Source organism: Dryobates pubescens, assembly GCF_014839835.1.
Source record: "Dryobates pubescens isolate bDryPub1 chromosome Z unlocalized genomic scaffold, bDryPub1.pri SUPER_Z_unloc_1, whole genome shotgun sequence".
NCBI lineage: Eukaryota > Metazoa > Chordata > Aves > Piciformes > Picidae > Dryobates > Dryobates pubescens.
The window spans coordinates 158,709-225,322 of NW_026530690.1; the positions used below are offsets into that span (position 1 = coordinate 158,709).

Here is a 66,614-nt window from a genome sequence, read left to right on the forward strand (position 1 = left end):
AGAGAGGATTTACAGACTACACATTTATAGCAAGCATAACTCAGTAGGTACTGAGAAGCAGCTGAAATGACCCAGGGCTTTACTATCTCAGGAGAAACTCCTGACGTCACAGACAGGTTTTTACTGCACTCATCTCCTAACAGAGATACGCAGCTTCTGCCCAGCACTGCACAACTGCCTCCGCGTGGCTGCCAGAGAATGCAAGAGGGAACCCTGAGGAGTTCAGGCTCTTCCCTGTATCAAAGTCAACTGGTAGGAGAACAAAATAAAAATCATGCCTTTTTCCATCCTAAATGTATCAGTCTGGTGCAGTTTGACCTCTCAGAGCCGAAGAATTTTCATCGCCACCTCATTCCCAGTACCGTCTCTAGACTCTCCAGTCCCCCTCTCCTGAGGCCCCAGACTCCAGAAGCCGGATAAGCGGCGTGGAAAGTCCCACGCTCGGGGTCTGCTCTGAACACACATCACAGCTGCTGCTGCTTGGAGAACCTGAGGCGGTCAGAGAGAAGAAATTCCAGTTCGGCAGTGTCGTCAGTGGTCTCTACTGGTACGTTACTCCCTTCCGCAGGGGGAGAGTAACTCTGTACTTCATGTCTGGAAGCTAGTGTCTTTGAAGTCCCGTTGCAAGAACATGCCTCTGGTTGTCTGATGCTGTCTGAGCAAATGGGGTGTGGATGGTAAAATCCTGGGCAGGAGGTAGGTCGGCAGTGACTAAGGATGCAGTATTCATTTGTCACTGAACTCGTTTCCATTTGATTAGGACAAGGCTTATCAGCTGTGCAGCAGCTCTGGCGACAGTCAGCGGTTTTGAATCCGTGATGAAGGCCTAATTTAGCAATAAGGGGCTTCCCAACATCAACCTCCTTCCTCTCATCCAGCGTATCCTCTATTCCTGAATACTCGTAGTGCAAGCAAACAGTGAAGATCAAGTGTTCCTGCAAAAGGGGAAACAGCAGGGAGAGGGAAAACCAAAAAGTTACACTTCCTCTCCAAACAAACAACAGAGGAAACACTCCAAGAGGCACAGTCTACTTCTCTAGGAGCTAAAGACACCTATTAGGCAAGACTTGCTTACTGAGGACCTCTTTTGGTTCATACCTGCTCACCTGATGTTATTTCTAGAAGCACTTGGATTACACCGGCTGTCAAAAGCACTGGAGAAGAGACAGCAGGTGATGTCATGCGACAAAGATGCAGAGATAAACTTAACGGTGCCACAGCATGCTGAAACATGCCCAGGAGCACAGCTTGGAATGGAAGAAGACGTGTAAAGACCAGAGGTTCCTTCCAACCCCTGCCATTCTGTGATTCTCTTCACATCTCCTCCTAATCACCCTGTGAGATGCAGCTCTGCCTCAGGCTATTTTCTTCTTGTGCCACAGGGCTTGGCACATCCTCACAGCGTGCAGACAGATGAATTTCATAACAGTAAGCACCTTGCCAAAGTTCTGTATGGGTCTATTAAAACAAAGTGCCTTGCAGGATGACATCAGGCTTGCAGCAATTCCCTGGCTCCTATTTCTCAGCAAAGAAATCAAAGTCACTAAACTGTGCTACTAGCCATTTTGCCCTCCCAAGAACGTGGCCCTTGCTATGCCCACAGTACACGGCTGCAAGGCAACCTGCTTAATCCAAATCATCTGGAGAAGCGTGTGAGGAGCAAAGTGTATTAACCTTCAGCTTTTGCAGCGAGCTCAGCCTGGTGTAGAGGCAGTGCTTGGGGAGGTCCTTCGATAACAAATAGCTTCCTGTTTCCTCAGGAGTTCCCTTATTGGCCTCTTTAGGATCCACATCCAGGTCCTGAAGCAAGAAAGAAATGACAACTTGAAGGTGCAGAATTCGTGGATCATGAAATAATTCTCAGCCTTTGTATAAAGTCCTTCTCAAAGGGAATGAAAACAGCCTCGGAGCACTCGCAAAAGCTGCTGGACACTGTTAGCCACGGGCAGAAGGGCTTACATCTGAGCAGGTCACCCTTCCTGTCAAACTAGCTGGGCTTGCTTCAGGGCTGCTCCTTTTTTAACCTCATGTCTATGAAGTACAGTACAATTAACACCAATTCTGTGGGCTAAAAATTCAGGTATTGTGCACATTACCTCGAGTGTTTTATTCGTAAAGCATCACGGGTTTGCCCTGTCTACACAAGATTTCTGCCCCATATCCTCTTTCACAGACATCACCCAAAAAAGAGGTATTTTGTCCCCAAAGAACTTTCTATTTTACTCTTACTGTGATCAGCTGAGTAAGACCAATGGAACCACAGAGGACCACCCAGGTGCACAGAACCCTCAAGGTTCTTAGGGCAGCTATGTCCTTAGCTCACAGAGGAGCTACTGACTCCTGGAATTAAATAGAACAATACATGATACCAGACAATGAAAAACAAAGGAGCCTTTGGAAAAAGATCAGGCCAGGTTCACCTTGATGTATTTATGTATCTGCTAAAAAGAGGCACTGTACAATAAGCATGCACGTGTTTGCACAGACACAACGGGTTAGACCCAGCTGGTGACAGAGGATGGGCAGAGCGGACAACTTCTAGCTTCAGCGGTGGGAGATCACCAGGGGCCCACCAGGAAGCACTTACAAGGGCAAAGTCTGTGATGTAGGCTCTGCAAACTGCTACTTCGGGTGGCTTCTTTACTATTCGCATGTAGATGACCATGACGTTGGAAAACTCGGCTGCAAAGCCCAGCTGAATCCGAACACCACAGCTGAACTCCAGGTACCTGCTCTCTGGGAGCTCTGCGGGGAAACACCACCTCATCACGTTCCAGCCAAACCAGCACATGGGTACATTCTAACCAGAAGGCAGCATTTTTGCCTTTTTTAAATCCTGAACTTTTCCGAGCTCTAGAGCTGCTCCTCCTGCCCTCTTCCCTCTCCCCTTCCCATCGTGCCAGCAGGACCATCCAGAAGAAGGCTGTACCGTACCGTGAGCTTTGGCCCACTGGAGGTTCCGTGCCAGAGACCCTGCAGGAGACAGGGCCTGCTGAATGGGGTCAGTTAAAGCCCTTTTCTCGGACAGACTGCTGCGGATCTCCAACGCTTGCTTGCCTTCGGTGAAGTGGCACTTGCCCATATCTAAAGAGAAGGTGCATCCATAAAAACCTTGCATTTCGGAGCATCCACTGCTCAGACCTTCGCCCCCTGCAGGCTCGACCAGCACGCAACACACCTGCAGCATCCCTCTCGGCCTGCTCACGGGCCTTGCAAAAGCCATTTAAGCAGTGCCAGAGCTCCTGCCCAACTTTAACCAGCCTGCAGTTCAAATTCACTCCAGTTTATTAGGGGCTCTCTCTGTTCATTTTAATTCTTATATTCAGGGGTGGCATTTTCAGAGAGTTTTGCTGTGTGCAGAAAGGCAACACCCATGGCCTGCTAAGGGCATTCAAAAATGCCTGGAACATCTCCATTTATGAGTTGATCAAGAACTGAAATCAGGAAGGCTGTTTACCTGGAAGACCTTTAACGTGAATGCTCCTCTGGAACATTTTCAAGTGCCATCAGTGCACCAGCGTGCTCACTAGCACCCAGTACTTGCCCACACTGACAACAGCGGCTGCCACGCTGCCTGACAAATCCATCTCTCTCCCCACATGGAGATCAAAAATGAAACAAGTAATAGGTCACATGTCAGAACCCCTACAGCATGTGACACTAACCTGGCAGCTCAGATGAAGCAGTGAGAGCCAGCTGTATTGTACAGGACAATGGAGAAGTGCAGGGAAAAGGGGTGCTGGCAGAACTGTGACATATTCCTCTGGGGACAGGGAGGTGGGGGGGAAGAGCAGAGACACATCTCAGAGAATACCGACCCACTTCAGAACACCCAAAAACAATGACAAAAATTATGAGAGGAGAAAAAGGGTGAGAACTTCTTATGGAAGCTGAAAGACTGATTGGTCTGTGACCACTGCAGAATGCCAACAGGAGTCTGTCCCCCTCCTACTGCTGCTTCGAACAGGTTGACAAAGTAGGGCAAAATGTGAAGGTTTAGTGCAGGTATGCACCGCAGACAGAGGAACCTGGCCCAATGAAGCTGCTACAAAATGCAACAAGAAAGAACTAACATTCACCATGAGAAGGAGGAGATGAAAGTAGAGAAGGGTTAAGTAATGCAGGCTGAGCAGCCTGTTAGTGCAGCAAGCTGCAGTTCACCTTCTGCAACCTGATCAAGGAGCACTGTAATCTTCTTGTCTTCTAACAGACGGTGCTTCAAGAACTTCATGAAGATTCCGTTGGCCAGCCCTGGCCGCTGAATCTCAAAAGCCTCCGCTCCTTGGCACCTACGGCATCAACAGCGGGCAGGGGAAACACACAAACATCTGCATGATTAAGATCAGCATGAGGACAAAAGGAGCAAAGTTACAGTGGAAACTGGGGGAAGAAATTCTCCAGTTTGAAACCCAGGCGGGACCCAAGGCTGCCCTTCTCTCCATGCTCATCTGCAAGCAACTCGCCCTGGGAAAATTTCGGTTACAGTCAAGACCCAGACCAGAGCTGATGTCAAAGTGTTGATGTGAGAAGTTTAAATTTCCCACAGGAGAATGTGTCAAAGCTTTTTCCGACTTCAACAGCTTGCACTTGACTTGAAAACTCATAAAGGTTATTTAGCCTTCTGCTTAAGCAACCTCTTCAAATAGTCTCTTGCAGTTGTAACTCCATTATTTACCCCTAGGGTAAGAAGCACAGAGGCTACCTGTCCAATGATTCAAGGTTATATTCCTAACACCATTCTTTCTAGAAATTTAACTGGCATTGACAGGAGCCACATGACCAACAAAAGTGCAGCACACAGGTTAGTGTTCAGCACCTGCTCCACAGCGCTTGACCTTCAGGACAAGCTCTCAGTGCAGTAGGCACCGTGAGGAGCATGCAGGACAAACTTCCTTCCCCATCAGCACAGACGAATAGAACATTACAGCTCCAGCAGTAAAATTTCCTTTTTTCCTTCCCTGTGGTCTTTTGATCTTTAATAAGCAATACTCAGATGAGTAGAGCACTCCTACAAGTAGCCATGAGGAAAAGGTCAGGAACTCTGTCCAGCAGGTCTCACTGGTGCGAGCAGGAACATTTGATACCAGAACCATCACATGCGCATCTCCACTGTCGCCTGGACTGTGCCGTGAGTCACACAGCAAAGTGAAAAAGATGCAAGAAGGACAGAGATAAGGGTGTAAATTACTGGCACTGTCACATCACAGTGAGTGCTTTTCTGTAAGAGGTTAGCTATATAGACTCAACAGTCCCTTCTGGCTGCAAAACCTCTGCGACAAGGCAGGAGAACAATTTCCTTACGTCGCGTATCCGAAAACAACGTTGGCCGTAACCTTCAGCACATCCGAGATAAGGACTGTGTCATCATATTCATTTCTGCAATAAAGGGAAACAAAAAGGGGGGGAAAAGGGAAAAGAGGCATTTGAAAGCTAGTGGTAACAAGCTCTGCAGTTGGGCAAAGCACCAAACAGGCATTTTTTCCCTCTCTCCTACATCTGCGCTGCAAGACACAAATCAGCATCCTCCACACTCCTCACTCGGACAGCACAGAGGCAGCCAGGCATCAGCATTACCCAGCCGAGGGCAGGCCGCACGAACCAGTCCCTTGGAGAACGACCGCCGGAAATCAGCCGGGTTGGGTTAGGTTAGAACAGAGGCTGCATGCACATTTTGGGCTTTTTCAGACCCCTGCTGTCTGCATAGTCACCATCAAGCTTATGGAGCTTGCACAGCAGGCTGTGCAGCTGAGCTGGGTCACTGGCATGTCCTCGGCAGCCAGCTTTGGAGGCTCTACAGACACTAAAGCACAAGCAATTTTCTGCTCTAAAACGCGCCTTAGAGACCAGCCTGCAGAAGTACTGACTAAAGAGCTGATGTCAGGTGAGAGTCTAATCAGGCATAGTGGTCTCTTAACATGGAAAGAAAATAGTGCAGATGAACCCAGAGGTCCTTTCAACTTCAACCAGTCTGTAAAACAGTTAATTTTTAAGCTCTAAATAAAGATGCAACATCCTCAGCATAAGAGCAGTCCACAGGATCTGTGCCTCTTAAAAGTTCTGAAATAAGCACTGCTGTCAAACTAAGATACCTTTGATCATATGGTTGGTCCTTCCTCCCTGTAATGATGACAATAGTTAACGATGCAAGGGGAAAGGGTCATTTTTCTTCTTTAAGATGCCCAGTTTTCCATTTTTTCTAGTAAGACTAATTCTTTCCAGCTTTTAAATGACAGGAAAAGAATGTCACTGCAAACAAGAGGCAAGCAGCCAGCCATGGAAACAGAAAGTCTGATCACCAGTTTTACATTTCTATCTAAAGCCAAAGCAAGTCTCTGAATGAATCTTGTTGACTTTAAGGGCACCCACAGGCAGGCTGTGAAACGTTCAGTGCAGTGCATTCTCAGCCTGGACGGAGGAAGGCAGCCCAGCTTTCTCTCTGGACCCCAAGCTGTTCTCTCAAAGGGGCTGTTCAAGACTTTTTATTCAATTTTTAAAATAGGCTCAGTTTTAATCTGTTTCTTAGGTGAACAAACTGAACTTCCCAGCTGGTTCCCAAAGGTGCAGCAGTGACCCCCTCCCCTCCATGGCTGAGCAAAACCCATCCCTCCAACACCCACTGCCAGTCCCGGGGGCGGTACCTTCTCCGACACATATCCAGGAGGAACACATTCAGTCCTGTCTCCCTCTCCTGCATCTGTCTGAGGATGTTCTGCACACACAGGCAGTTGGCAGATCGGTAGGGATTTGGAGCATCAATAGGAACCATGAAACTGTTCCCATAGTTCTCATAGCCATGGCCAGCATAGTACAGTAAACCTGAGAGAGCAAAGCACACGAGTGAGAACAAAGCTCAGAGCACACTGCAGCAGGTCTACTCTTTAGCATGGTCACGAGCCTCAGGCACTACGGCCACGCTGCCTGGGGCAGAGGCTGATCATTCCAGCTACTCCAAGCAGTACTTCTAATCAATATACCTGCTGGCAGACAAGGGCAGGCAGGAGGGCAGGGACCGCGTTAACATCACAACACACAGGCACAACTCATGAAAAAGCCCAGTGAAGGGAACAAAGCCCCGTCATTCATGCCATGGAATTAAGGAGATGTTAGCATCAGACACACAAAGCTAGGACTCTTAAATTGCTTTGGCTGTGACCTCTACTGGAAATAACCTGTTATGTATGATATACAACTCAGAGACACGAAGAGGGAAGTGTGCCAACCATAAACACAAGCGCAATTACAACGCTTCGAGCAGCAGTGAGTCAGTGCAGAATTTTATGAGGAAAAAGAAACTCAGGCTGAGAAGTTTGGATGGATTTGTTTGCAGCTTGTTGGGTTTTGGTTGGCTTTGGTTTGCTGGGGTTTTGGTTTTGCTGGTTTTCTTCTCTCGAGTAAGAGATGCTATCACCTTGAAAATGATTGTCCTTTTAAAATTCTGTCTTTACCATAAATCACTGGCAATCCTTGAAGGTACTTTTAACTAGGGCAAAGACAGAAACACAAAAAGGAGAGAAAAACCTTGCTGCTCTAGGAAGGCATTTTGCAAGTTTTCAGATCTGCTGCTTCCTCTGTACAGTCACAGTTTCTGTTTCTCTATGTGTTTTGTTGGGGATTGTTTCCAGGAAGAGCTAATAAATATCTTTACATTTAGAGTGAGGCAGGGGGGGAAGAAGAAAAGATTATTCTGTGCTCATTTCTGGTAGGACTCCAGAGCACATTCCCTAACTGGACCTACATATCTTTGCAGTTAGACTCAAGCCTCTTGGGGGTCTACTGCACAAGCAAATTCTTGGCGTGCTTGCCTAGACAGGAAGGATTCTCCTACAGACACGTCCCTCACGTGTCAATACACAGCAGTCTGGGGGCCTCCGGGAAGGCTGGGGAGGGACTGCTCAGGATCTCAGGCAGTGATAGGACTAGGGGGAATGGAATGAAGCTGGAGGTGGGGAGATCCAGGCTGGAGGTGAGGAGGAAGTTGTTCACCATGAGAGTGGTGAAGCCCTGGAATGGGTTGTCCGGGGAGGTGGTTGAGGCCCCATCCCTGGAGGTGTTTAAGCCCAGGCTGCATGAGGCCAGCCTGATCTAGTGTGGGGTGTGCCTGCCCATGGCAGGGGGGGGTGGAACTAGATGATCCTTGTGGTCCCTTCCAACCCTGACTGATACTATGATACCTTACCATTTAGAATCTTCAGGAAAACAGGCAGCAGCTTGGTTTAAAGAGAACCTAGCAGAGAGTTAACAAAAGCTTTTCACTCTGAAGACAGGCACTGCAACTGGGGCTTAGGGTTTACTCCTGTGAATAAAGATGGCAAATCACAATGGCATGTCAATTTACATTAAGATGATCTCAGCATGAATAACCTTCCCTGCCACAGACTGCAGCTAGCAGAAGCTTGCATGATTGGATGGAATGCTCCTGCAGTCTGTTCCCAGCACTGCTCTACAGGAAGTTCCATCTTCTAAGAATGTTTATGTGTCTACAGAAGCAGCCTAAGGGTCACACACACACTTCGGTTAGTGTCTAGTGCTGCAGCCGAATAAAAGCCAGCAGAGGTAGGACAATTTATGCAGCTGGAGACTTCCAGCTCTGTTCTCACTAAAAATAGCTGCGACATTTCTGCTACTACAAAACTTGAGCATTCAGGAACAGCAGCCCAAGCCCAGCACGCTGATGCCATCTGCCCTGAAACCAGCTGGTGCAGGTGGCAGTGCCAGGTGGTTTTACCTTTGCACTGCAGGCAGCTACAAGAAGCGGAAGTAGCTCTCTCACAGAGCCCTGCCCTTTCTGTAAAGGCATAGCAAGAGACAACCATAGCCCTTCACATAAAGCCTTTGGGTTTTTCACTTGTAAGCTCTCAATCATTAACAGCTATGCCAAGACCTTGCAAACCGCTTCATTCAACCACCAGCGCTCAATGGCTGTCGTTGGGAACCGTGCAGAGCCAGGACCGGCAGCCAGCAAGGGCACACAAGGTAACTGCAGGATGCAAGGCTGCACTTGAACAAGGTGCCTGTGCCTTACTCATCTGCCAGAGCCTTGGAAAACGGCAGCAGCCTCATCGTTCATGGCACAGAATCCAGAGTGTGTGACCAAACCCCTGAACAAATAAAGGCACCACTGGGCTATTGGTAAGACTCCAGTGGTTACCTGAGACTGGCTGAAATTAAGAACCGAGTGCAGGAATCCATCCAGCTCCCTAATTAAAAGCAAACTCTTAAATTTGATTTCCACAGAGTTTGGGTCTGTACTTGAATCAGAGGTGTGTTTGAGGTTAGGTGTATGAATGCTTGCCAGAGAAGTAACTGGACTGGCTGAAATAAACCAGCCTTTGGATGTACAGCCCCGAGCATACATACCCTCAGTGAACAAGCTCAGAATAACAACCACCTTTTTCATACTCTTGGCAGATAACTGGGCTGTGCTGCTTTGATGAGCACCTGCAACAGTTAACACGTGGCGCTCAAGAGCAGAAAACAAATCTCTGCATTCCCAGAGTAAGCAAAGTAAACATGTTTGGAGGGCCTCATCAGACACTCTGACACAACAACTTTAAGTAGGCTCAAGTTCCTCACGGGCGTCAGCACTGGAGTGGTGTCTGCCCCTCTCTTGCTTTCTCTCCCTCTCTGTTGACTCGTTTTTAACAGAGCAGCCTAACTGTTTTCCGCCTTTAAATGTTCAGGTCTAAGCCTTTAATCTTTGTGGAATAGAGCACTAATTGCACCCTACATTTAGAACAACACAGACTAAGACATTAGCAGAGACATCACTATGTTTATTACTCCTGCTCTTAAGGAACAGTATCTGAAATGTCACTTTCCTGGCAGTGAGAAGGAATTCTGCCACCTCATACTGGGCACCATGAACATGTAAAACGAGGACTGAACAGAAGCAGCCACTGTGCCTCTCCTGTTTGGAGTTACGCTGACTGAAAAGGCAATAAATCGCTATCTATTTGCACCCCGACAGCTTCTTTTATGCGCTCTGTGCCACGAACAGCCACTCTCCAGCAAGAACACAGCGAAGCAGCTACTGCCCAACACTGCTGAAGGAACGGTCTGCACACCTCTCAAACACCAACTTGCTGGAGAAATACACTGGCAAAAAGATGCCTTCTAAGGGCTGTTGTATGGTGACGGTGAGAAGCTCGGTAAAGCCTTTCAGTGCTTTTCTAAACTCAAGTCAACAGGGGCAGAGAAGAATGGAGAAGGTGCAAGAATCTAACAGCTCACTCAAAGGTGCAAGGTGCATCTCCTCCCCTGGGAACAAAGAAAGAAAACTGCTGTCGGGAAGTCTACTGCAATGCCATAATTAGCCCTGAAATCCTAGAATCGTGCCATAGTTTGGAGTGGAAGGGACCTAAAGATCACTGAGTTCCAGCCCCCGAATGCCATGCAAGTTCTGGCTCTGACATGAATGCCCAAGTGTCAGCTGGGCCAGCTCTGCACCGCCAGAGCATCAGGTAGCACGCCGTTAAAAATGTCACACTGAGGAACAATCTGACCCTGTGTCCTGAAAGAAGAATGAAAACAAAAGGTTTTCTCAGGTGGGAGTTAGTGTCAGAATTCTGCCATTTAAACTGAGAACTGGCAGCACTGTTTGGTCTCTGCTCTAACTCAGTTCTGGAGTGGTTTCTGCCATCTTAGCTTCCAGGAACACGACAGAAATGTCTGCTGCTTGCAGGCGGCAGCAAACTCAAGCTCACGGAGGAACTTCTCTCACACTCCAAGCCTTTCCTGCACAAGACATGAAGGCTTTTCCTCCATGCATCAGGGTGGCCATGGCCAGCCCCAGGCAGCACAGCCAACCGTTCTGTCTTGTGCTTTCTCCCTTAAAATCAGGTCTGGGCAAGACGAGGAATCCCAACACACGAGTAAAGATCCAAGAGTCTGTGTGCTTCAGTGGCAGCGCCGCGTGCCAGACCCAGGTGGCTAGGAGAGGAGAGCTTCCCATTCTCATTAACCCTCTGTGACAAGGAGGAGTGGGTGCATGACCCAGGGAACAAAAACTTCTGAGGGAAAAAAGAGACATGGATGAAATGCTTCTTGTAGCATGCGTGCCTTGTCCCCCTGCAACAAACCAACACTGATGAGACACTGCGGTGCTATCATTAAAGTGAAGCTGCAACCTAGAGACAAAGCCTTGGATTTTTTGGCTGTTATTTCCACATCTGAAGAATTAAGGAAAACAAAGAAGGCTGCTGCCTGCTTCAGCAGCATATCCACTACTGAGCTTTGCATCTAATGTGCCGACACTGAAAGAATGAATTTTGTGCTCTCTATTCAGCCCTTCCACAGAGCTGAGACAACAGCTGTACCTGATTTCTGCCCAGACCATCTCAGTGCAACATCTCACAGCCCAGTGACACCACCAGAAAGCCAGAGCCTGTAGTCCTCAGCTCACCAAGCTCTCAGTCAGTGCTTTTCCCTATGCAGACGCTAGAGAATTACAACTTCCTTTTACAGAACCTTTTCCAGTTCCCTTTTTGAGCTGGAAGCCCAGGTCTGCACAACTCTCACGCCCTGACAAGGACATCACGAACAGCTCTGATTGCCAGGCCAGTATCACAGCAACTGAGAGGAACCAGCAATTCAAAACAAGGATTTCTACTTATCCCTGGGAGAAAGGAAGAGGACAAAAAATATTGCAGCGTATCTGTTGTGTCATGCCCCAAGTCTACAGCACAATGTTCTCCTCCAAGTTCTGTACTGCCCTGTTAGTTTACACAAGAGACACTTTGTGCCACATCCCACTCCTCTCCAGCCCAACCCACCTGGTACTGGAGTGCAGCTCACTGCCAAGGCAGAGCTGGTAAGCGAGGACAGAGAGAGCAGAGCACCCCTCCCAGAGACAAGAAGGATGGAAATCCAGACATCCAGCAGAAAGACAGGAGATAAATGGCAGGATTCAGCAGCAAGCCCAGAACACATTCCATGCTGAGCCATTCCCCAACAGAAAGACAACCCAGCAGAGTGGGACCAGCCAGCCCCAGCCCACATCATTACCTTGCAGCCTGGGGAAGCGGGGAGGAGCACAGAAGAGCAGATTATGAAGAAGGTGCTTAAGAGGTGTTTAAGAGTGCTGCCCAAGGCTACATGGAGTCTTGCACACTGCAGTTACAGTTCAACTTCTCTGCTACTACTTTGTTAGCCAACAAAGGTGCACTGCAGGTTTAGAAGTGGTTAAAGAAAAAATGCCAAACATTTTCTGTGTCCTAAGAATACAGAAATGCTACCACCTGGAGTCAAAGGATGTGCTGGGGAGTGTTTTCAGCTGCCTTTTCCCATTCCCTCCCGGGAGTTTGGCTCGCTATCCCATAGTGAGCTGGCAGGGGTACTTGATACACCCCAAACCAGACCTACTTCAGAAGGACTATCATCACACATTCTTACCATATACTCCTTTGTCCAGCAGAAGTAAAAATTCACTCACTGCATTTCGCATCTCAGACGCAGTGAGATCCAGCAAAGAGACAACTTTGAAATCCAGCTGCCTTAGCAGGTTGGTCAGGTCATAGACATCCACCATCGGAGCCTTCAGTTGGGGGTGATTCCAGTAGCTCATGTTTCCTATTAACAGAGCTACCTTGTCTGTGGCTGCAAAGGCACAAGGGCAAACAAAACCACATCATTCAGAGGGAAGGGTCCTGATGTCCTCAGAGTTTGAGATGCTCCTTCTGATTTTGGTTCGAAATGATTCTCTCACAAGCAAACGTAGCAGCAACCAAAGAAGAAAAAGGCACAGCCAGAGAAATGCTTCAGAGACTTCTAGCCTGTCTTTTATCCAAAAAATGCACAGTAGGTTACAGAAAGGAGCTGGTTCAAAGCAAAGCACTTCCTTGTTTGCTCCTCCTCCCCTCCAAGGGCAATTACTGTCCCACAGCTCTGGTGGCAATCCTGTGAATGCCCCAAAGCTGCTTCAGAGTCAGCAGTCCTGCACAGGGAGATCCAGAGGAGAATCTCTGCCTGTAGTTTCAAGGTCTAACATTTTATCTCCTTCAGACAAGAGGTTTTCAACATTTTTGCAGCTGGAAAACCTCCAAGGTCTTGACCAGCCTAAACTATTTTGAACAGCAGAGACTGAGTCACAGTGGCACACTGTCACTGAAGCACACTTGTAAAAGCACAAGCTTTCTAGTTCATGTAGAAAAGATGAGCCAGGCCTGGGGAAGCACCTGATGTTCCCTCTCACACTGATGAGCCCGAGAGCGGCAAAATGCTGCCAGAGGCCAGCAGCCTTTCCACCCGGTTCAGCACTGACTAAAGAAGGTGCCTGAGCACCAGGCCACTGCAAGAAGGCAAGTCAAAATCCCCAGGACGAGACGCTTACGCTACACATCTGTCTGGACGGGCTCCAGCTCAGGACCAAAGCACCCACACACTGCACAGGAAGAGCTGAGCTTGCAGGGACAGACCCCCAGCCCTTCCTATCACATCATCCCAGCTCCACTGTCTCCAGCTCTCCAAGGATTTGAAGTACTGGTGTAACATACTGGCTAAGGTCACAGCCAGAGGAATCTGAAACAGTAAGCTGAAACAGAGGAGTTGTAGATGCTTCGAGTCACTAAAAATAGGGGTGTCCTCACCATGCTTTACTACTGAAAGGGCACTCAAGCCGTGTAACTGACTGACAGCACACAGCAGCCTCCCTCCTGCAGCTACTCACCGGAGCTGTGGCAGAAGCAGCTCTATTCAGAAGCGGCAAAACCTCTCTCCTAGATATGAAACACATCTGCTCATTACAGCTACTCATCAACTTACCTACAGGTCTGTGACTTGACTCTTCTTGCAGGTCTGCTTGGAAGAGATTGAAAGAGCAGGCTGTCAGTAACTGCAGTCACAGCTGCCCACATCAGAAAGTGACCTGTGCAGTCTGTTGGAACTGCTTGGCCTCAAATGTTACAAGTTTGAGACAAGAAAAGTGCTCTTTTATGTTTGGTTTGGGTGGTGTTTTGGGGTGATGTGGTGGCAGCAAATATAGCCTCATAGGATCTGAATGGCTAGTTCTATAACTGGAGAAATAAATGCTTGCAGTAAAACATACAGATGCCTAAGGCACAAACCTCAAACATGCCTCAGATGACACTAGCTGCTCCAGCTGAAACTTAAGCAATACAGCAGTACACCTCACACCTTTGACCCTTAACCACCCAAGAAAGCTGCAGCACCCTAAAACTTAAGAGCTCAAAGAAGCCACAGACAAGAGAACAAAAGCTAACTCCCTTCTGCATTTGTACAAGCAGCAGAGAAGAGCAGCTGTGTGGTTTTACAAAGATAACTGCAACCCTGTGATTCATTATCTGCTTCAATTTACTGGAAGCGGAAAGCTGGGCTGCTCCTAACATGGCATCTGCCCCTAATAAACCCCCAGTTGCAAGTGAGTCCAAACACTGCAAATTATATACTATAACCCAGCTAGGAGTCAGTAATGTGTGACAGCAAGGGAGGATGTGGGGTTAACACTTTCAGAACTGAACACTCACCTGGATTTGGAAGATCGCTTAGGTCACCTGTGAAGAGATGATACCAGCAAAATCAGTTTAATCAAGTCAAAAATCATTCACTATCATGCCATTAACAGACAGCACTCTCTCTCTAAAGCACTTTTTGCTTTGCACTTCTGGAAGTCTGCCCTTTCATGCTGACATGCAGAGAAGAGAGAATCCCACACCCCTATGCTGAGCTGCACGTTATGCTAGAGCAGAGCTGACAGCAGAGGAGAAACACAACCTCAGCCCCACAGGCATGCAAAAGCAGCTGGAATGAACCAGAGCCCATTTGGAAAAAATAGAGGTTTGAAAGGTTGCTGAAGCCCCAACTTCCTGAGCAAGAAATCTCACTTTGTAAAGCCACATCTACTCAGAAAGACCTCAGGTGCCACGTTCAAGCATTCTCGGCTACCACAGGTTTCACCTCTTTACTCTGAGAACACTGGAAACTGTCTGTGGGAGAACTGATCTCTCAGAGTTTAGCTCCAAGGAAATTCTCCAGTTTCATGAAAAAACGGGGCAGAGAGGCATTCACCCAACTTTGCAGTGCATTTGGTTTTCCCTTTGTTGGTAGGGAGGTAAGCAGGGGGATGCTGCTGCTGCAAGCAGCCTTCCATCTTTGTACCTAATGCCCTGCGATGTAAACATTTGAGGTGCTCGTGAAGCAAGGGATGGTATCAACACACTTCTTCCTCCACGCTGCAGCAACACAACTGGGGACAGAAACCATCCTAATCAGGCTGCTGGGAATGTCTCTCGCGGACACAGAGCTGACAGTGGAACTAGCTCTGTCCAGCTCTCCAAGGCTGCCCAGGCTCCTAAACCTGGTTCAGCCTTTCTTGTCAGGATGGTGCCTCCTGAGCCCAGCCAAAGAAATCTCCAGATCCTGACATTTCTCTAAGTAAAGGGCACAAAAGCAGGGCAAGAATCCGACAACTCCGAATACTCTAGAAGAAGAATGCAGCCTGTGTTTTCTCCCTGGTGCTCTAGATCATGGTGCAGAGGCAAAGAAGAGAGAGGCACATGCAGAAGGAAGGTTGCATCACCCATCAGTGTTTAAAATAGACCACAGCTCTGAACCCACACAGGCTTTTCAGCAGCGTGCTCAACAATCCATCATCCCCGTCATTAGTGTTTAAAAACTGATTCACAGCTGAGGGTTGACTTTACCTTCTGCGCACTCCACCGCCACAGCTTTCCTTCCTTGTGTTTTAAGAGGGGAGAAATGGGAAGAAAAGGGCTCTGAGTTATGAGAGCTGGCACAGAAACTGGAAGACGAAGGTCACTGCCAAGCATCTCTGCATCCTGGCTCATGTCTTTGCAGTACAAATCAGCGCTGACTACAACGCTGTGTAGTAATTGTTACCCAAGCTCAGGAGTACTGAACTCCGCTGTCTCTTGGGACAGGAAAGACAGAAGGCTTCGGCAACAGCACTCCCAGCTGTACCTGGACACTCTTCTCTTGGCTGCAAATGCAGGCATGCACATTCAGCAGTCTTTCCTGCTCGCTGTGAATAATCTCACCCATGCTGACTGCTGAAGGCCTCCCTGTCAGGTAGTCCTTATCCCCAGCAAGGCTTAAAATGGCATTCTTTGAAGTCAAGAACCCAAAAAGATCAGCTTGCAACATTACATCCATGCAAGGGGCAGCAATGCCCAAGGGTGGTAGTGTTTCTGCGCTGGTTACCATAAAGACCCAAAGCACTGGGCAACTGACAATGCTCTAAAATTCCATTGGCTGCAAGAAAAAACTCTTTACCTATGATGACTTCTATCTTCTGGCTGTCCTGCTCCTCCTGCTCATTGAATACGCGACACCAGTATGTCCCCTGGTGTTCCACATCAGCAGATGGTACCTAGGCAAGCAGCACCACAGTCATCCTGCCAGACCCCCAGAAATACCTGCACCAGTTTCATTGGAGCCCACATGGCAGAGAAACAAAAAAGCCAGACCGAATCCCAAAGCTGCTGGTACCCTCAGCGCTTCAGCAAGCTGGACAGTATGTGTGCTCTGGAACGCTTTCCAGACCTGAAGAAAGAATGCAAGTCCACCTCACAGGCTTAATATGCCTCAGGTGCTGCATGCACCAGCTTATCATAGTATCAGTCAGGGTTGGAAGGGACCACAAGGATCATCTAGTTCCAACCCCCCTGCCATGGGCAGGGACACCCCACACTACAAACCAGAGCACTTTGCAATGCAGGGCAAAAAGAGAACCTCGCTCTCTTACTGGCAATCTTTGTCATGGCGGTGTCACAATCCAAAGCCTTACTTCCCATCATTGCCACCTGAAACACGCTTGGGACTAAAACTGTGATCCTGAAAGCCTCAGAAGTTTGGGAAGCCACAGAGCAGGAGAATAGCTCACAGCCAGCTCTTCTGTAAGAGATTCCAACCCTATGGAGAAGCTGATTTTCTCCAAGCAAGCTCTAAGTGATAAGTTAAAGGTGGTTAGATATTAGTCCCCAAGGCTGGCACTTCACAGCAACTTACCATGTAGACATTTTTGCCCTCATTTTCCAAAGCAAATCCATTTCTGAACCACTGGTAATGTGGAATTGGGTTTCCAGCAGCTCCACATTCTAGTACCAGGGCATCCCCCACTGTCAGGGTTTGTGGCTGAGGCTGAATACAAATCTGCAACTTGTTTTCAGGCCAAGCCACTGAGCTCCCTTGAAAGAGAGGAAGAAAGGAAAGGGTGAGACAATCTTCACTGCACATAGACTAAGAAGAATTGACAACACACGGCCACACCTTCCTGCAGCTACAACAGACTCTTCTAAGAGCAAGGAAATTCAGCTACCTGTCCTTTAAGAGTGAGCTAGAAATGAATAGCAACAGCTAAGATAAGGGGCTAATACGTCTGAGGCCAAGATGCAAAAAGGTCAGCTCTGAAATGACAGTGCAACAGCTTCTGCTCTTCCATGGGAAGACTGGTTCCGCTTCTCTCTCCTTTCACGTGCAGGATGCAGTGGAAAACACCTTTGACTGCTGACACAAGCCAAAGAAGTACTCACAGTCTGATGACAGCACAGCTGATTTCTATCTTGCTGATCTTTAGGCCAATTCTTTTTGTTCTGACAAAGAATTTCCTTTCTGCTGGGCCTTGTCCAATTTATCTTTCCTGTCTGGCACCTCTCTCAGACTGGGAGAATCTACTGCGATCTGCAAGGGTGACTGGAAGGGAGATCTCCACTGCACTACCCGCCAAACGCCAGCCCAGGCTCCTCACAGCGCAGGAGACTCTCTTTCCACTCCCCACCGCCCGGCGGGACGAAGGCTCTCAGGGGAGCGTGTTTCTGCCACTCACCGGGAGGCGCACCCTGGGGATCACACACATCCAGCCGTGCCCAGCGACTGAAGGCAAAGGAGGAGTCCCTGCTGACCCGGCAGATGTAGAAGCCGGAATCACGGACGGCCACTGGACTCAGGACCAGCTCCGGAGAATTGCCGTGGGGAACCTGAGCCGCAGGTGGACCAAGAAATGCCGACGCTCAGTGGGGTTGACCCGAACCGGCTTCAGGCTACTCATTTCAACACCCACAGCACCAGCCTCGGCTCCTTCGCTCCAAACTCCCGCAGGAGCAGCCTCTGCCAGAGCTCAGGGCCTGGCTTTCTTCCAACAACAATTCAGTGGCCCCTTTTAAAGACAGTCCTCTTGAAAAACTCTTCCTGAAACTACTAACTTTTACCTTTCTCCTCAAAGAACTCTGAGTAATTTCTTAAGCACTATTCTGACCAGCGTGTGTGTGTTTCATTCTGCTCCAGTCTTAAGATACACTCAGCTATTACCAGGAAGCTGGAATTTTAATTCACAGAAAAACAGTTTCTCACCACCTCTGTATTTTAACTGAAATGAGCAGGAATGACTGCAATTGTGGTTTTTAAGCCACGATTTGGGATGATCTAGATACACTTTTAGAAAGATACAAGAAATGAGCTAGAACGTCAGCCCTAATAGCAACTTAAGCCCAAACCTGCTGCATTTTTAACACCAACTATTACCTCTTTATCCTGCTTGAACCACTGGTAATGCACAAATGGGTGTCCTGCTGCCCAGCAACACAGCTTGACAACCTGACCAGAGAGCACTGCTTGAGAGTCTGGCTGGACAGTAACCTCTATACCTTTAGGAAAGAATTTGCACATAGGGAAGTTACTCACAAATACAATTCCACCCTTTAGATTTGCATTTAAATTGTCCTTTAAGCAAAGGAAGTTTCTGCCATCCAATACACTCATAAATCCTTTGCTGCTCCCGCCCGAGAGACACTGGCTCTGGGACTCCAGGATTCTCTGTGTGTCGCCTCAAACAGCCACGTCCTGGCTTGCAACAATTCACCTCTACCATAAAGGTGCTGAAGTAGATCCACGGCTGAGCAGCGGCTCTGAGATGCACCCTCATTATCCAGTGCAACATTTTAACTATGGCTTACAGGCCGTGGCTTCTTCCCTCACACTGTCCAAAGAACAGGGCAGCTATGCAGGGTGAGTGCCCAGCTGCCCGTGGGCGAGGAATGCCAGCTGCTGTACTGCCCGCAGGAGCAAGGCCAAGGCGCTCACGACCAAGGCAATGAACCTCTGCAGCTGGCTGCCAAGCAGCTGGAGGAGGAACCTTGTGAAGATCAGAGGGCCCTGGCTGGGTTCCCACTAACCAAGCAAGGCTACAACAACAAACCCACAGCGCTGCCCAACAGCTCCTGAAGGCTGCAGCACCCGAGCCAAGACCTTCGCCTCCTTCACTGCAATGCTCAGAGGGAAGCGGATGCCCCTGGGGATGCTGCCGAGCCATAGGGAGGCCATGCTCAACAGCCATGCCTGTGCTCCTCAGCTCTCTGCCCAAGCCATGCTGCATGGCTCCTGCAGGGCAGACAGCCGGGGTTAGGCTGCAGCCCCCGCAGAGGAGCATCTCTGTGCAGGGCTGAGCCTCTGGAGCCGGCAGCGGCGGGCGCCAGGCTCCGCTCCTTTCCCTCCAGCCCAGCTGGGGACGCCTGCTTGGTAAGAATTGTCCACTTGAGACCTGGCTGAGCTTCTGCTGCAGCTCTGCTGTGTGATGGTGTCAGTGCAGAGACCTGCAGCTCCAGCTTTGGCACCCAGGACTGATGAACTGGAGCTGCATGGCTGGCAGGCAGTGCCGGGAGCACCGGCAGGCCCCGCTCCGTGCTGGCTGCTGCTTCAATCAATTAACCCTCTGCATTACTTTCACTTTCTGACCTGGGGGCAGTGCCAGTCCTGGCTGCAGCTAAGGCAAGCTGAGCTCAAGCAGCTGGCTGGCAGCACTGCTTGTCTGTCCAGCTCCAGCACTGATTCTGTGTGCATCTCCCAAAGGCAAAGTTGGATAGAGAGCCTGAGGCAGCAGAGGGAGAGACAGCAGCCAAGCCCAACTTTACAGTACATTAAGCCTACTTATCTACTTGCCTTACTTTTAATCTCAGAACAATATGAGGCAATTACTCTGGGAATCACAAGAATACCAATTACCAGAACTTAAACACTAAAAATGTTTTTACTTACTGTAGAAAACAGATACTTCTGTGTTTCTGGTGTAAAAGAGACACAAACCAGAACTGACCTGGATAGCTAAGGCATCGGAGAGCCTCTGTGTGCTCCAGGGCCTGCAAGAACTCCACAAGCTCCACCACAGTGCAACCTCGATCTCCCAGCAGCTTCAGGAGGCTCCAGCTGGGACTTCCCTTAGGCTCCAGCACTTTGAGGGAGCACTGCTCTAAATCCAGAGGGCTGTAAAATAATGTGAGAAAGACAGGGCATAGACCTTAGTCTTTTTCCTCAGAAAGAAGTCAGTTAAAAAATGCTTGTAGACAAACAAAAATATTGAGAAAAAAAGTAATGAGCTGGGAAATTCCCAGCTGACTGGGACACAGCTGCAGTATTTCCTTCAAGCTTCAGGACTACGGAAGTCATACAGTGACACCTCCACAGACAGACAGTGGCATTAGCGAGTTGTATGCTCCAAGGAGATGCTTGCACCTAACAATCCTGAGCAAACACATTACAAAATCTTCTAATGTTCACTTCACGACGTCTCGGCAGAAAAAGCAGCACAGCACACTTCATTTTCAGGTGCCTAAAGCAGAAACAGTCACGGGTGAGTCGGAATCTAACTTGAAAGTCCCGGAAGACTTTGATTTCAGATTAGCTGTTGAAGTGACTGCTGCAGCTTCTACTGCCACAGTGCATTTAACTCCTCCACTAAGTTCCTCTCCAGGTACAAACACAAATAGTTTTCAGTTTGGCTTTAAGTCTTTGTGCACTTTCAGTCCCGGCAGATGAAAATAACACAGATAAGGAACGCACGCAGCTATAGAAAGGGAGTGCAAGTTTTTGCATTCCCACCAAAAAGGTTATTCAGTGTTTCATTAAATGAGTGACACGCAAACCCAGAGGGCAGGTATTTTCACTCATCACAGCCCACGTTACCGGGTAACACACCGAGAAGCAGGCAGCCACAGGCCCCTCAGAGGCTGTAGTCCTCGGGGTCTAGCTTTCTGTGTTCATAAACGCTCCTGCCAGCGACAGGACATAAGCCCACAGTGCACCCTCAGGGCCGCACTTGAAATGCCCAGGCTGGAGATGCCACCCTCAGCAAAACCTTGAAAAGCCACAGGAAGTAAAGCGATCAGGAAGCCATCTAGAGAATGTGACCTAGGCAGAAAGAGCTGAAGAAAACGAACGCCACGAGAGAAGCTCCAGGGACCTGCCAGAGAAGTCGTTCCCTGCCTAGGGCACTGCTGCCACACTCCGCTGTGGGAAGCACCAGGGGCTAAGCACCAAACGACGCTGCCTGCACCGTTACTTCTTCGCTGAAAGCCCTCACATGGGACTCGGCAAACAGCGCCTGGAGCCGGGCGACGTGCCCTCCCCACCGCCCGCCTCAGCGCAGGGTGGGTCCCGCCGGCTCTGCAGGGACGGGCTCGGCAGGATGGCTCACCGCGGACTCGGGTGGAAGCGCCGCAGAGCAACGAGTACGAGCTTTACCGGGAGGCCGACGCTGACCCATCCTCGCTGCCCACCACAGCCCTCAGGACCGACCCTGCCGGTCGGCCACACACCGCCAGCTCTCGCCAGCCGGTGGGCTACAGCGCGGCCCCAGGGCAGTGCCGGAAGCGACCCCGGCCTGGACCTCCGACCCCAAGATGGCACCTCAGCCTTCATCCGGCCCTTCCGCCACCCGGGCCCCGCGGTTCCCCGGCGCAGCCCTCGCCGAGACCCTCCGCCGTCCCTACCGCGGCCCGTCCTCACCTCAGCCGGACCCTGCCGCGGCTCCCCGCTCGCTGTGCCAGGTCCCGCCAGCCCTTTCCGGGTGCTGCCCGGTCCAGCAGCTCACTGAGCCTCCGGAACAGCGGTTCGGCCAAGTGGCTGAGGGGCAGCGGCGCCGGCGTGCTCCGCACCGGCTCCGACATCGCCCCGCTCCTCCTTCCCCAGCGGCGGCGAGGCACGGCCCGCCGGGGCGGTGCTGCCGCCCGGAAGGACACGCCGAGCTGCGCCACGGGCTGCGGCCCGGCTCGGCCCGGCCCGGCGCGCGTGCCTGGGGCCCGGCCGCGCTGCCGCGCGCGCCGCCGCTTCCCGCCCTGCGCTGAGGCCTGTGGCCTTGGGCAGAGGAGGGAGGTGTGCCCTCGGCCCGCTGCGGGCCGCGCCAGGGAGCCGCGCAGGGCCTTGGCTTGCCTGCTGTGAGAGGGGAAGGCCGGGTGTCTGGGTTTGAGGCCCGGGCAGCTGGCACCGAGGGCCAGGTCCGAGTGAGAGACGAGCTGGGTGGCAGGTGAACCAGGCAAAAAACGAGACGCTCAGCCTTGGAGGCTTGTTTGGAGGAGAGGACTTTACCTAACAACAGCCAGCACAGCTGTGGGTTCCCCTGTGACACACACAGAGTACAGAATTAACCAGGCTGGAAAAGACCTCAGAGCTCACTGAGTCCAGCCTCTCACCCAGCACCATCTGATCAACTCAACCATGGCACCAAGGGCCTCAGCCCTCAGCTCTTCCACTCTCAGTGGCTCTCAGCCACTCTGACCCCAGCCTGTAGCACTGCCTGGGGTTGCTGTGGCCAAAGTGCAGAACCTGGCACTTGGATGTGTTCAATCTCCTGCCCTTGGCCTCTGCCCATCTGCCCAGCCTGTCCAGGTCCCTCTGCAGAGCCTCTCTAGCCTCCAGCAGATCAACTCCTGCGCCCAGCTTGGTGTCATCTGCAAATTTACTGCTGATGGACTCGATGCCCTCATCCAGATCATCAATCAAGATATTGAACAGGCTGGGGCCCAGCACTGATCCCTAGGAGACACCACCAGTGCCTGGCCGCCAGCTGGATGTGGCACCATTCACCACCACTCTCTGGGCTCAGCTTCCAGCCAGTTCCTAACTCGGCTCAGAGTGCTGCTGTCCAAGCCAGGGGCTGACAGCTTGGCCAGGTGAGAGAAAGTTCAGTTCTCCCACACACACAAAGAAACCACAGCTAACTCAATTGGAGAAGCAGAAATGAGATAAGCTACATTTACCAGCAGGATGAAATGCAGATGGATATATACACAATGTACAGTATTTGCAATATGTACAGAAACATACAGCAAAGAACCTAATAGAGACCAAAACTTGCCCTCTTCCAGCCAGGAGGGTTCCCCCCCATACCCCCTCTCTCCCCCTACCTCCCTTTTTCCCAGAAAGGGTTAGAGAAAGAGAAAAGGGGATTATTAAGGAGGAAATTCTGTTAGCTCAAAGCCTATGCAAGAATTATTCTTATCTGTTAGTTCAAGGTTAACTCCCTCCAGCAGCTGTTGCTCAGAGACAGAAGCAGACAGGCTGAAAAAGACAGACAGACTGAAACTCAAACTGAACTAAGAGTTGCATTCTACCAATCTACCAATGAAATTCCTTTAGAATATCTTGTTTTCATTTTACACCAAAACATTCAGCCAGAGCATTCCAGCAACTGTCCCTTCTTAAAGGCACAGCCTGAAACGGTCACACCAGGAGTTTGCTGTGGGGGACGGTGGCAAAGGCCTTGCTGAAGCCCAGGCAGACTCCATCCACAGCCTGTCCCACATCCACCAGGCAGTCACCTGGGCATAGAAGGAGATCAGGTTGGTCACGCAGGACCTGCCCCTCCTAAATCCATGCTGGCTGGGCCTGATCCCTTGGCCATCCTGTAAGGGCTGTGTGATTGCACTCAGGATGACCTGTTCCATAACCTTGCCTGGCACTGAGGTCAGGCTGCCAGGTCTGGAATTCCCTGGTTCCTCCTTCTGGCCCTTCTTGTGGATGGGCACCATGCTGGCAGCTTCCAGCCATCTGGGACCTCTCCAGTGAGCCAGGACTGGTGAAAAATGATGGAGAGTGGCTCAGCAGCTCATCTGCCAGCTCTCTCAGCACCCTAGAATGGATCCCATCCGGTCCCATGGACTTGCGGGGATCCAAGTGGCTGAGCAGGTCTCTAACTGCTTCCATCTGGATTACAGGGGAACTACACTGCTCCCTGACTCCATCTGCCAGCTCAGGAGGCCAGTTGTCTGGAAGACAACCTGTCCTGCTGTTGCTACTTGTCCCCCAGTCTGCTGACAGTTCCCAGACAGCTGCCCGGTGTTAGGCACCTTAGGTGTCTTAGTGAGAGGAGGTACTGCTGAGGATGAGGAGGTGGTCCTCAGAAATAGTGTCCTTTCCATGGTTTCCACTGTGGCTAATGGACAGGTGAGTATGATCTGAGGGGAATTCTTATCTCTGGAATTACAGCCTGCTCAAAGTGGAAAGAAAGTGCCCCAGGAAGCGATGTTGCTAATGTTTTCGCTCCGTGATCCAGCATCCTGTATTTCTGCAGTGTTTCTTTATGTGACTTGCAAGCTTGCTATGGCATCCCAGCGAGCAAGCTGGAGCTCGGAGGGCTGCAGTGGCACAGCGTCGAGGCCAAACCAGACACTGTTCAGGAGGGGCTGTTGGATCGTGGGTCGTATGGCACTAGTTGAAATGAGCTCTGCACACCTGCCTGCCGAGCAGCTGGCAGGACAGCATCTCTCCTGGCTTCTGGGGGTCCAGACCCTCTGAAAACCAAGCCCTTTAGTTACAGAAATTGCACCGAGTGGCTTTTTCCTCTGCGGTTACCCCAGGTTGAACATGCTTTGAAATCCTGGTGTGGCACTTCTTTAGGCAATGAGGCTGCTATGTTAAACCATAGCTATCTCTGCTGCTGCTCCTGAGAGGGGGTGGTTGGAGGTGCTATATTTACTGCCAAACAAACCACTTTCCTATCTGGGCCCAGATAACACTGAGAACAAGCAGTGCTTAGCACAGTAGTATCTCATGACCGGTTTTAGCTCTGCTTTTAGTAAAATGCTCAAGAAAAAACTTGGCACAAAACTTGCTTTTCAGTCTTCTCTGCATCCCTTGATCTCAGAGCCGTTTGTGCAATTCATTCGGGTTCCTCCCTGGCTTCCCGAGTACCAGGAGCAGGAATACTTTCTTACTTAAGGATTCACTATCTCCCTTTGAGGGATGTGAATTGGTTAGGTGGACTTTGATGCAGTGATTGTTAAAAGTGCACTATCCACTTTTGTTTTCCTCAGCCTTGTAGATTCCCTCCCACTCAGCAGAACTTTGGTGTGTTTACCTTCAAGCAAGTTAGAAATTCCCGTGCTGCCTAGCAAAGCAGTTCAGCATGTGCTTCAAAAAACAGTGCTTTGTTATGAAAAGCTAAGGCCAAGCTTCCTCTTTCTCAAGGCCATGAGGAAATTCCCCTGGACTTCTATGGAAGTAGGACGTTGCTGCCAGCTCTCCCTGTCTCGCTGTCTGGCTGAGGTTTTCCTGGGAAGGGCCATCTGCTGCATGTAATGAAATAGTCCCTCTTAAAAGTCAAACTGTTCTGCGATCAGACTCCCTACTCTAAGGTCACAGTAGCAAAACAACCCTGAAGCTTTCAGCCAGCGTCTCAGCTCGCAGCAGCAGCATGAAGTGAATGTCTTTTCTCTCATAGGGCAGAGTGGGACCACAAGCCTGGCCTGCTTCTAGAACCTGAAGAGAGAGCACTCACAGGTAAGGACACATTTGTGGCTGGAGAGCTCAGATTGCTTAGCCTTTAAACTTGCTTGTCTGCTTTTTTATCCTGTGTGGAAACAGAATGTGGGTTGTAAACCACCACTGAACGGGGAAGAGCAGGTCACTTTATTCTCAGTGCACCGGGTGAATGTAGTGGTTTGTACTGTCAGTGAGCAGGAAATAGGGTTTGGTATTTGCTGCTGCTAAGCCACAGTAATTTCTGCTCATCCTAATGTGTTTGTTTAAACTTTGTTTAAATGTGCTGTGCTTAACTTTCTGCTAAACGTAACTGAAATGGCTGTGGCACTCCTGCCGCTGAGCCCCGGCAAGGCAACCAAGCAGCCAACCGCTATGAGTGCCAGCACCCCTCCCTGCAGAGCGTGTGAGGGAGAGAGGCTATCCTGAAATAGGCACTTCACTCTTTCTACATGCATCTTGCCTGGCCTCATAGCCAACAGGTAAACATTTCCTCCCTTCCAGAGAGGGAGTCTGCTCGCTGGGTAGCGTGTAAGCGATTATCAGGCTGCACAGATCACCTGGCCTGACAGTGCCAGTGCTGGAGAAACGTTGAAAATAGATGAAGGCAGATCAGTGTTCAGAGTTGTGCCACGATTGCTAATTTCAATTACTCTATATTAAGGTCTTTGCCAGACACGTACAGAGGCAATCGTTTACTCCTCTGGTCCGTAGCCGCTGAGCGATAGCTGTGGTGTTAATAGGGTAGATACATGATAACAGGGTTAGGTAATGCAGCATTCCAGCCCGAGCTCATTCCACACAACTGTGCTGCTCTGGGTTGATTGCAGTACCTTGAAGGATTTCTAGAATAATATGGCTGTAGGTGTTGTGTTCCAGCCTTAGGGACTGCAGACAGCACTACTCTGGGATACAGGAACAAAACCACAGGTCCTGTAAAGCCTTGCATGCAGGACCCCTCGCTGCTCTCACCCCGTCCAATGTTAGACTCCTCAGCAAGTGCACTGCTGTTTAAATACTCATTGTCAACAGAGCTCAGAGGGCAATAATTGAGCTCCAGAACTTAGTTTCTGTCATCCTGGGGACTTTTACAAGGCAACAGAGTTTAAGGGCATAAGCACGGTCACAATGCTTTAGGAAAACATTTCCATGGCTGTTTGGCACAATGACTTTGGAAAGCCAGCATGGACTAGGCGTGGGGGGAAGCAAAGCTGTTTCTGGTGGTAAGTGTAACTATGTGTTTGCATCTGAGAAATGTAAACTGGTACCTAGTGTCTGTGTAATTGACGAGCAGGAAAGGCCTGTGTTTGGGAAGGAGACAAATGCTAAACGGAAGGGATTTGCTACAACAGATCTCTGCTGAGGGGTGCCCTGCAGGAGGAGGCGTGGGAATGTGCGGTGTGTTCCCAAACACAGCAGAGCTGGCAGGCTGGGAAGGGGGCTGGGGAGTGGGAGGAACCCCGGTTGTTGATCTCTTAGAGGAACATCTCAGCTGTACAAACTATGTGCAGACTCCTTGTGAGGAAGTTAAGGGATTTTTGAGATCCATTCCCAGGGAGAACGAAGGGGAATTAGCATTAGCCTTGAGCAGAGCTGCATCTGAGCAGGATACCGAGGTGTCACGTACGACTGGGTCTAGAGGATGGTCTAGAGAATAATAATTGTTTTGCCAAAGAGCAAATCCAGCACAAGCCCTATGAGGAGAGGCTGAGGGAGCTGGGGTTGCTTAGCCTGGAGAAGAGGAGGCTCAGGGATGACCTCATTGCTCTCTACAACTACCTGAAAGGTGGTTGTAGCCAGGAAGGGGTTGGTCTCTTCTCTCTAGCAACCAGCACCAGAACCAGGGGACACAGTCTCAAGCTGCACCAGGGGAAGTTTAGGCTGGAGGTGAGGAGAAATTTCTTCACTGAGGGAGTTGTTTGCCATTGGGCTGTGCTGCCCAGGGAGGTGGTGGAGTCGCCGTCCCTGGAGGTGTTCAAGGGGAGATTGGACGTGGCACTTGGTGCCATGGTCTAGTCATGAGGTCTGTGGTGACAGGTTGGACTGGATGGTCTTTGAGGTCTCTTCCAACCTTGGTGATACTGTGATACTGTGACCTTTGTCTTGTGATTCATAAGTAGTGGTTCTCCCTTCCCACCCTCCCTCTCTTCCTGAAGGTTTCCTGTTCAGAGCTGATTGATAAGTGAATGCATTTGCCAAATCTGCTTTATTGCTTTTCCCCTCCTTTCTTTTCTTCCCCCTCACTGCTTCTTTTCAGAAATAAGGAATAGTCTGCAAATGAGGCACAAAAGCAGAGCTTTATGGAATGATGAGAGCAGACTCCAGGTAAAAGCAGTGTAATTATCATAGTATCGTAGCATCAGTCAGGGTTGGAAGGGACCTCTGGCTAAACAGCTCCTGCTCCACCACCACCATTCCTGCACCCAGCCCAGAGCTGGGGGCAAGACCCTCACCAGCCTAGAAACCACCCAGAGGAGCTCAGCCCCAGCCAGCACCCGTGGAAGGGATTAGAGGAGTCATTGAGCATGGCCCTAACAGCCGGGGGGCCACCAGGCCCCCCGGCCTTTGTAGTCACCACCACCATCACCCAGTGCACACCATGGTGATTCCATGGGTACTCACCAGAGATGAGAGGAGGCTCCTCCAGCCCAGATGGGCTCAGCTTAGGGCGCCTGCCCTTCCTGGTGGGAATTAAATAGTGGAGTGGGTGGGGAGAGCCAAGTGGCCACACCTGGGGTGGGAGGAGACCGCAACAGAGCTCAGGTGCTCTGGATTTGAGGGGAATAAAGGGGGAAAATGGGGCAGGTGAGGGACTTTTGTGGTGTCAGGTAATGATAGGACTAGGGGGAGAGGAAGAAAAATAGAAATGGGTAATATTCAGTATTCAGTAATATTCAGTATCACTAAGGTTGGAAGAGACCTCAAAGATCATTGGACTCGATGTGCACTGGGTGATGGTGGTGGTAGATTCAGATTGGATGATAGGAAGGAATTCCTCACCATGAGGGCGGTGAGACACTGGCACAGGTTGCCCAGGGAGGTGGTGGAAGCCTCATCCCTGAAGGTTTTTAAGGCCAGGCAGGCTGTGGCTCTGGGAAACCTGATCTAGTGTGAGGTGTCCCTACCCATCACACGGGTTTGGAACTGGATGATCCTTGAGGTCCCCTCCAACCCCAACAATTCTATGATTCTGTGATTCTAAAACAATCTTCCAGTTTAGGCTGGATGTCAGGAAGAAACTCTTCACAGAAAGAGAGATTGGCCATTGGAATGTGCTGCCCAGGGAGGTGGTGGAGTCACCATCCCTGGAGGTGTTCAGGAAGAGCCTGGATGAGGCACTTGGTGCCAAGGTTTAGTTGATTAGATGGTGTTGGGTGAGAGGTTGGACTGGATGATCCCGAAGGTCTTTTCCAACCTGGTTAATTTTGTGATTCTGTGAGAAGTGTCAAAAGAAGAGGTGAGCAGCCTGTACTGCATGCACCCACATCCTCCTCCTGCACACCTATGAGCAAAGGAGAAACGTTGTGCTTTTTGTGTGAGGAAGTTCAATGCAAATTAATCCCTGAGCAGTTATCCAAAGGGATCTGCCAGATGTGTTGTGGCTCTGCAGTGTGGGCAGTGGCAGATATGCCACTGAAGCTATTCACACAGTATTGATGTAGCTATCCATTGTTCTGGTGGTTGCAGCTATCCCAGAGGCACCTCAGTGTAAGGTTTCTGGACCTAAAGGATTAGTTCTTAACACAGACCAGAGGGGGGTTATCATAGCTATCTCTGGATGAGCCCTCTGGTGTGTTGGGCTCAGATAGCCCTGTCGTGGGCCGGTGCAGTTCTTCTCTCCCACTCCTCTGTACTGATGTGGGTGTTTTACAGTGGGTTCTTTGCAGAGCCAGACAGCCACCCAGGGATATTTATAGCACAGTGGTGTTTATGCACCGATGGGAGATTCTGAGGCACCCAGACAATGCTTTGGCTGTCAAAGCTTCTTTGCATCTATTGATTGTACTGCAGTTGTCCTGAGTGAGGTTTGGGCGTAGATCAGGTGCCCATTGTGCCAGGCAGTGCATGGACACAGAACAGTCCCTGGACCCCAGAGGCTTGTGGGGTGATGATAAGCGGGAGACAATCTGTGGGCAGAGACTGATGGGTCCTGTGGAAGTGAGGAGGAGCAAGGCCCTCTGAAAGACTGGAATAAGTCCTGCTGCATGAGGGCAGGGGCTGAGCAGGACTGTACAGAGAACAGTGATTTTGTGATGAGTAAGTAGTAAAGAAGAGGAAAAAAAACCTCAAGAGTTTTCTGCACTGACTCTAGAGGACATGAACCCCACAGAAAGACACAGATTGCCTCCTGGGCTTGTAATGTGCATGATCTTTCTGCACAAGTAAGTCCTGTGGATGTGAGCTGTCTGGGAGCAGGAATGCTGGAGACAGCAGCTCCTTGTAAGGAAGTGAGGTTTCCCTTGGTGGTGAGTAAGAAACAGCCACAGCTTGCCTTGCAGTCATCCTGCAAGGTAAGGCCCCAGGGGCCAGCCTTGGGCAGCAGGGCAGGGCTGGAGTTGGACCCAGGACCCTGTGCCACTGCCCAGGGAGTGGTGCCTGTGTAAGGAGCGGGTTCCTCTATGCAGGCTGCTGTCACTAGCTAGAAGCCGGGTCAGCAAGTAGCATCACTGGTTTCCAGAGCAAGGCCTCAGACCTTAACACCCTTGAACACTCACACCTTCTCTTGTCCTGTCAGCAAGTGTTCAAAGCACAGTTCATCCGGAAGCGCGTTTATGGTCAGGCTCCCGGTGGTTCCTGATGGTAGGTGATCAGGATCCCTCATTTGCCTTTGCTTTCATCATTTCTGCCACAAGTCTCCCAGAGGAGGTGTGGGGGAATTATACCTGCACTTCTCTTTCCAGTTTCCATCTAAAGTCAGTTAGTAATATCTTCTAGTCAGTTTAGTTAATATCTTCTAGTTTTTCCCCAGATTTAGAAAAAATAATGCCCTTTCTCTTGGGTGGGAAAGCAGCACTCAGTGCGGGTTTCCTGGGGGACTGTTATGTTGCTTCAATTTCCATGGCTGGATCTGCCAGAATGTGCAGCAATCTGATCTAATCTTCACGGCAAGGAAATCTGGCAGCTCTTTTTCCTCCGTGTCAAACTGCAGCTGAACTGAGAGAATGATAACAGAATAGTGCAATTGCTTTAGCAAAGAGTATTCATGAGCCAATCTGCATTAAAAAACTGGTGCCAAGGCTCTTTTCAGCTGGGAGAATTACCATGCTTTTAAACTAACTTATACCCTCCAACCCAGGGAAGAGGCATCTGCTCTTCTGAAAGGCAAAGATGAAAGCAGGTCTGAACCGAGGCAGCGGGGAGCATTAGGCAAATACACGCTGAAGAGGGGATGGGTGAATGCTGAGGGGGTAATTCCATGGCACTAAGAAAATGGATGAGGAGAAGATCAATCTCTACCACGCCTTTTTTTTTTCCCTTTCTCTCTCTTAAATTTTTATATTGCTTGGAGTTGAAATGGAAAGCAAAAATGTGATCAGAGATGTGAAAGGCTGGAGATAATAGGATCTGATGCCTTTTCCCACCCCAGGCTCTAGCTGCGTGCCTGGTTTAGACTGCAGTTCAAAGGCCTGCCTGAAGCAGGAGTAGAGCGTTGGCCTGGGGCCAGCTGGCAGGTGCCCACGTTATTTGTGCCCATGAGAATATACTCTAATTGTCCTCCTCTTGTCCTCTTCAGCAGAGAAGCTCATATTACGATGGATTTTGGCCTAGACTGCTTCTCAGGCTCAAAGGTCTGAGGAAGCCTGTGTGCCAGCTTCCTGCCCTGGATCTCCCGCGCAGGTAATCACAGAATCACAAACTGGTTTGGGTGAGAAGCTCATCTGGTCCCACCCCTCTGCTGCCACCAGAGACATCTGCAACTAAAGCAGGTTGCTCAGAGCCCCAGGCAACCTGACCTGCAATGGTGCTAGGGATGGGGCATCTGTCTGGTGTCTCACCACCCTCGGCACAGAAAGGCTGCTGCAGCTCCACACCAAGCCCAGCCGCTGAGGCTGAGGCATGTCCTCGGTGGGCGCATCCATGCATGCATGCAGCACAGGCATGGAGTGTGTGCTGAGAGAGGGTGCTGGGCTGGTTGTCCCTGTGCTGCTCTGTGTGCTTGGAGTCAAACTGCTTGTCACACGGCCTAGCGGCGTCCCTGCTGGTATCCCACCCCTGAAACACTTCTCTTCCTGCTTTTCAGCTCCCAGGTGACTGGATGGAAAAGGTGGCCGGTAAGGGTTTGACCCTTACCTGCTCCGTGTGCTTTCTGTGAGCGGTGGATTCTGAGCAGGCCATGCAAGCCCCTCGCTCTTCAGCCATTCAGCTCTAAGCTGGATCCCACATAGTTTCTTTGGTTAGAGTCTGCAGTGGACTGTGACACAGAGCTGGGTGCTGACAGGCCCAATGCCTGCTCTGTCCATGGCGCTGCAAGGAGCATATAAGGAGTCACAGAGTGCTGGAAAGGGCATGGGGAAGGGCTGGTGTGCTCGGGTGCTAGTGGCTGGTGATCTTGCAGCCAGCAGAGAGACCTTGGCTAAAATGGTCACAGTGGGAGGAAGTGAGGGAAGGAAAAAGAGAATGAATAGAGGTATTTTTAAATGGCTTCATTAGAGCAGCAGGATGACAAGAAAGTTTTTTTTTTGCTGTCCTTCATGCCATACCAGACTGTGAATAAAAATAGGCCACTGTTTTTCAGAGCTTTTTGTTTGGCATCCTTCATGAGATAAATTTACCTGGAACTGAGTTCTGCTGCAGTGCTTTCCCTGGATAGTCATGGAACAGTCCTACTGTGATTAGCCTGGCTACTCTGGGGTGAAGAAACTCCCAGGATGCCCCTATCAGTGTGCAAAAACATCTCAAGTATCTAAAATCCTGTGATTTGAGAGGTGATTCCGTGTTTCTTTGGATTCAGCTCACAGCAGCCTTTGGGTGCGTTTCACTTGGGGTTTGTGTGAATTCTGCATTGCCACACCACATTGCCTCTGCACGGCAGTTTGAAAGTGAGGTTCAATGTGAACACGACACACAAGTTAATCAGCCTCACCACAGAAATGACAAACATCTAAGCCAAAGTGAAACCGAATTCTTTGGCCAGAAAGAGCCTTTAAAATCTAACCAGACTGTTTTCTCCAGGTGCTTCTACAAAGAGACTCTGCGGTGCATGTCCCTGTGATGCCAGCGCAGGCAATAACCTGCAGTTGCGCTGTGTGACTACCAAAAGAGCGGGCACTTGTAGAAGTCATGCACCTGTGGAAATGGGCTGCAAACTGCTATTTGCATTTAGAGATGTCTAAACGGCATGTGCCAGAGCCTGGTTTGTGCTGCTGCAGGTATGTGCAGGCTGCTTGAGAATTTGTTTCCCTAGCACACATCACCCTGGACAGTTGCAGTGTGCAGCTGTGAATCACCACACAGACAGCTGGGCTGTAGGCACTCTTTTAACCTCTGATCATGATTTTTAAACAATGGTATCTTTGTTTTGAAAATGCTTGCAACTATGTCAGCTGGCCACCTGTTAGAGAAGGCAGAGGCCCATTGAGGAAATCATTTTTGACCCTCAAGTTTCTTTGATTTGCAGGTGTGCAGAGCACCTCACCGAGGAGCACCTGGAAGCAGTCTGGCAGCTAGAATGAGCTGCTGCTCAGCTCCTGTTCAGCTGGAGTCAGGTACCGAGCACAGCACTTCACCAGTTGGCCAGTGACCTGAGCGACAATGCGGGAGGCTTCGGGGCAAGGCGAGCAGCACCAGAGCCGTTTGGCAGCAGGCGTCAGTGACCCCTGCGGGGGTGAGCCGGTGCCGATCTCACCAGGTTCTGGCTCATCGCAAATTAATGGTTCGCTGCTTCCCAAGTCCAGAGAAGCAGAAGCTCTGTTTGAGAGATCTCACAGACACTTGCTTGACACAGGAGGCAGCATGGATGTAAAGAATGTGTTTAAAGCCCAGGAAGGTGCTTGCTGCCCAAGGGGTGTGTGGGAGCAGGGTGGTGAGCCGGTGAATTGGAACAGCACGGCCAGCGCCACTGCCAGAGCCGCAGGGGAACGCTGCGCTGGACAGGCACCTTCCCACCCCACAGAGGGAGGCACTTGTCAGACAGACAGCCATTGTCTGAGCAGGGAGGGCTCTGGATCTGGCCAGTGTCTGGCAGATGTCCAGGTGTGTAAAGAGACTGGGCTCGTTCGCCCTCTAACCATGAGTGCCCTGCTGAGTGAGCAGGCAGATGCTCCCCTAGTGAATCACCCTGATTTGGTGAAAGATGATGCTGATAGTTCTGTCCCTGTTCTGGAGAGTTGCACAGAGCAGATCCCAAGTGTTAGGGGTGCCTTTTCTGATGATGATGATGATGACCTCGAGTATTTTGAATGCTCAGATGTGCTGACAGCACACGAGAATGAAATCTGGAGCAAGAAGTTAGAATTTTTATTAGACAGTGATGGTGAAGATGATTTAAAACTGAGTAAGGATTGTGATGGGTGTGCTTACTTCCTCGGCGAAACGCCTTGTCGGCTCCAAGTGTCAGATAACACTACGCCTATGGATACCACCATTGGCTTCTGTGGGCATCACTCAAAATTCGAAGGAGTAAATGTAAGGAGAGACCCCTCTGTGTACAGCCAGTCAGCTTTGCAGGCAGAGATGACTCTGACTCGTGGGCACCACCGAGAGAAAAGTGCCAGCGTGAAAGACAAAGAGAAGTGCCCAGTGCCTGTTGCATCCGCAGCCATTGGGAGTGACCATGCCAGCGCCGAAGCCGACAGTCATGGCAGTGGCCACGCGGACGCGGGTTCCTCAGCTGGCAAATCAAAGAACGAGGATGATACAGGTGCCCAGGCAGACTCCTCTGCTGGTGGCATAGGTTCTCCTCAGACAGGTCAGGCTGCAGAGAGGATGACAGAGAGCAGCACGGATGAGGACCCGCAAGGTGAGAGCTCTCTGCTGCCAGAGGAGCCGGGAGGAGACCTGCCAGAGGAAGATGTGAGGCACGCCGTCTGTACCCTAAGAGAAAGTCTGACAAGAAACCTTTTGAAGTTGTTCAACCCTAAAGAGCTTTGCAGATATGTCAGTACTATAGGACAGTCTTTCCAGCTGGCAGCGGAGCTTAGAGAATCCAGTGCTTCCAGTCAGGAAGGTGCTGTTTCCACACAGATTCCCGAGGAGACAGAGAGCTCACAAATGCAGGCTGGTTCGTGTCACACAGAAGAGGCAGATGAAGACAGTCACTGGGAAAGAACTTGGGGCCTGTCTGAGCAAAATCAGATGCCAGATAAAAAGGTCTCATCCAGGGTAAGTAAAGCCCTTATCATTTAATGGAAAGAGCTGCTCTACTGATTTAAATGCCTTTTATTGCTGTTTGTCCCCAATAATGTAAAATTTCAATTACTTTGAAAGCAGCTATTCATGTACTGCTGAATGACAGCTACGGCTGGGAAGGAAATCTGGTGTTGAAAAAGGCCCAAGCAAACCATGAGCTGTTCTAATTATAGAGCGAGACTGATGATAGTAAGAGGCACTAATGGGACTCTGGACAGCTGGATGGGGAAATCTGATCTCTAGGCTGTCGCGCAGCTCTGACCAAAGAAATGATTCTGCCAGCCCAGAAGGTTTCTCAAATGCCTATTATGAGCAGACAGGGTTTTAATTTACTTTCTTTTCACTTTACACTAAAAGAAAAAAAAATGTCGGGCACTGAATGTGCTGGGAGCCCGAACCACGTGACTGGGGTTTGCCGTGAAGGGATAAGAAGGAGGGCAGTTTAGTCCGGAGAGTTCATGCTGCAGGGGGCAGTTAAGCCTTGTTTTTAAAAGCCAAAGCATAGTAAAGAGTCAGATACTCCAGCTGAAATGTACAGGTGCTTAAAAACACCCCCTGAGGTGCTGCTTTCCAGGTACTGGTGCATTTTACAGTGTTGGGAGGGAGCCAGTGTGGCTGTGCAGGCTGATGGAACGTCCCACCGCTTTTCGATAGCGGGAGCACTGGATCGTGCTTTTTCTTTCAGGCAGTAAAAACCTGAGCTGCAGAAGTGCATAGGTATGATGAGTATTAAATCATGAGTAATCTTATCACCAGCTTTACTGATTTGAAGGGGTGTAGCTAATTGCTCAGAAAAAAAATCTGACAAATAAACACAGGCTTGCTTCAGCACCACAGGCTTTTCTTCATCTGTTATTTATGCCCAAATGCCTCCCAGTTCTGGGCAGCAGGCTAGCTTCAGGCTCACCACTGGGGTGTCTTAAGCAGTTTAAATGACTGAATTCTTCTGCCTGAAAAACAGCCAAAGATTTCTGTGTTTCTATAGCAGATAAAATTCCAGCAGCATAGAGTGCCTTGTGATGGGTAGGCCTCTGGAAGTTAAGGTATGGAGAGTTTCTGGCAGCAGGTGTCTGCGTGGTGCACAGGAGGCATTGTTTCAGTGCTTGCTGAGCACAGTGCAATAAACTCAATGCCAGCAGGTTCTTAGCAGGCAGCAGCTGTTACCTCACTGTGCATGCCATGGCCAGGTTTCAGATGGGCTGGTCAGGCTCTTGCTGTCGCTTTTATTTGGGTGTCCATCACTAAAGCTCTGCAGTAGATACAGATGGGGTAGGAAAGAAGTCCTGGTGTGCAAAAAAAGGCCAGAGATGATCACAAAGCAACCCCCTGCTTTTAAACATGCATGAAGGAAAAGGAAATTTAGATTTAGGTTCAACATTATGTGGTCTTGAAAATGAGCCAGACAAAAGCATCCCATCTGGAAGCTACTCTTTATAGCACAAGGGAAGCATGGACAGCTTCTCACAGCTTCTGTATAATGAACCAGAAACTCCTTGGCAGTCTGCTGGTGTAACCTAAGGCAGGTTGAACGAGTGCAGTTCCTGCACACAGAGGCATGCTGTGGCATTAGCTGGAGCCCAGCTTTGGAGCCAGCTCTGCCAGGAGCAGGGTGAGGAGCTGGTAGCATAACCCATGGCTGACTGCTGTTGAAGAGAGCTGTATTTTCACTCTCAGGTCTTCTGAGAGATCCACAGCAGCTGCAGCACCACAGCACTATTTACCCAAGGATTTACACTTCCTTTAGTGCCAAGTTGCCTCTAACTGCAACAACCTTTGCAGGCTGTCTTGTGCAGCAACTGCTGTTCTGGGTGACTTCTTCCCTTAGCTGGCCAAGGTGGGAGGCTCCTGGCTCCTCTCATGACCTTGTTTCTAGCCCCAGGCGAAATTCTTTATCTCCCACTTCAAAGCAGCTTAATTAAAGGTCTTCCAAGCCAGCTGTACCAGCTGTGTACTGTATGGAGTACATACAGTATGGAGAGCTTGCAGTGTGTCATTGGAAAGCCAGAACCCTTACCACACGGACTGGGGTCACTCCCACCTATGGCCTGCTGAATGCCAGTGCTGGTGCTGAGCTCCTGCTAGAACTGGCAGGTTCAAAGGGGTTCCAGGGCATAAGCAACATGCAGGTGCCCCAGGAAGAATGGCATGTGGTGGTGGTACATTTCTAGAGTGTTTTCTTCCTGGATCTACTGCTCATCCTGTCATTATTTTGTTGTGGCTGATGTCAGAGCAGCCTGTTCTTACAGAATTTGAGATGATCTTGAGGATGTTCTGTCAGGTTAAGTCTGCCCCTGAGGAGTTAGGTGAGCTCCCAAAAAACTAGTCTGCGTAGCTACAGAAACTCAGCATTCTGGGGTATTGTGGTGGGACACTCCAGCTATTAGCAAAAGGCACAGCTATGACTGCTTTGTTGTAGTTTGGTGTGGGTTGGGCTATTTTCTCTGGGTTTATCTAGCTGGACTATATCAGTCACTGGTCTTCATGGCGATTGCATTTCTCAGCATTTGGATTCAGATCCGAAGCCCACCAGGATTGAAGGCTGTTAGGACCAGGGCTGATTTCAGCCCCTTAGGTTGATAGCCACAGCTGACAAGTATTTCTACAGAAACAGGTACATTCCATGCCAGGACTCCAGTTCAGGCCTGTGCCAAGCAGCAATTCCAATTTTGAATTGTGTTTCTCTTCTTCCTCTGCAGAATCAAGGTGCCAATCTTAACATCTTTATCCAGATTGGTGAGCGACGATGCACGGAGCCTGAAACAGGAAAGGAGAGTGACCCCGTGGCTTCCGAGAGCGCAGGAGCCATCCCTCCAGCTCCAGAAACCCTTGCTACTGAAAAGACATGGCAAGCAAAACGTGCAGACTCACAGACCTGTTCTCAGCCCCTTGCTCCGTGGCATAAGGGAGAAAGTTGTCCTCAGCAAGTCACCTGTGAGCAAGGGATTAACCTTGGTAGCACTGATGGCAGCTCGAGGAGGGAGGCTTCACCTTTTCCCTCGTGGGACTGGGACTCTGCTTGTGAGCAGCGAGCGTGTTCCTGTGCTGCCCTTCCTCCTGCAGGGCTGCCTGAGGATCCAGGGGAGGGGGAGCACAGGTATAGCCTTGACTCACACGACAGCAATGGCACAGATGCTCTCTGCAGCCTGTCATGCGATGAATCTCCATCTGAAGCTAATCCCAAGGCAGTCCTGGAATCTGGAGAACCTGGGGGCGAAGGAGATGCTGATATATCTGCAGTGCATGACCAGCTGTGGAAAATTCTTAATGAAGATGACTCAGACTATCAGATCACATATGAAAACCAGGGGATCACAAGTTTAGAAATTAGGCCAATAGGTATCAAAGCCACAGAACTGAGCTTTGTACAGGAGCCCTCTTCTGGTCACCCGTTGCCAGTCAAGCTGGGAGAAGAGCAGGCGCCTATCACACAGCCGGCTACCGGCCCAAGGGCCGGGAGAGAAGACTGCAATGTTTCTGGTATCCTGCTTCAAACAGATGAAGCGTGCAACAGTGCATCCACAGGAAACATTTGTCTTGCACCAGTGGTAGGAACAGATGGCATATGTCTAGATTCTAGCACTGAAAATAAAATGGAAACACCATCCATTTGTGTTCCAGCAAATGGTGCTGTCTTAGCTACAGGGGAGAGCTTGGAGCAGGAGCCAAAGCCAATGCTAACTGGCAGCGGTGAATCCATTCAGGTGCCTGTGGATGGGGAAGGAAAGCCTGTCATGAATAACTCTTCCCAAACACATGATGGAGATTCTCCTGGGGGAGTGAAAGGTGCTCATACTGTTAACCTAGCATGTGACACAGAACCCCCCTCTTACCTGCCAGCTGTGTCACCTGGGACAACTGGACAATTCCTTCTTACTGAGCACAGCATGTCCCTGACAGCCGAGCCTGTGAGTGGGGCAGAGTGTCAGTTCAGAGGTTGTTATCCAGCAAGGACAGGACTGCCTTGTCTGCCTGAAGAGAAAGACATGCTCCCTGCTGACAGTACCAGTCAGCTTGCACGTGAAGAACACTCTTGTGTTAGCACCGCACAGAACAGTGGTGAAGAACATTTACCAGAGAAAGGAAATCACTCGGCCTTGAGTGCGCAAACTGCCACTAGGTCTGACAGCTGCCATCTTTCACAAAATGATGACTGGCAGGAGCTTCAAGTTCCTCCTGGTGAGCAGAAACACAGTTATGGAATGCAACTGCCTGATTTAATTGAGGCTCCTGAGATGCTACCCCAAAATACAGACCAACTGGCAGAGGTAGCAAAACAAGAAGCAGCACCCCCTCCCACTTCTGGACATCCGTGTCTAAGAGGCTTTTCTGTCGAAGCACCCAGCTGGGAGCCCTGCAAACCAGGAGAACAGAGCAAGGTCTGCATGGGGGGTGAAGAGAGGGCTGCCCCTTCCTGTGACTCAGGAGCCAGTCACAGCTCAGAGAGTCAGGCTACAGCCTCCCCTCCTAATAGCTCAGAACAAGATGTACTTTCTGTTGGCAGTACCTTCATGTCTGAAGAAGAGTTAAACCCAGACTCTTCAACCCCCCCCACCTCTGCATCTGGCAGCGGAACACCAGTGAGTGCCCTGCTGCCCAGCAAGGCTCAAAGGAAGCACCACAGGGTGGCAAATGAGGGTTACAGAGATTACAGCTATCAGTTAGAGATCCAACAGGTGAATGCACAGGAAACACTCTGCACACCCGTGAGCCAGGCAGAGGCAGTGGGGTGTGCTGGCACAGGGAGTCAGGTAGAAGCTGAATCCACACAAACTGCAGGCAGAACAGAGGGACATTTGGGTGTGCTGGAAACTTCCTGCAGAGCATTGCAGGAACAGTTCCATGGGGTACTTGAACTAAACAAGCAGGAACCACTCTTCTGTGAAAACAAGCAAGAAATTCAAAGAACTGTTGAGTATAGCCCAGATAAAGCTGAAACAAAGGTTCCTCTGCATGCCCTAGTTAGCTCCAAGGCTCAGGGACTGTTCATGAATACCAACACTACACAGCCCTCTCCTGACTTGATGTCTGCCAGCAAACAGGTGGAAAATTTAGTTAAGTCTTCTGAGGATGATAAGGATGAAGAACTCATGGCACCAGAGACTGTAGTAAGTGGTTTAGTTAATTTGCCATCAGCTGATGCAGCGAACAACCGACACTTCCAAGAGAAAGCACCCTGCAAAAGAACTCCTCCATTCTCTTTGGTGTTGAACACACGTGAGCCATTCCCAGTCAGTGTGGAAGGGCTGCAAAATCAAGAAGGGTCAAAGTCCTGCCAGACATCACCAACTGCTGCTGAGCCTGAGCCCATCCCACGCAAACAAGACACAGCAAAGAGTGGGCATTTCGCTGCTGCAGCCAAGACGAAACTGCCACCAGCAACGCTGTCAAAAAAACCCCGACTGGAGGAGGGAGGAAAGGGCAGCAAGGATCCCAGCTGCGTTAAAAAGCCTGTGAAGAGTGAGGCAGGCACGATTCAGAAAGAAGACAGAAAAGAGCAAAGGAAACTCCTTTTGAAAAAGGATGGCAAAGGTAAGAGAAAACTGATCCTCATCCCTGTCCTTTCCCACTGCTCTGGCCACGGGGCACGGTTTGGATTCATTAAGCACACTGCAGCCCAAGGTGCTCTCACTGACCGTCACTTCCTCTCAGCCCACGCTGAGCCCTCCTGAGCGCCCTTTGCCAGCTGGCATTATACTTGTATCAGCTTTCTGACCTGTGTGCAGTAGTTACTCCTTCACTTGTTGTTTCCAGTATCTTTTTGGGGGTGTCTAGCACAGGGATCCCACGTCGCTGCACATGGCACACAGCCGCGCGTGTTGTGTGCCCAGCTCTGCTGCTGTCCTGTGGCTGCCCACAGCAGCTGCCCTCTCCTGGGTGCCGGACACATTCATTACTAGCAGGGCGGCATCATTACCATAGGGTGTGCCTAGGACAGTGCTGTCTGCTGCCTGCTGTCTGGCTCTGCAGCTCCTTTGCACCACTCTCAGCACTGGTGAAACTAGCAGTTACAGTGAGAGCCACCACAGAGAAGGGAAAGGAGAGTCAACTTGCCTGCTGCAGCCTCGTGGAGCTTGCTGAACAGGGGGCACAGACTGCAGACAGCAGTAGCAACAGTGTACCAGCTGGGCAGATGAGGCGGTGCTGGGTTCTCTGGATGCCTTCCAGGGACCGTGTTCTTTTACCCTTTGAGGTGACATTTCATGTTTACATCATGAAATAATTTCTTAGATCAGAGCAGGACTGAGCAGTGGCTAAAGGTAAGCCACACAACTGTGAAGCTCTTCAGATATTCTAATTACAGTATGGTCTGGTAAGGGTTCTGCTTTTCCAGTGACATCTAACACACACCTTTCTCTGCTGGGAGATGGGTCCTTTGCCAGAGAGTGGTGTGAGAGGAGAGCCACATTCCTTCAGAGCAGAGCAGGCACCCTGCAGTCCTGAGAAATTCCTGAAGCTGTGCTTGGAAAATGAATCAAACATCCAGGCTTGCCTCAGATAAGACTGAATTTCCTTAACCTCTTCTGATCTGCTTCAGTCTCACTGGAAGGAATGTGTGTTCGTACCTTAGAGAGCTGTGTGGGGCCCTGCCCGGCGCCACGGGCAGGCTGCTCGGGTCTGTGCCCACCCCTCTCCTCTGTGGGATTTTCAGCTGCAGAGGGACAAGGGAGGTTCACACAGGGAATGTGGAGCTGTTGGTTCTATTTACAGTTCTGTCACGTACTGCCGGTGTCATTCCAGCCCTGATTCAGCAGGATTCTGAGGCCTAAGGACTTAAGTGAGTACAAGTTAAAGATAGCAGTCAATTGCAGGTGCCTGATCCTGCGGGCTCGATCCAGCGTGCCTTGGGCATTAGGCAGGGAAAGTTAGACTGCAGGAATGGGGTCCCTGAGGGAGAGGCATCCTGCCAGCTCATCCAGACTCTGGTAGCTCAGAACTGACATGGTAGGAAACAGAACATCTTGCATCTAGCAGGGATGTCTCACTTGAGCACAGGGATGTCCTGATCTCAAAACCTTTCCCTCAGTACCTGTTGATTCCCATTCTTTCCAAGAGCCCTCTATCCTCCGGCCCACACCCAGGGGCGAAGTCACTGGAGCCTTCTGTGAGCCAGCAAACACGTGTCAGCGGAGAAGCAGCTCCTCAGGACCTTCCCCAGGCTGGGCTCTGAGGGGTTCTTGGGCCTGTTTGTGTGATGGTCAGTGTTTAGCAAAGAACCATGCCCTGTGGCTGGAAAGGTAGCGACTTTCTTTAGAGGGGAGAAATCAGTCGCTGAAGGGTAAAGCGAAGGCCACTGACATGACCAGGTGCAGACAGCTAACCACCCTCCTCCAGTCTGAAAGGAAATCCTCATTGCATCTTGCCAAAGGTCTCATCCTGGCAGTGTGTGTTAGGTGTGTTCCAGGAGCACCTTGGAGACTGAGCTCAGGCACTTTCTCAGCTGAGTTCTTACTGTGCCACCACATAGTGTGGTGTCTTTTTTACTGATAAACCCAGCCAGTCCTTTAGTCAGAGGGGTTGTGTTTTGATAAAGACATTGTTCTGTGTCGATGCCTTTGTCACCTGGAACTTCCCTGGGGACCTATGCCATCAACTCAAAATGCCTTTGCATGGAAAACCTCCCTTGGCAGTCTGGGGCACTGAATGAGGCTTCTAAAGCCACAGTACTTGAAAGCCTTGGTTTCTGCATCAAAAGAAATCAGAGTGTTGTCAAATTCATATCCTTAATACCTGCAGATCATTGTGAGATTCCTTTAAAACCATGTCAGTGTCTTCTAATCCCAGACTGGGGTTCTTTTGTTTCAAGCTCCCAAGCTGCTGAAGAAGATCCAGGCAGAGCTGTTCCCTGATCGCTCTGGAAATATCAAGCTCTGCTGTCAGTTTGGTGACATTCATGGTGACTCCACCATCACATGGACTAAAGATTCCAAGTTACTAGCTCGGCTGCAGAGAAGGTCAGTGCCTGTTTCTGAAGATCTGGTAGTGCCTGAAGAGCTTCTGGGAGAATAGGCCACCTGCTAAGAGGGTTAGTACGACAGGTGCAGGGTGATGAAGCAGTCTGTCTTCACACCGTGCATTAATACTAGTCATAGTCTGCACTCTGTCACCAGCTGCTTCCTCTCGGCCTGTTCACAACCAGTCTCATCCAGCTTCCAAGTGCTGTGAGAGACAAAAGGAAGTTTGAAGCTCAGCACCCAGCCAAACAGCACAAGCACACTTGGCTGCTGTGGGAGGCTGGCGTCGTGCTGTGTGGGAGTGAACTGCTGGAACAGCCAACAGGAGATGCGGTGTCCTGCACTGTCAGCCCAGGCTGGGGGTTAGGGATGGCGAGCTGCCCTGCACAGAAGGGATACTGGTGGGCAAAACGTTGTGTGTGAGCCAGCAGCATGCACTTGCAGCCCAGAAAGCTGGCCATGGGCTGGTCCCCTGAGCCTGGGCAGCAGGGGCAGGGAGGGAATCCTGCCCCTCTGCTGAGACCCCCTGTGCAGTGCTGGGGGCAGCTCGGGAATCCTCAGCACAGCACTGGAGCGGGGCCAGAGGAGGCCACAGCCATGCTGGAAGGGCTGCAAGCCCTCTGATGTGAGGCCAGGCTGAGAGAGTTGGGGAGGGTTTCATGTTCATGCCTTATGTATTTGGCCCCAGGATTGGTAGGAGCGTTGGGGTGCCTTGTGTGGTTTAATGACTGCTGGATTTGACTGAGGTGCTTTTCTCTCAGTGCACTAGGATCATATGCTATGAAGCTGAACATTTCTAAGTTGGGTGAAAGAAGTTATTTTGTCTGCTCACATCATATTTGAATCAGTCTTTGCAGCAAGGGGCCGAAGGTGCAGGGCAGGAGGAGAGATATAAGGAATAACGAGGACAGATCTTCATGTGGGAAATGACCATTTTCTCTTCCAGTGCCCAGGATGACTCTCCTGTCTCTTTGGCAATAGCTAAAGCCAGCAGCAAAGACCAGGGGATGTACTACTGCTGCTTGAGCAACACCTATGGGCAGGTGACTGCCGAGTTCAATCTGACTGCTGAGGGTGAGTCCCAGCGTCTCCTGTTGTTTGCTGACCCTGACAGGGGCAGTCTCCCTACCCAGCTTTTGCACTACACAGCCTCCTCCTCTGCTTCCTTCTAGTGCTGGAGCAGCTCGCAAGTCTTCAGAACTGTGAAGGTAAGCGGACACCTCTGCTCGAACGTGTGCCCAGATCTTTGTTCCTGCTGATTTCCACATGGGAAAAAGGATGGAAAGTCCAAGCAGACTGAGACACTTTGGCAGTTATCCCACAGGAAGCTCTGGGAATTCACCGCAGCCGGTCAGCGCTGCCTTGGTGCAAGCTGCCCTTCCCCTTCCGCGCTCACCGGGGCTGTGCCATAAAGATGAACTTGTGGGATTTTGTAGGTGAAAGACCTGCCTGTAGGCTGGGCTGTGCCGGGGGAGGGAGTGCCTGGAGTGCTGGTTTGAACTCGGCTGTGTGCCCCTGGTTAGGTCGATGGCTCGGCCCTTCAGGGGCAGCACTGGCAGCGCTGCATGGTGTCACGGAGACACGGGCACACGGCACCGAGGGCTCGCCAGTGGTGCCTGCACACGCGGGCTGTGCAAGTCACCTGCGGTGTAACTGCACTCCATGGAGCTCTGCAGAGCTCTCCCCGTGTGTTGACTTGGGTTGAACCACGCTGGGTGTATGTCTGGCTGTGCTGCAGCTAAGGACAGCCAGGGCACTGCACCTGGGCTCAGCGGTGTTGAGCACGCTGCACTCACAGAGTGCTGCATCCAGCCCTCTGGTTTGGCTTTGTTTTTCTAGAGGAACAAAATTAAACATTCAGCTCCCTCTGGAAACAGAGAGGACTTTTCATGTAGTGGCACAGAGAACTTCAGGTGGAGTCAAGGAGCTTTGTATGTACACTGCTTGCTCTGTGCTTCAGAGAGGCAACAGTGCAGACTCAGAACCAGAGGTAGCTAGAGGGCAGCTGGCAGGGATTCATTGCTGTGGAGCATACTCCTTTTGTTCTCCTGTTAGTCTTTTTCACTGATGTTGCTTGCAGTGTTGTGATTTGAGAGGCTTGAAGTGCAGGTAGAGTTTTTTAGTTTCTCTCTGTGCTTAGCATCAGCCACTGTTGTCCTCATATATTTTTTTCCCTTTTGTAGTCCAGTTTTCTTTTATAGGCATAAAAATCATAATCCTGCTTGATTCCACCTTTAGCAAACTTAGGCACACACTCCTGTGCCACTGCTACCTTCAGACTCCACAGCTGGGGAGAAAAATCATTGTACCAGTTTCCGTGAATACAGAGATCACTAAAGCTGATGTATTCCCCTGATGATCAAAACTGACACAGTCATTTGTAGCAATGTGCTCCTTGCTCCCAGTCACTTGTGGAACAAAAATCTTGTTGTTCCCTCCTGCCTTTGCTAGATGACCTGTCTTTAAGCTGATGCTTGCCAGGTTGAAAAGACACACTCAGAGATGCCAGTCTGCAGCAGTGGAGCTGATGCAGTGAGTGTGGCTGGCACTAAGAAAGGCAGGTTTCCATCACAGTCAATACTGGGTAAGGCCTGAGGCCTCTTTCAGATGAGTACCTCTGCGAGTCTTTCCTGGAAAACATTGCAAGCTGAGAGCTAAAACAAGCTCTGGTCATACCAGCAACTTCTGGCTTGTCTGACAAGCCTTGCTAGCTTCAGAAGGAAGTGCTCTGAGCACGCTGGGGACAGACCAGTCTTATCTGCATCCATGACTGCACATTAGCTTTATTGCTGCCTCTGCCTTCCCAAAGAAGCAGAGCTGGCAGGGTCTCTGTATCACCTCAGGGCATCTTCAGTTCACTCCAAGTTCCAGTTTACAAGTCTCCTGATAATTTTCAAAACAGCTTTTGTGACCTTTGTGTGATACACTGTATGCTCTCCTTATGAACCTGTCCTGACACCTTTCTCCGTGCTGGCTCAGTCCCAAGCCCACGTCAAGACAAGTTGGGCCACGCTCCTTCCGTGGAGCAGAGACCATTCCTTCTTCCACCTCCGCTTTTCCTGTGCCTGCAGAAGGATGTTGTGCAGAGCAAAGTGCATTGTTTTCCAGGTGTGGAAGAAATTGAATTCATGCAGCTGATGTTCAGAGAAGATTTCATCAGGGACAGCTATTTTGGTGGCAACCTGCATGGAATCATAGCCACAGAAGAGCTTCACTTCGGTGAAGGCATGCACCGGAAAGCCTTCCGAAGCAAAGTGATGCAAGGCCTGGTGCCAGTGTTCAGCCCTGGCCACCCCTGTGTGCTCAAAGTGCACAGTGCCATCACTTATGGGACCAAGAGCAAGGATGATCTAGTTCAGAAGAACTACAAGCTGGCACTGCAGGTAAGTTGCTGTCCTTGGGAAGCTGTCTCACAGAGCTGCTCTCGGTGTGGTGAGTAGTACTCCATGGGCACTTCTCTGTGACGCAGGAATGCTATGTCCAGAACACTGCAAGAGAGTATGCAAAGATATATGCAGCTGAAGCCGAACCCCTGGAAGGCTTTGGGGAAGCACCAGAGTGAGTATGAATATATCCTTTTTTGCTAGCCATAGGTGTATATATATTGTCCTGTGCCACAGCTGTGCATACTGGCCTGTGACTGCTAGGAGGAATTCCTGAAGAAGAAAGGGGTGTCCTGAGAACGGTTTTGCCGCCAGAGTCACGGCCTAAATGACTCAAGGTGGTGAGAGAGGTTCCCTCCCCATTAGAGCAGGATAGTAAGCAGTAAAGGCATAGCAGGCAAGAGACATGATTCTGGTATAACTGTAGCAGAAACTGTTCATATTAAGACAGGAAATGGTTCATATTAATGGCATGATAAGCTACTCCTTCCCTGACCAGAACTCTGTATCCCTTGATTTTAGGATCATTCCTATTTTCCTTGTTCATCGCCCTGCTAATAACATCCCCTATGCAACAGTGGAGGAGGAGCTGGTTGGGGAGTTTGTGAAGTACTCTATGAGGGATGGCAAGGAAGTCAACTTCCTGAGAAGAGACTCAGAAGCTGGCCAGAAGTGTTGCACCTTCCAGCACTGGGTGTATGAGAAGACCAATGGAAGCTTGCTTGTCACTGACCTGCAAGGTGAGTTGTCTGCAAGGGGGCAGTAAATGGCTTTCCTGTGACAGGAACTGGTGACCACTTGCAGTCAATCCCCAGCTGCAGAATGTTCCAGACATATTCCTGGCTCTCTGTGTCCTGTTGGCATGGCTGCCTGTGCTCCTTCCCAAACCTCCCAGAGGGCAGAGTTCTCTCCAGATGCAGGCAGTATCCCAGGCCTCTGCCCACTTTGTGCAGCATCTCCTGCAGATCAGGATGAGAGAGGAGAGAGTTGGGTGTTTTGTTATCTAGGCTCTTTTGAGAGCACTGTCTCTACCCTAGGGAAAAGGCAGACATGGATGGATTGCCTGCTGTGGCAGCAGGGGATGGCATGTGCTCACCTGTGCAGCACAGAAGCCAGCTGGGACACTTGGGGAAAGAAAATCCACATCTGACACTCTTGTTCTTCTGTGTGTCCTCTCAGTAAATCAGGACACTCAGCACGTGCCAAGCCTGGCTTACTGTCTCACCACCCATGAAATGTCCTATGAATTAAAAAGTCTTTAGCTGTTAATGGCATCCCAGTCCTTCACTCTTTCTGGTATTTGAATACTTACCAACAGTGGAAATGCTCCATGTACAGGTCCTGGCTAGGTTTAAAAGAACATGTTCCTGCAGCCAAACTTCTCCTTGCACTTACTACCTGCTGCCCTCATGCTCCTGTGCCTCCTGGCTGCTGGGATGTGGCCCTGTACCCCACACAGTGTGCACAGATGTATCTGAAACAAAGACAGCTCCTTTCTAAAGAAAAACAAGGAAAGGTGGGCTCCTAGAAAATATCCCAGGCAGCAAGCCATCTAAACAAAGCCCCTGAAGTAATTTAAAGGGAGAGGAAAAGACGATCCCAGCCTGAGGGAAGCAAGCAGCAGAAAAGGTCCTGAGGCTTCTGTAAGGCTTCCTGCCACGATGGACAGCAGGCCCTTGTGCTGCTGAACAGAAGCATCCTTCCTCTGATCACCTTCTTACTCGAGCATCTAGGCAGCGTTTTTCAGGCACATCAGCTGAGATCCCTGAGGCTGTATTCCAAGGAAAGTGCTTTTGAGACCATCCTTTTCCTGTAAAGGAAACAAACAACAAGGCACAACAAAGGGACAGGTTAAACCCCCTGAACGAGTGGAGGGTTTTAGATCTCCCACCCAAAGTCAGAAGAAGGTTGACGGTCCTATTGCTGCACTGGCAGAGCAACCGTGCAGTTCCTGCTGCTAAATGTGGTGAGCCAAGCTTGCAAAGCACCACCCCCCCCAGCAATAAATACATCTTGGGGCAGGTGGTTGAGCAAAGGTCCTGGGTGTTTCTTGAAATGCAGCCGTCCAGCTGTAACCCTCCTCCTCCACAGCCTGGCACAGGAAGCAGGTTTTGCTCTGGGTTTCACCCTGCTCTCTCTAAACGGCTGGTATGAGGCTGGCTCCTGACGCAGAGCACAAACACTCTCCCTGGGGTACCTTAACATGTTTGGGGAGAGCAGTGACAGATGATGGGAATGAAAGCCATGGATCAATAAGCAGTATTTAATGCCTCTCTATGTAGTGCTCTTGCCTCTGGAGTGCTGGAAATTCTGCTCTGACATAAGCTCTCTGTTTCCTTGATGCCTTGTAGGTGTAGGCATGAAGTTAACGGACGTTGGCATAGCAACGCTGGCCAAAGGGTGAGTGAAAACGCGTTTCTCAGCAGCACTTTGCTTTGCACACCAGGCTCTCACGGCGTAAATGCTGGGGGGAGGGTGCACTGGGGGCTTATTCTTGCTTTAACTTTGGAAACAAACAATCCTTATCTGACTCTTAAGTTCTTTCTGTTCATATTATGGGAACCCACCTATAAGGGAGACACATTTAGTTCCACAAGGGTGGAGCTTCACTGCATGCTGGGCTTGGCTTCTTGCTTCATGCCTCCCTTAAAACAGGCACTTCATGAGTGAAAGCAAGGTCTCTGATGACTTGCAGGCAAGTAAGGCAATTTTAGGGCAATATTGGAGGAAGGTAGGGCTGAACAGGCAGGGCCAACAGCAGCTCCAGCCTGGGCTGCAAGAAAAGAGCTGCTGTGTGTGCTGCCCAGAGCTTCTAACCATAGAGAAAATGGCCCAGGCCCAGGTGGTGCTGGAGCCAGAGCTCCCGCTGGGCTTGTGCTCAGCAGCAGCTGCCCCAGCACATGCCAGTGCTAGTGCCTGTCTAGCCCTGCTGCTGGATCCTGCTGCCAGCAGCTGAGCTGGCCTCTCTCCCCTCCTACTCTTCCACTGAAGGAAGAGAGGGTATCTATCACAGTACTGTGGGAGTCAGGGAAGGAGATGCTCTGAAAGGGGGCAAAGGTTTCTTGCCCTTTCCGTGAGCAGGTCCCAGGGGTGGTGCAGGGGCTGCGTGAGGGAACTCAGCTGAAGCCCCTCTGGCAGCCGGCACAACGCCGGAGCTTCAGAGCGCGTAAGCCCGGCGCAAGCTTTGCCAGAGACTTCTCTCAGTTCAGAGCTCTGGCAGTTTTTCTTCCTACCTAAGCTTTCCTTGAGCCTGTACTCCTGCCAGCTGCGTGGGTGGAGGGAAGGTGTCTGTTTAGCTTTGTGTAGGCCACTTACCTGACAAGAAAGGAAACATGTTAAGGACTTGATGATATCTCTTTCCTTTCTCTCTCAGGAACAACAAAAGCTCTGTTCATAACGTTTCAAGAGGGCTCTTTCATAGCAGTTTTGCAATGCCTTCAGGTCTTTCTGGGAGACTTAAGCAAAGACATAGGCCTTTAATGTTCTCACTTCCTCCCACTTCTCTTAGTTTTTGTTCTAATCTTCCATTAATGAAATAGTCTATTTCTGCCATGGGCCAAGAGAGCCATTGGTAGGAACAGGTACAAAGAGCACGGTGTAGGCAGCTGTTCAAATCTGCTAGCTGCTGGAAGGGGAGAGGGCATGGGAGCAAATGCCTGTGACTGGTGCTTTAACTCTTAATAATAATAATAAACCAGGTTGGAAGAGACCTTCAAGATCATCGGGTCCAACCCATCAACCGATCCAACACCACCTAATCAACTAACCCATGGCACCAAGCACCCCATCAAGTCTCCTCCTGAACACCTCCAGTGATGGTGACTCCACCACCTCCCTGGGCAGCCCATTCCAATGGGCAATCACTCTCTCTGTGTAGAACTTCTTCCTAAATTCCTGTTTAAATTCCTGTTCTTTGAGAAACTGAGAGGAAAAAGCAGATCCAGTCACATGCATTCAGTCTTAATACTAAACTGGAGCCTGTCTGTGTACCTGTGGCAAGAAAACAAAATCACGGTGCCTGAAGTTACTTAAAATTTCACCTTACAATATTCTGGGGATCCTCCACAGCTGCAGACTGCCATCCTTTCAGACCTTACACTGATATGCTCTTTGCCAAAGTGCAACTGATGAATTTGCAGAAGCCAGAAGAGCAGCTGTCAGGAATTATTCATGGCCATTATTGACGCTCCAGTGTTTCTCTGAGCCCAGCACCATCAACTGCATCTCTTAGCGTTTTGTCCTTCCGTTCAGCACTGCTCCCTGCTGCTAATGGTTTGGGGGGAGTCCAGCATTTCTGCATGAGCATTTGTGTATCATCTTACCCTCCTTCCTGTAGAGGCTGTGGGGAGATTGATGTCTCCAAGAATTAACCCTGCCGCACGTAGCTGTGCTCCTTCACCCTCCGTTTCCCCAGCGCGGTGGCAGCAGGCGGAGCCCAAGCGCAGGCAGCGCCCGGCGGCCGCTGCAGTACCATAGCCTGTGTCAGGAGAGGGCGAAGCCGGACTAGAAACCGCAGAGCCCGGAGCGTGGCTGCGGTGTGGCCGCTGGGGCGCCGAGAGCCGGGCCGGCAGCCCTGAGCGGAGCGGATCCTCCGGGCAGCCCCAGCCAGCCCGCCCGCTGCCAGCCTGTGCGCAAGGCCCAGGCGCCGCCGCACGAATGGCAGACGCAGAGACGAGGAGTCGGGCCGCGGCGAGCCCGGCTCGGGTGACGGGCAGAGATTGGGTGGTTCCAACGCCACAGCTGTGGCCACGAGATCAGATGCAAACCTGTGGTTTTAAGAGGAGGGAAATGAGGCTATCTTGGTTTAGGACCAGAGCTAGGGAAAACAAGCACCTAACTTGCTTGGAGAGGAAAAAAAAATCCTTCAGACCATTTGAGGTTCACCTGGCTGTTTACAGCTTGCTAACTGATGAGTTCCTCTAGAGTGGGGCAAGCTGTTACCTGTTAGTAACTTAGAGGATAACCTTGTCTGGCATTAACAGCTTCGACTGGCAAATAAAGTACACTTGGAGCTTTATTTCACTCAAATACAAACTTGACATTCAAAGCCTCTGACTTCAAAGGGGAATCTGAACATAGCAGTATAAGAAGACAAAAAGGGCTCTTAAATACTTCAGAAAGCTGAACTCCAAGGTAGTTTTTCTTGCTGAAGTTAAGCACTGGCAGTAATTTAACTCCTTTGCAGATTAAGGGCTGCTGTTCACTTCAGCTTTATCTACAAAACCTTCACCATCAGGGCTGTAGTAGCTTGGCTGAGATCATTCAGGGCCCATCCTCCTTTGTAGGCAGTTGTGACTGTTTAAAAGCAGCAGCAAGGCATCTTTAGGCCGGGGGGGGGGCACTGCCAATATGGGGGTGTGCCCCAAGAAGCAGTAACTCACCTCAGAATGCCAGAGTCTTGCATATGTGCATTGTGGCCTGAGATTTCTTTCCTCCCAGAGTGGAAGGACTGATGCTAGGAATGCAGCCAGGCTGAGGGGTCAGCTTTTCCATTCCAGAGGAGCACTGGAGATGCAGAGTGGGGCAGCTGGCTATAAATGGAGGCAGAACCCCCTTTTGGTGCAGGGTGGTTTATTATGTTATCACCACTGGCACCATTCTTTGTAGAGAAAATATGGCAAAGTGGTGTAGTACAGGAGCTTCTCTGTCAGAAGGTGTTAGACCTTCTCAGAGCAGCAGTGCTTGCTCCAGCACAGTGCAGTCCCCACCAGCACAGAAGTTCTCTGGCACGCTGTGCAGTGAGCAAGGTGTGTTAATTTCAGTGCTGCAGCTGGTTTGGGGCTTGGGCAGTATGACTCTGTTACTCAGTGCTCAGGCCGGAGGAGGGAGGAGTGCAGCAGAGCCATTATGTCCATGTTGGGATGGAAACAGCTTCCAGGCCTGACAACACCTCCTGCCAGCAGCCTTCTGTCTTCATGGCAGCCCCAAGAACTGTTCCTGGAGAGTGATGCAGAGTGGATCTCGTTTATGTGTTACTGAGACCAACTTAGCCAGCAGCCAGTTCTATTCCCAGCTAAATGAAGTGAAAAACGGCAGGCGGGGTGGAGCCCACCGAACATGCCTCTTAGACCCTTTGCCCTCTTTGTCTGCTGCTCATTGCCTGCTTTCCTCACCTCTCTGGCTCGGTGGGATTTGCTGTGACAGTGCTCCCAAAGCAGCACGGGGGAAGAGACTTGCTCGAGCTGCTTATGAGCCAGCGGCCGTGCTCTGCCTCCCTGTGCTGGAAACTAATCTTGAAATCCTGTTTGGCTTTCTTTTTTCTTTGTTGCTACAGATACAAAGGTTTTAAAGGCAACTGCTCCATTTCCTTCATTGAGCAGTTCAGAGCCCTCCACCAGTGCAATAAGTACTGTGAGATGATGGGGCTGAAAGCTCTCCCAACCGCTCATCAAAAACAGAGGAAAGTAGCAGCCATGAAAAGCAAAACTCTGCCCAGCTCCTCGGCAGCAAAGAAAACGGTGCCCAAGAAAGCCAGAGAACCCAGAGACTTCATTTCTTCAGAGCACTGACTCGTGCTGGAGGACACCTAGCAGTGCTGGGCGCCGGTGACCTGGTGTAGGGATAACTTCAGTCTCTTCCCTTAGGACATTGGTTTGACATCATCCCAGTGCTGATGCCAGAAACAAAGGAGCCACTTCTGTGGTCTTGGTACCTGAGATTCAACACCGGGGCAAGGGGTCGAAGGCAGACTAAGCCATCTGCCTGGAGAATCTTACAACCCTTCCATGTGTTGATACCTGCACATTTTGAGCCTGGGACACTGAGTGCAGCACAGGCCGCTGGAGAACGTCTTCCCTGCTGTGTCTGTGCCTGTGACCCTGTGGGTTCAGCTGCTATGTAAACACCAATGTATTTAAGATGCCACTTAGTAAAAGTTTTGCACAGTATTGTTGCTCAGGCTGACAGAGAAAATTTGTTTTCTTTCCCAGGTTTGTGCATAGTATAACCCTCCTATAACCCTATTCTTGTAGTCTCTTCTCCTGCTAACAAATCTTTTAGCAGAAGACATAATTGGACCTATCTGTCTTCTGCCACCCCAAATTAGCTGTCATCTTTAGGGTCCCTCCAAAGTGATGTCATCAGCACGAAGATGGGCTGCTTGTGTGATCCCCCCCTGGAATTCCTTGCTTTCCATGCAGGCTTCCTTGGAGAAAATCTTATTGGCACCTGTTGGCCAGAATGAGCCCAGCAGAAGCCATAAATCTGAGGGAGGCTATTTGTGCTCCACACGTCCCCACAATGCAACACAAGTCTCTGTGTTGCCTTCTGAAGGGAAGGCAGTGGCATTCTTGTCCCCTGGCAGTAAGCAGGAGTGCATCTCTGGAATCTTCTCCTCTGTGGGGAGCTGTTCTCCAGGCACATTAATTAAGAGCCCAGGCCATGTTCTGGATCTATTCATATTGTGATGGATTTGATGTTTTCCATTCATCTTTCACTTAACCTTGACATCTTTACTCAAAAGCCAATTTTCATCTTCTTATTGATCCCACAGAGTAAAAGTGCACATGGAGCATCACGTAATAGCCAGCCTCATCTCTGGGCTGAACAGACGTGCCCCAGCTACAGGGGTTGTGCCTGCACCGCTCAGGAGTCTGCTGAGCCTGTTTTGATTGCTAATGGACACATCACAGCAGGGTGTGAGGCAGCTCCTGACCGTCTGTCCCCGCACTGTAGCAGTAGGGAACCCTGGCAATGGACTGGTTTCAAGCAGCCCTTTTTCTGCAGTAGAACAAAAGCCTCAATTATGATGGTGTCACACGGTCCTGTTAGCTCATTGCCCTGAAGCTCAGCTACATCTGCAATTACATTGAGGTAATGCCACACTGAGCTACCCAAAGCAGAAGATGCTTGACCTGTGACCTTAGCTTAAAGCCATCCTTCCAAGTTCTGAAGCCCTGCTCTGTCCTGGTGCTCAGGCGCCTGTGCTCTGCTGCATCCTAAGGGAGGAAGTGAACTGAGTTGTGGCCCTGTCTTGTTTTCCTTGTTGCCCCCTCCTCTTTTAGGTGTGCTGAGCTCTGTTCTCCCTCCTGCTTGCCTCCTTCGACAGGCAGGGACTCAGTGGTAGGAGTCTGCTGGTTACACAGGTCCCTCTCAAATCCATCCTCAGTTCCTTGCCAATGTGTCTGAGCCACGACATAAAATGTTTGCAGTTCAGGTAGACAGTGACAGAGCTGCAGTGTGCATGACAGAAACTGGTGGGAAGTGATGAGCAGCAGACTGTTTGTCTACCCATGGCTACATTTTCGTGTCAGCTTCTTTCAAGCAATCTTTTGCTAATAATTGCTGTGCTTGACAACTAACAACTCTGCCTGCCTTAGGCATCCCAGGGTGTAAGTCACAGCCACACAGCATTCGACGTGCAGCTCTTGAACCGGTCTGCTTGCCAAAAAGGGTCTGCACTCCTCTGCCCTCCCCAGGCCTTTCTGTGATGGATCTGTGGGTGCACCTGACACAGTTCAGCAGTGCTCAGTGGTAGCAGTGAATGAATCAGGGAACACCAGTCCCGTGTGGGTTTACAGAGACAGCTTGCCTTCTGAAAACCAGTGCACAGTTGCTGGAAACCATCTGTAGGCTCTGGTTCCAGCTTTGCATCTTAAATAATGGCCTCACCCACAAGGAGAAAGTCAGTGGGCCTGCTCCTGAAATGTGAGATGTATGTCTGAGGTGCAGAAAAGTTGTCTTTAAAACTGGGTAACTGAGAGACTTTTAACCAAAATGTCTGCAGCACTTTTCAGCCCCCGTGGGAAGAGAGAGGTGTCCCAGAAGCTGGGTTACTGGTCTCGGCAGGCTTTCAAATGGAAAAGCCAGACTGGAAGGTTCAGGATGTGAATCTGTGCCTGCCTGGATCATTGCAGAGCTGTGGCACCTGCTCATCACACACCTGCTGCACAAAGTGCCTGGCCCTGGCATCCAGAAGATGCAGCTGCAGAAGGCAGCAGAGGTATGTCCAGAGCTGTGCCTTGAATGTTTATCCCCTGGAGTTAGCAAGCAGGCAGCGTGCTTCCCAACCCATTCCTTGCATCACACAGCAAGGGAAAACTGTATGCTCTGTTCACCAGAGGAGCTCTTTGGTCTAACTCCCACAGCTTACCCCCACATCACCCAGCAGTGATCTCAGAGACGCAGCTCCATTGTGCCTTGAGTTCTTTTTTCCCCTTCAAGAAGCATCAGGAGATGGAACACTCGTGTGGGTGTTGCAAAGGGAACGTTGCTCTGCAGTGAGGACCTCAGTCGATGACTTCTCTCTGAGTTTTAAGAGCACAGGAGCAAGAAAGTAATAGGGAGCGAGAAGTAATGTGCACTGCTATCCTGGCACAGAGCTCCAGGGGGAGGTTAGGAACTCTCTGCCCACAGGGATGTCTGACTGAATATTTTAAATGGGTTTCCCTTAATAACATTTGAGGTAGAAGCTGGGGTGCCTGTACTGCCACCCCAGCACTGGAGCGCCAGCAGCGGCGACGCATGTTTGGCATCTCTAGCAGGACGAATGCTGTGGAATAAGCTGTGATGTCACTGCAAAGCATAGAGCTAGTCCAAAATGACAGAGCTGATCTCCAGCTCTTTCCTTTGATACCATGGGGATTCTGTGCAGAGGCAAGCAGCACGTGAGGCTCGCTGCGTGGGAAGAGAGAAAGAGCAGAAAATCTTCCTCGAGGGAGAAAGCGCAGTGCCGGTAGCCAGCACTGATCAGCAAGGCTGGGAGAGGCTCCGGGGAAGCGCTGCGGCTGTGCTGAGGGAGGGAAGGGACTTCATTTCTCTCACTTCTGGTTTCTCTCTCAGTGGCTGTGAAGAAAAGTGGCTGCTGCAAAAGCGATACTCAGAGGGCCCTGCAGACAAGGTCGCTTCTGCTTTCCTCCTGCAAAGGCAGAGCAGAGAGAAGGAATTCCAGCTCTCTTAGCTCTCTCGCCCACTCTCACACCCAGCTCACCTGCACAGACTCCCATCTGGCAGCTTGTTCTCAGCGAGGGCCTTCTGAGAAATAAGCCATAATTACCTGCAGCTCTGCTGCTTTCACTGAGTCTGCCATGAAGGGTGGTGGGTGTGAAATTGCTCCGATTTACTGAGCCTTGGGCAGCCGAGGAGCATTGCCTTTGGAGCTTTCTGTTGCTGCCGTGTTCTGGCTGTGTTTCTGGATGACTGAGGCTGCTTGTTTTGCAGTGGTGACAGAGCAATGTCCCCTGTTAGTGTTAGAGCTCAGTGGTCTTGTCCTGTGCCAGATGTTTGGATGTGACCCACTACATCAGTCTTTGCTCCTTTCAGACAAAGGATAGGACCCAGCCTTGTGCTATGGGGAAGCCCAGCCCTCACCTTTCCCTTTCCACCCTTTCACCAAGAACCTGCAGCCTTTTTCTTTTCATGCAGCTAAAACTCACCCCATGAACCATGTTTGTGTTCCCCAAACACACAGCAGGATCGGAGGAGAGCTGCTGCTTTGCCGTGGCCAGATCTGTGCCATGTGCACGGCAGCGCAGCGTATCACAGCCACAGGGCCACACATCAGCTGGCTGGCTTCAGTACTCCACTGTTCTGACCAGTTCAACAGGAAGGACATCCCAAGCTGACCTTGTCTCCCACAGGTGATCACAGCCCCACCGTCTCCCATGAAACTCACATCCGTAATGATGCTAACAAGGGTTCCTGAAGATGCCACCTGCTTTGCAGTGGGAATCTGGAAAAGCCTGTGGCAGAGCATTCACTTCCCACAGCTTCCCTGCTTGTGCTTCTGAAAGAAGGAGCAGAGGCCCCCCCAAGGTACACAGGCTCTTTATTCCTCAGCACAGAGGGAGATGTGTTGCTGCAGCTCAGGTACCTCCCTGAATCGATGTCTTGCCCACCAGTAGCTATTTAGTGTGATAATGGCGTTTGATAGACTGGACACAAACACCATTGTCACACTCCACAGCCCTGGTGGTAGTAGATTATTAGTCCATGGAAGACATTGCAGACTTCAGCGTGGGGGTGCCAGAGACCTGCAAAGCACAAAGCCCATGTTGAAGCCTCTGTGTGTGGTGGGACATCGGGGGTCTCACCAAGGAGCTGAGGCAGGGTTGCAAATTGCTCTGAGGTGGAAGCTTCGTCTCAGCTACCTGTAGTGATCTGAAGGCTGAGTATTTTGGGGTGTGCCTTGACATGTAAAGGAGGTGGATGGGCACCTTGAGACAGGAATGGGTCCTGTCTCAAGAGACATATTTCTGAAGGCAGGGTTGAGTCACTCTCTGCAGGGTCTTACTCTTCCATGTATCTCTTTCTGCTGCGTCTCTGAGGAGTGTCAGCTGGTGTGATCACCTCTGCAAGATCACAGGGTGGGCAGAACGTGGGGTTGTGGGAGTGCAAGCCAGCCGGTGAGTGTTCATTGGCAGGAATAACAAAGCAGTGTTGGTAGCTCACCGTGAGCTGTGGTGCAGGCTGCTGACCTCAGGAGAGGGGGAAAAAGAAGAGAGAGCACGGAGTGGAACTCTGTATCCCCTGGGACTGGTAGAACTCTTTCCAAGAGACCAAAGTACGTTAAGCATTAATGTTTCATTTGTGGATTTGGGTAGATTCTGGGTATGCTGAGTACCAAAATGTTTGGGTTTTTATCTCTTGAAAAGAAAGAGGCTGAAGAAAGAATGCTGTCTGGAGTGGCTGGAAGCAGTGTGGGAGTGGATGGAGCTGTCTGTGCCAAGAGATGAGGATGGAAGGGCCTGCTGCAGTGCTTCTAAATTCTCTGTTTCCTTGTTTCTGCAGCTCAGGAGGTGCATTCCCATCTTTACATACCAGCAGCAATTGCTGCCTCTGTGAGACAGACCTCTGCTCTCCTTGCTCTGCTGGGTCTGGCTGCATTTTAGTGAAAGATTGTTAAGCAAGTGACCCCATTCAAAAGGCAGATTGTCAGGTGCCCTGAGGACCCCCACCAGCCCCATCTTTTATCTTTCCTAATACCCTGCCCTGTGTCACTCCCACATTACTAGTCTTGAGGCCTCTGCCTAATTCCCAGCCTGCTGTCAGCACTCCAGCTGGGAGTGAAGAGAGGCAGGAGCCTGTCAGCCATCAGTGGTTTGTACACCCAAGCAGTTTGAAGGTGGATGCTGAGGGGGGCACAGCTATGCAGGAGACCCACACATCTGTACCTGGTGAGACCAAGGCTCCTCCTTGCTGGTGAGAGGAGGAGAGGCAGCCTTTGTCCTGAACTTGTGAGAGGTAAGAGATAGTGTCTGGGCAGCTCCCTGCAGGTGAGCTGGAGCCCTGGAGCCTGTGGGGAGTAGGACATGGCTCTCCGAAGGAAATGATCCAAAAAACAATCTGCTCTCCAGATGAGATGCAGGCTGGCTTCAGACAGGGGAAGGAGCTGTGCTGGGAAATGCTGAGGCACAGGTAAGGGCACAGGGCTCCCAAGCTCAGGTGTCGACATGCAGGCAGGGAGGTTTAGCTAACTGCTCTCCAGAAGCTGAAGCACCAGCAAAGAGGAAACGCTGATGCGCAGGGAGGAGCTAGCTGCCTGCCTCATCACCAGCACACTCTGCAGTGTCTCCTCTCCAGCCCTCACCCTTTGATCCAGCTTTGTGTCTTTGTCCTCCATGTGCTCTAGTTCAAACAGTGTCTGTCAGTCAGTGCAGACTCTCAGGGCTGTGCCCCAGTTTAACTGCTGGTTTGCAAGTAGATCTAATGAAACCTCAGTCAAAGCATGGACTGGCAGCAGAGCTGAGTGCTGAGTGGCCCTTGGCTGGTAAAAGGCAGAGAAATGAACCCTTGCTGGCTGCTCACCAGGTCAGGCTGTGTGGTTTTTCAAAGGTGTTCTCTGGAGAGGGTGCAGCTTGCGTAGCAGACCCGAGGTCCACGAGGCTGTTTGTAGTACAAGTGCCTGTGCTGTGGCTTATAGTGATGAGAAAAGAATGGCAAAGGAGCTTAAGTGCTGCACATTGCCAGTTCCTCACAGTGGTGTTACTTCCCCTTACCTTTACTCACATACATTTCATTCAGCTTCCTCTCTGCAGCAGAGAGGAGAGGTCAGGCAGGATCCTACTCTAACGAAGCTCCCTGTGGAGAAGCCTGGCGGTCACTGGCAGGTAGAGTGCAAAGACCAGCAAGCCCTGGCAGCCTCTGGACTGCACTCTGAAATGTACATGGCAGGCAAACAGTGCAGCTGCCAACAGGTAGTTTTATAGTTCCACAACTATGTGGAAGCTTCCAGCAATTCAGCAGGAATATTTCCAAGATGAAAGGTAATCAGAAAGAGAAATGGCCACAGCTTTTAGTACTGCAATGAAAAAAACCCCAGACCCAAACCAGTGGGAAAGTTACAGGTGACTACAGGGAGAAAGCAAAGTACAAACATCAGAGGAAAAGAAATCATCAGTGCACTTTTTCCTCATCCTTAGATAGACATTGGTATACAGAGCATTACTGGAATGCTCCACTGGAGAGGACGGTGAAGAGCAAGAGGTGGATCACAGAACCTGTCCTTTTGGTAGAACTGGGCACAGGAGCATTCCTGTAACCCTGATGAGGTCTAATCACACTTCCTGCCAGGTTGCTGTCACCTCTCTTGGCTTTTAAACAGTAAACATTTAGGGTGGCTTGCCTGCTGACACCAGTAAAAGCCTAATCTCCAGAAAAGTGCAGATGTCCAAGACTTGAAATCCTGTTAAATTACAGCCAGGCCACAGGCCCCTGTGGCTATTTTGGCATGCTGAAGTGCTTAGTATTCAAAATTGCCCTGCACTGCTTTGGGGTTGGTACTGCATTTGAGCATGAACAAGCACAGGAAGGCACTTACCATCTGACACGACTGCCAGATGATCCTCTGGCGAGTCGTTAGAGCCTCCTGCACGCCGCTCTGCTGAGGATCTTTGGAGCTCTTGCTTCTCTCTTTGGAGCTGCCAGCAGCGGTGGGCTGGTGCAAGCCTCTCTTTGCAGCGGACACCTTTGCCTCGCCCTTTATGGGATCCTGTGGTTTGAAAGTAAACAATTCATTCTCTTTCTGATAAGTCCTATTAAAATATTGATCTGGGGGAGGGAGCTAGCCCTCACTGCACAGAGCCAGAGTCACCTTTAGTCAGACTAAAGCGTGGAAAGAAAGCTCTGAAAGCTCAATTTTCCCTTCAGGGTAGGGAAGAAGACAAAACCTAGGAGCTTTTGGGCTGCCTGTTTGGTTTAACCCCGAGATAAAGAGTGTTTGCTCTTCCTTCAGCTTGCTTGCCTGCTTCTTCCAGGGAGCCTGATCTCATCAGTTCCTTAGATCACAGTGCTCTCTTGCTCTTCACTGCTGGGTCTTCCCAGTCTTGATTTACTGTCTTTTCCTCAGAACTCCTGAAGAGCCAGTCTCGGTTTTGAAGGGCTTGACTTCTAGCACATGTACGAGACGGGGGCAAGGTCTGACTTCAGCTGAGCACTGAGCACCCCTGGCTAAAGCAGCAATGGCACATTTCAGGCCCTCATACAGATAATCAACAACTAGACCTTTGCATAAACCCCAAGCTTAGGGCAGGATGAATTTCCCATTTTGTGTGAAGGCCAGTAAGGGATTTGAACCTGAGGTTTCCCTAACCAGAGTCACAACTTCACTGCAGCCTCCCTCCTGTCAGGCACCGAAGGAGTGTCTTGTCGTCTGTGGCCATTGCCATGCTTTTATCCCATCAGAACCTTAGCTGCCAGTCCCAAGTCCCCATCTTTACCAGTTCATGCCATGTCTTTCCTCCTCTAGGCTGTCAGGTACTGGGACTGCAGATCTGTCATGGCAAGAGCTATCTGCTGCTGCTTCCTAAGGCGCTGTTTGCTGAGCTGCTGTTCACGGCGTCGCTCCAGCCTCAGGAGCAGCAGCAACACAAATGACGGTGTCGGCAGGCACGAAGAAAAGGAGGCCCTGAACTGGGCTTCCCGTGCGGTAGTGAAGCTGTGTGTGTAGGGTCTTGGCAGTCTCATCACTTCACAGGCAGTTAGCAGTACTGTGCTCCTCTCACACAAACTGCAGCACTCATAACTCCTGGGGATCTAATGATGGTTTTATAACCTCAGTTGTAAAAGCAGTGTGAGTTGTGCAATGTAGCCTGAGCTGACTGCCTCTCTCTGCCCTTTTCCAGGTCTGTTAAGGACTTTAATTAGCACAAAGCACAAATTAATAATGCTAACAGGTGATGGTTAGTAGGATAACAGCACAATCCCAGTCACCCCTTGGGGCTGAAAGTGACAGCTCTGTGCTCCCCAACTTCAGGTGCTACAGGAGAAGGGGGACTGTGGCTGCCTGGCAGTCTCAGCTGGATGTGCAGCCACTTGGATGCACTGATACAGCCTCATGATTCATTCTTACCAAGACCTTAATGGGAAGGTGACTGGGGAAATTCTGAAGTGAGTATCTGTGTGCAGACATCTGGTGCAGGGAGCCTGTGTCTGCCACGCTTGTTGCTGCTAAGAGATTTCCTGTAACGTTAGGAAGCAAATGCCCCCAGTTACAGCTGCTTTCTCTGCTTAAAATTCTGCAGTTTAGGGCTTTTCAGTGGTGCTCTTTCCTCTCTGCTGCCTTCTGCCACTGGGCCATTCAGCAAACCCTCCTGAAGCAGGGACTGCTTTCATTTGGTGTTACTACTTCTTACTACTGGTAAAAAGTCTCTCATTTGGGACTTGCACTGCGCAGAGTATAAAGATGACAGAATTACAACTAGTAGTAGTAGTTCATAGTCTGCCCATAATAGTAGCCCCAGGTTTGGGGACAGTATTTAGTTGAAGTTACCTGTGCCATTACAGGAGAATGCTGTGAGCAAACCACTCTGGGAATGTGCATTTGAAGTCTACAGAAAGTATGTCACAGTTTGCTTATTCATTAAAAGTGGGCAAGAGACCTCAAATTAACAGCTCCCCAAATGCCACATCGTCCAGAAAAGGCAGAAAAAGATTACAGTGTGCTCCCTCTAGCCACAGAGGAAACACCACTTCCTTGGTGTTGCTGGGGCTGTTTCTGCCGGGGGAGAGGCTGTTTTCCTCAAAATGATGATCTGCAACTCAAAGTGAGGTTCTGAGCGCTGCACATGGAGCTCGGGGGTGGAACCTGAACCAGCATTGCAACAGACATTACTGCTGCAGCCTCAAAAACAGAGGAACTGGTTTGTTTAGTTGTTACTAAAGGTGGCACAAGGACAAAAAATGCAATATGCATCTGTGGGCCAAATTCTTCCCTTGATAATACATAGCTATGACCCTAAGCAAAATGATCTAACTGTGAAGTTCAGTCTAACTTTGAAGCTGTCACTGCATCCTGTGGCCTCCAGAGGTGGCTTCCAACCCCAATCACTCTGTGATTCCGCTGCATGTGCACAGCTCCTGCTGACCAAGGTGTCAGGACACAAAAGGCAAGAGTTGTTTCTTACCATTTTTAATCATGGAAGGTGTGGAGGATATGAAGAGTGAAACAGAAATCTGAGGAACAGAGAGTGAAAGAACAGCTCCAGAACTGAAGGAATAACAACTTACTGCAGGAGCAAAACCCAAGAAGTTTGTCACTCTGGGAAGATTTAACCAACAGTAAGCAGCTATGGCTTGGTTCTGCACAACCTTAATTACAAAATGCAACAGCAAAAGAGTGGTTGAATAAGCAGTGTGTGAGGCTCTCACCAGTGTGTGAGGAGAACTGGTTTACTCTGTTTAAACATTACAGGGGCCTGCAGGGGTTTGAGAGTGGTTTGAATCCCTTTGGAAGAATAAACCTTCCTTGCTGCTGGTTAACTGTGCTCACAAATAGATTGTGTGTCCAGCAAAGCTCATTCAGAAAGCCTGCCTGAAAGGGTTAAACCCCACAATCCCTTTGTTTATTCAGAGTGGATTTCCAAAGTCAGTTTCACCACTCAGCTCAGACTGCAGCCTTTCCCATCAGGGCTCACACACATGATGTGAAAGAGGCTCACCTGAGTCTGTGGGGTTTAGGTTGTTTCCTTTTCTCTACACTTCAAATCAGAATAGTCTGAAACTAAAGTGACAGCAATTGTGGTGCACACGTAGAGCATGTGGGGAGAAGTGAGTGGACTGGGAAGAGCTTTCTCTTCCTCATTTGGATGTCCTAAAGCCTCCTCTTATCCAGCTCAGTTGTCACAAACCTCGGGTTAAAGCCAGTTTGAGCGAGAAACTACACTCTCAGTTGGGGAGCAAAAGATTCTGAGCTGAAAAACCTGTAAGGCACAGAATTTGAAAAAGGAGCTACTGAGCCACCAGTTCTGCAGTCCCCTGGAATCCTGATATGGAATGGTTTTCCTTCCCTGGATCCCAGTCTCAGAACTGTTTCACTAATGGCAGTTCACATCTGAGACCTTGCGCTGTATCTTGATGGCTTCACGCCAGCTCTGTCTTTAATGAGCATATAATCAATACTCTTGAACTGATTTGTGGTTGGCTCCTTCATCTATGGAAAAATCCTCCTGCCCTCTGCCAGCACTGGGCATGACTTCCTTGATCTGAAACTGTCAGATAAATCTGGGTCAAAGATTTAGGCCAGATCCTTGTATGGAGAAAACTGGCAAGTCCAACAGTGGAACCGAACGTGTGCCTGTGCTTTCAGCTGTCCACTGCAGTGACTCTGGGCCGGCTTAGGTCACTGCTGGAGATGACCATGCAGGTTTTGAGAGGAAATTGCTACAGAACTCCTGGGCTCCAAGTGGGAAGGCTGCTCTTTATCTGTTAAGCCCAGATTTCTGCAGTATTCAAGGGGCAGTGGCCTGCACAAAGATTCAAGGGAGCGTGTTTACCAGCTAATGCCACAGAGCAATAGGCAAAGGGGAGGTGTAGGTAGTGCTGGGACAGCTTAGATCACTGAGGGGAAGATGTTGTGACCCTTGTAAGTTGATGGCTAGTGGTTAAAGATTACCTGTTTTGGTCACTCTGGCTACTAGATAGAGAAAGATTAACTCAGAGCATCAGAAAGTAGAGCAAAGGTATTTAACCTAGAAACCATGATCTCTTCTGATTTCTGCTGGGGCTCAGCAAACGACATTGATCTCAGTTTCCCAATCATCCAGCTCAGCACATCGGTTCTAGATCATCCTGGCGTTCCCCAGGACGATTCAGTGTCTGACACGTCCAACACAAAGAGTTGAGGATTACCTTCAGGTGAGCTGTGTCAAGTCTAACAAGTGCCACCCAGGAAGTTTTGGTTTCCCCAGCAAAGCAGCTGTGGAAGGACTGTGAGTGAGGCTGCTGTGCAGATGGCTGGCACTAAGCAGCAGGGTACCTGTTCCTAGGGGGATCTTCCCACTACCTGTCTCCTCCACAGGCACTGGTGTTGGGGTCCTCAGCTCCCAGGTTTTTGCCCAGGTCAATCCAGCAGCAGTCATAAAAGGCACAGAACCTCCTCGATCCCGTCCACCACTGCTGCAGCCTGCACGTTGCAGGCAAAGGGTAGTTCCATAAATCACAAATGGCAGCAAAGTGAACCACAGGGTAACAGACATTTACAAGCAGGGGTTTGTGACTTCCCTCCCTTCCTGCGCTTCCCCAGCAGCTCCACAGGCCTCCTCTCCAGGGACAGGCAGCTGTCAGCACCGGTGACATGGCCACAAACCTGCCTGCCCCTCAGGCTGAGGGAGCTGGGGTTGCTTAGCCTGGAGAAGAGGAGACTCAGGGGTGACCTCATTGCTCTCTACAACTACCTGAAGGGAGGTTGTAGACAGGCAGAGGTTGGTCTCTTCTCCCAGGCAGCCAGCACCAGAACAAGAGGACACAGTCTCAAGCTGTGCCAGGGGAGGTTTAGGCTGGATGTTAGGAAGAAGTTCTACACAGAGAGAGTGATTGCCCATTGGCATGGGCTGCCCAGGGAGGTGGTGGAGTCACCATCACTGGAGGTGTTAAGGAGGAGACTTGATGGGGTGCTTGATGCCGTGGGTTAGTTGATTAGGTGGTGTTGGATGATAGGTTGGACACGATGATCTCGAAGGTCTCTTCCAACCTGGTCTATCCTATCCTATCCTATCCTATCCTATCCTATCCTATCCTATCCTATCCTATCCTATCCATGGCAGTGTCCTGCTGAATTTGGGCCAGGTGGTGTCAGGGCACTTTGCTGCTGTGTGGGGAGCCAGTCAGAGCATGGAATTCACTCATTCACTCCAGATGACATTCTCTGCCCCGAGGCTGGTGCAGCACCAGCCTCCCTATCGTCCCTGGCTCCAGTCTCTCCGTGCCCTCTTGCGTGCTGACGTTCTGCACGCATGGGATGCAGCAAGCAGAGGCTGTTCAGCTCAACACCGTCGCCCCAAAGAATTTTGGCATCTGCATCCCAGTAGGCACTGCCATAAATAATCACAGCTTTGCTTAGCTGTGGCCAGTGCCACCTTGCCTCAGCACAGACAGAAAGCTCACCCAGTGTGGTGCCTCCCCTGCCCTAGGAGTTCATTTCTTGTCTTGCTGCCTCCTGCCCACCTGGTGCCAGGTGTCTGCAGAGCTCTTCCTGCAGATTCCCCACACAGCAGCCCTGCCGCAGCCGGTGCCCTGGCAGGGCCCCCCCAGGCTGCCTTTCCTGCAATTCACCTGTGCTGTTTTGTGCAGGTCAGGAGAAGCAACTTTGTTCACTTTTGTTAGGGGCCACAGAGGCTTCCAGAAGGGGTGGGCTGGGGGATGTCATTCTCTGCTCCCTTGGGGACGCACCGAGGGTGGCAGGCAGGGCCAGGGCTGTCCTAGCCAGCCTGGCCATCAGGCCCACTATGTCCCTTTCTGGAGGGAGAGGCCAGGCTGTCTGGGGGTGAAGTGGCAGCAGCCAACATGGAAGCAATTAGTGAAAGGCTGTGGTAGAAAGTGTTAGAAGCAGGGTGGAAAGGGTGCCCTGTGCCTTTTGCCTGCTGTAGCCAACTGTAGCCCATTATTTTTCAGGGTTTGAGTTGTTTGTCCAGCTCATTCTGGCTGTGAGTAGCCACAGTGTGCTCTCCCCCTGCCTCCCTGTGTGCCTCAAGTGAGGCTGTTCAGCTGACACCACAACAAAGGACTCCGTGCAGGCTTGCACACAGCTCTTACCCTGTTTGGGTTTTGTATCAGAACCAAAGGTGTTGAAATTGGTTTGGCCCCTTGAAGCCATGTGAATGGAATGTCTTCATAACCCCCTGCTGGCGCTTCCACCTATTCTTCCTTCCCCTCGTGTGCCCTGGCCCTGGCCAAACAGTGACTGGAGAAACAACTGCCCACAGCTGGCCTGTGCTGAAAGTGCAGAAAGCAAACCTGAGAAGCAGCCAAGATAAGGCTGCTGCAGCACAGCCCAGGTCTGCCTCTCTTCTGTATTCCTCTGCACCTGTTCCCCCAGTTAGCAAAACAACATAGCTACAGTATCCACGTTCTGGAAACAGTGGTGGGGGAAAAGACCAGTGGAGTTGTTCATGTGGCATTGCAGAGCTTCCTGTGCTAAACATAAACTGTACACAATGTTGTTTTCACATAACCAAATGGTTTACTGTTCTGTGCAGCAAGAAACGGAATCTCACAGTTGTGC

The 66,614-nt window shown here is 50.4% G+C and overlaps 2 protein-coding genes across 2 annotated transcripts; one reads left to right on the top strand and one right to left on the bottom strand.

Annotated features, from left to right (window-relative positions):
• Window positions 1-380: 380 nt before the first annotated feature.
• MALT1 (MALT1 paracaspase) lies at window positions 381-21,950 on the bottom strand. Its single transcript, XM_054179268.1, has 17 exons — window positions 21,748-21,950; window positions 20,060-20,226; window positions 18,493-18,614; window positions 17,798-17,948; window positions 16,981-17,159; window positions 16,246-16,342; window positions 15,657-15,689; window positions 14,481-14,507; window positions 13,759-13,794; window positions 12,391-12,594; window positions 6,639-6,816; window positions 5,302-5,376; window positions 4,162-4,289; window positions 2,935-3,084; window positions 2,588-2,745; window positions 1,675-1,800; window positions 381-935 (listed from the first exon to the last, which is right to left on the bottom strand). Exons 1-17 carry the CDS (start codon window positions 21,906-21,908, stop codon window positions 465-467), a joined length of 2,463 nt encoding a protein of 820 aa, XP_054035243.1. The 5' UTR covers window positions 21,909-21,950; the 3' UTR covers window positions 381-464.
• An 11,447-nt stretch (window positions 21,951-33,397) lies between these two features.
• ALPK2 (alpha kinase 2) lies at window positions 33,398-53,288 on the top strand. The gene is made up of 10 exons (XM_054179271.1): window positions 33,398-34,818; window positions 37,542-40,374; window positions 42,650-42,797; window positions 43,744-43,871; window positions 43,970-44,005; window positions 45,906-46,180; window positions 46,267-46,355; window positions 46,703-46,920; window positions 48,532-48,580; window positions 52,455-53,288. Exons 1-10 carry the CDS (start codon window positions 33,451-33,453, stop codon window positions 52,687-52,689), a joined length of 5,379 nt encoding a protein of 1,792 aa, XP_054035246.1. The 5' UTR covers window positions 33,398-33,450; the 3' UTR covers window positions 52,690-53,288.
• Window positions 53,289-66,614: the final 13,326 nt, after the last annotated feature.

What these genes read in the sequence shown, in the direction of transcription:
- MALT1 (XM_054179268.1), bottom strand. Translation starts at nt 21,908, where the DNA reads ATGTCGGAGCCGGTGCGGAGCACGCCGGCGCCGCTGCCCCTCAGCCAC. An exon ending in AAGCGATCTTCCAAATCCAG is followed by an intron (nt 13,795 to 14,480) that starts GTGAGTGTTCAG and finishes ATCTCTTCCAAG; the next exon opens with CAGACCTGCAAGAAGAGTCA. An exon ending in CTGGATATGTGTCGGAGAAG is followed by an intron (nt 5,377 to 6,638) that starts GTACCGCCCCCG and finishes CCTTTATTGCAG; the next exon opens with AAATGAATATGATGACACAG.
- ALPK2 (XM_054179271.1), top strand. Translation starts at nt 33,451, where the DNA reads ATGGATGTAAAGAATGTGTTTAAAGCCCAGGAAGGTGCTTGCTGCCCA. An exon ending in GTTCAATCTGACTGCTGAGG is followed by an intron (nt 43,872 to 43,969) that starts GTGAGTCCCAGC and finishes GCTTCCTTCTAG; the next exon opens with TGCTGGAGCAGCTCGCAAGT. An exon ending in GGCTTTGGGGAAGCACCAGA is followed by an intron (nt 46,356 to 46,702) that starts GTGAGTATGAAT and finishes CCTTGATTTTAG; the next exon opens with GATCATTCCTATTTTCCTTG.